At 41.8% G+C, this 72,089-nt stretch overlaps 2 protein-coding genes and 1 long non-coding RNA gene across 4 annotated transcripts; 1 reads left to right on the top strand and 2 right to left on the bottom strand.

The window, feature by feature from the left end:
• Positions 1-31,052: 31,052 nt before the first annotated feature.
• LOC143711512 (uncharacterized) lies at positions 31,053-31,656 on the bottom strand. The gene is made up of 3 exons (XR_013194861.1): positions 31,586-31,656; positions 31,276-31,390; positions 31,053-31,114 (listed from the first exon to the last, which is right to left on the bottom strand). It is a non-coding gene; the product is annotated as an uncharacterized LOC143711512 (long non-coding RNA).
• Positions 31,657-48,111: 16,455 nt separating this feature from the next.
• On the bottom strand, positions 48,112-51,139 carry uchl1 (ubiquitin carboxyl-terminal esterase L1 (ubiquitin thiolesterase)). Of its 2 annotated transcripts, XM_077203853.1 has the most exons (9): positions 50,984-51,138; positions 50,859-50,870; positions 50,402-50,530; positions 50,045-50,180; positions 49,631-49,716; positions 49,053-49,100; positions 48,879-48,948; positions 48,701-48,759; positions 48,112-48,541 (listed from the first exon to the last, which is right to left on the bottom strand). In XM_077203853.1, exons 1-9 carry the CDS (start codon positions 51,014-51,016, stop codon positions 48,458-48,460), a joined length of 657 nt encoding a protein of 218 aa, XP_077059968.1. In that variant the 5' UTR covers positions 51,017-51,138; the 3' UTR covers positions 48,112-48,457. The 2 variants fall into 2 exon arrangements, with proteins under 2 accessions (XP_077059968.1, XP_077059979.1); XM_077203864.1 differs by lacking the exon at positions 50,859-50,870 and having other exon boundaries at positions 50,984-51,139.
• A 7,603-nt stretch (positions 51,140-58,742) lies between these two features.
• Positions 58,743-68,501, top strand: anxa5b (annexin A5b). The gene is made up of 13 exons (XM_077203901.1): positions 58,743-58,860; positions 58,994-59,034; positions 63,406-63,490; positions 63,880-63,974; positions 64,197-64,310; positions 64,447-64,537; positions 64,723-64,802; positions 65,297-65,347; positions 65,938-66,031; positions 66,119-66,214; positions 66,889-66,947; positions 67,319-67,441; positions 67,554-68,501. Exons 2-13 carry the CDS (start codon positions 59,032-59,034, stop codon positions 67,614-67,616), a joined length of 954 nt encoding a protein of 317 aa, XP_077060016.1. The 5' UTR covers positions 58,743-58,860; positions 58,994-59,031; the 3' UTR covers positions 67,617-68,501.
• The last annotated feature ends 3,588 nt before the right edge of the window (positions 68,502-72,089 follow it).

Genomic DNA, 72,089 nt, shown 5'->3' with positions numbered 1-72,089 from the left:
GCAACGCTGTCCCAATTATAAGGCTCCTTCAAATGCAGCCTCCAACTGGCCTTCGTTTCCTCTGAAATTAAGGATACAACAGATGGATCCTTCGCTGCCTTGCCTACCCCACAATTAATTGACCAGGTTCCTCATGTAACTTATTTCAGACATTCTTCTGAGGCAGCGTAACTGTTTAATGATCTACACAGCAAAATAGAGCAAGCTTTAGTGAGCAAGCTTTTGAGCGGCTATATATATATATATATATATATATATATATATATATATTTTTTTTTTTTTTTTAAACTAAATTAATAACTTTTTTATAACAAAACTGAACTTAAGGTGGACTAAGACGCTATTTTCTTCTAGATCTGCTGTACAGCTGAAACAAACTTTGTTTTCCTGTTATCACTGTAAAAGCTACTTTGAAACAATCATATTATAAAAAGCGCTATATAAATAAAGGTGACTTGACTTGAAAACTAAGCGAATATTTAATTACTACAATAGTAATTTCTCCCTAGAAATAACATCTAAAGTGGAAAATGTTGGTCAAACATACATTTACACATCACACACTGACCACCAACTGCAACTTTCAGACGCTATCTTTATTTTTTTAGCTTGACTATCACAGAATAGAAAGCACAGGATAGTGGGATATCAAAGGCAGTGAAAGATACATCTATGCTGCGGAGACATTGGATTCAGCTAACATTGGATTTGACGTGCCTTGATGCCTTCCTACCTGGAATCCATCCTCCCAAGGCAGCAGTTTTCAGTTTTCAGACGCAGCCTTTGTCTGTACATCTAGATGGCTGCTTACTTGTCACTCTGAGCAGCTGTAGACATCAGTAAAGACAGGTATATTGAAAACCTTTGGTGAAACCCAAAACAAGGGTTACCTATGCAATGGTTGTTTTATTTTTATTGTATTCAGTTCTGTACAGCACTTTGGTCAGCCTTGGTTGTTTTTAAATGTGCTTTATAAATAAATATTGTATTGTATTGCATTGTTGGTGAATTGCTTATGTTCCTGCAAGTTGCTTTGGATAAAAGCATCTGCTGAATGTATAAATGTACATGTACTACACACTTAGACAAGTTGCTGTTCTAAATTCTTTGACACTCTATTCATAACTGGTAGGTCTTGGCCCTGAAAACAGGTTGTAGTTTAATATCATGTTAAAAACTCTGAATCCAGATTTTTTTAATGAGTTGACCACTCTTTAATCTGGCCTTCTGCAAATCAAGCTCACAGACATTAAAGAGGTAATTCACAAAGTAAAATTGCATCATTTACTCACCCTCGTGTCATTCCAAACATATATGACTTTATTTCTTCTGATGAACACAAAAGAAGATATTTAAAAAAATGTTTCAAGTGTGTTCAAATGCTTCAAAACAAAATTGAGACTACAGTGCACATAATATGGGCAAGGGGAAAAAACTATTTGCCTTTTGTCTTCATGCATATTGCATACATATATATTAAAATATAGTTTTAAAAATAAAATTTTTCACCTGGGATGTTCCCATGACAACACAGCATGTTGTCCATCAGCTGAATAGCTGTTCTGACGACAGAAATATACTGTAATGCTGTTAAAGGAGCATTGCGTAGGTTCTGAAATTTCTAACTGTTACTGACACCAATGGCCGTTAGAGACACTGCAGCCAGTCTCATGCTCGTTCTGAGTAGCCCCAGAGTGCACTCTGGACGATGGGGCGGGGCGACACTTTTGGGCGGAGCGACACGTGACGCCCCGCCCATATGTTCTGTTCCCGCCTTTGCCATTTTCTTCCGACACCCTAGGGGGCTGTTTGCGATGAAAGGCACGGGCGGCGGCAGCAGCAGCAGTAACGAACGAACAAACGATACGTTGATTGTGATTCCAAATGGTGAGTAAAAATTATTGTGTAGATTTATATAAATATATTTAAAAATGTAACATGATGTTCAAGAATCAAATCTGGAATAATTGCTTAAGCATATCCCAGTGTATTTCAGATTAATATAATTAAACTGTTCTTTGTTTTGTTTTTTCTTCTTAGAATTTGTGAGATTCTTATCTTTTTGAACAAACATGGGGCACCACACTGTCGTAACCAGATCTAAACATGAAGTTTATTTGAAGTCCACTCTTAAACTCTGCCCATTTTGTGACTTTACAAACTATATTCCGCACATGGTACATGTCCATGTTCGTAGACATTTTGAGACCGCAGTCAGATACAAAGGTTTGGTTTTCCAAATTTATGATTTGTATTAAATAATTATTATACCATATTAAATTAAGTTCGCTTGGTAATGTGCTTAGTTCATACATTTTCAGATTTCTTCATTGTCAAATGCAGCAACCAGTGCTGAAATATGTTTTTGTGATAGGGCTGGGGCGGTATGGATTTTTTCTAACCGCGGTTGAAAAGCAAGATTTTCCCGCAGTATGGCGGTAAACCGCTTTAAATAGCCAGCCCCCAAACCCTTTCTTTCGCGCACGCACCAGAAGTCGTTTTTGCTAGACAGACTTTGTTAAAGATTGTCACCTACATCCGAAAAAAAAATAGCACAATTTGAAATAGTCAAATTTTCATCAAGCAGTAATTTGGCATGAACCAATCACTGAATAGATTTCCTTATTTAAGAATATTCTCAGATACATTTCGCATTGAATTCATCATTTTCAGGAGAATACATTATGATGTTCACATTGGAAATGAAAAAACACCTATTGCAACATGTCTTAATTACAAATATTATACTCCATATTTATGTTTACATAATATAGTGTTATTTTTTATTTAATCTATGTCGATTATTGAACAGCATGAGTAAGATAGGATCATAAGATGGGTCTGACACGATTTTGACCACTTTATTGAGTTTTGTTTTGTAGAAAGCCTTTCTTTAAATTAAATTTCGTTTTGTATAAATTGTACCTTAATTTTAATCACTGTTTCATTAACTAATTGCCTGGAATTAAGAAATAAGAAGCAAATAGCAGACATATAATCAGGAGGACGTGGAAGCGCGGGTGCGATCTCTTGCGCGTGAACTGGAGCTCGTCTCAAATTAACCGAAACTCGGCGTAGGCTGGACCTAAATGTCTACTTTTAAACAAAATTCAAAACGAAATGATAACATTTTAGTCTACAGTAGCCTAGTCAGGTAGGGTCAGGTTTGCCGATGTGCGTTATAGGCTATATTCATATTTATCCCTGGGCGCCGATCGGAGACGGAGTTCACTGCTGATATTCTGGGGATACAACATAGCCAATATACTAGCGACTTTAGCCTTTAAATATCTTTGCTGCATTGGATCAGTGTTCTTTCTAGAACTGCCAAGAGCTTTCTAGCCTCGCGACAGCAGCGCCTCGCATTGCTCATAGACCTTAAAACAGTCAGCGCCGCGGATGCGGTTTCGAAAATTGATCAAAAAACGTTGGTGCGGGTGGATGGCGGACAGATGATGAGTTTTGTGATGCGGTTGCGGATGAAATAATAATAGCCCATCCGCGCATCTCTAATACGAATGGAATGTTATTATGCGTCATGGAACATTGCGCTCCTCAACTCGCGAAAGGTCGGATTTGCTCCATCTTTTGATGATAAGTTTTGTTTAGAAAACCTTGAATCCATGTAAGCCACAATATCATTAAACATAATCCATGTCATTAGAATCAATGAATCCATGTCATTAGACACAACGTGCACACATGTGCAGGCCAAGGCACTTCTTTTTTTCTTTTTTTTTTGCGGTGATGACGGTGACGAGCTCAGACCCGCGGTTGGAGTCACGTGACCGCGGTATTGCGGTAATGCGGTAACCGTCCCAGCCCTATTTTGTGAGAAGACTGTTATTAATAAATCACAATTAATGACGCACATATTAAGCCACCATGAGCCTTGTGTTGAACTAGGAGTTACTTCAGACATGCATATTGAGAATGTCATGAATAAAGACACAGGTAATTGAATCTTGAAGAACTTGTTCTGTTATACATAGCAATATGTTTCGTTTTCTTAAAGCTATATGTTTACATTTTTTATTTGAGATCAAGAGCAATAAATTACTGAATTGTTAAAGTTTGAATGAATTAATAATTTCTCAATATTCTTTTATTAATAATTGTTGATTGTGTAGTGGATCTGAGCGTACAGCACGAGTACAGCGCCTGCAGCTCGGCAGCACAGAGGTTTGGAGCTGAATCCTGCATTAAAGAGAGCCCTGCATTGAAAGTGGAGAGGTTTTGTGATACAGCAAAAAGACAAGATCCCACATTGACAACTTCCGCTTTTTCAAACAGAGGTCAGACTTCTTGACAAAAACAAAATATCACATACAGTATTTGTTTGGCATAATCCTCTCAATGAAGAGTGATCTGTTCTATCTGGTAATATCTTTATTGCTTTATAAGGATCTCTTCCAAACATGAAGACCAAAAACCTAATGGATAATAGCAACAAGCCAGCAGTTACACCTGAATCTCTACCTCAGTTTGGAAATGTCAAGAGTTCTACAGGTAACCGACTTGTAAACTTGTACTACTCAGGGTTGCAGTGGTATGAGATTTTCACAGTACAAAAACAGGTTCAGAAATGATCGTGGTTTAATCGTATATGGTCCTGCTCAATAAATTGGGAGTCATTTTTAAATATATTTTTAAAAAAATGTTTGTTATTGGATAATTTTTTTACTCCTACTCCAATAACAATAACTAGTATTACTTATACTTAAGTAATTATTTCTATAAGTACTTTTACTTGAGTACAGGTTTTGGATATTCTGCCCACCTCACAACACCTAGCCTAGATTGTCAAAATTGCATTTACTGTTTTAATTGTGTGATAAAAGTAACAGAATTTGAGACTTTTTGCTTTATTTTTGACTAGAAACAAAGTTCACAGTTTATGGATGGAAGGGATGCAATAAATAGTGTTTTGTTGGGCATCTACTGAAAATCGCATAGGCTAAAACATTGATCTCGGAATTTAAGATTTGATATAAAGCAATAGTACATAATGTAAATAAGCAAATGTGTGAGATATAACCCTTTTAACCATGAAACTGTCATACTGCTGCAACCCTAATATAATATACTGTATAAAAGTTAATATTTGCACAGTGATCTTAAAACATTAGTCACATTAAAGTGAAGTAGTAAAGACTGAACTTAAAACATGTTGTTTCAAGCAACTAGTCCAGTAGAAGAACAAAAAGGTCTGAGGACTGCTAATGTGAAGCCTAATACAGTTGTGTGTGTGCACTGTAATATGACATTATTAAAAAACAACTTAAGAAAGCACACCCGAAGACGACACACTGAATGCAGGGAGACTGTATCATCCACAAGGTATTTAAGATGCCAGTGTGTTGATGCCAAAAATGGAATTTTTGCTGTTGAAAAGTCTTTCCATGGTGCATCCACTCCAATCCATGTCCTGAAAAATACCTGGGGAGAGTCACAAAGGTCTGAGTGTGACTTGGATGAGTGCTGTGTTACCAGAGACTTTGCCCACAGAAGTGGTATTCTGCCATTTGAGTGTGACCACTTACAGTCTTTATCCTATTGTCCACGTGCTGGTCAAATAAAGACTGATCTTGCAGAAGAAACATTGTGTATGATGGTTGACCAGAAGTGGTTTGGAGAAGCAAGGAAGCACCAGTTAATTGATCTGAAGAAGGAATCTCTGGCCGAAGGAGTTCCATTGTCAGTGTCTGTTCAAATTGGAGACCAACTCAACAAATTGCATGTGACTGTTTGAAAAAAAGCGCTCATATTACAGCAGACTTGGCAGAGTAATGGTCTTGTATGATGTTAAGAAAAACTCTTGGTACTGCCCTTGCTCCATGCCAAGGAAATCTTGTATTCACAAGGCTGTTTCAAAGTGGCATCACTTTCACCATCAGAAAGAGTTGTTCAAGAAGGTGAAAAGTGTGGAGGAAGTTCCTCCTGAATCACCTGAAGGAAAAAAAGATGACAACAACAGCTATCCACCATCTGACTCAAACATCAAAGAAATTATCCACTACATGATGGCACACAATAAACTTCCCAGTGTGCTTCCCAAGACATTACTAGATCATTCCAGAGATGTAAAGTCCAACCAGTGCCTTCCAAGGCATCTGGTGCCCACAGAATTAAAATGTACCAAGTGCACATCTGAAAGCTTAAGTGATCCAAGACTCATCACAAAAGATGCCAAGATAGTGACATTTTCTGGTGTAATCCAAGGTATGGTTGATTATTGTAATATTACATTAACATGTGCTTTCAAATATTTGTATGGATATTTTAGATTCATGCATTTATTTACTTCTTTAGGCATATCTACATACTATAGACAGTGCCCACACTGTGAAATGGTATATAGGTACCAAGAGTGGTCAGATGGAATACATAATATCAATGACCACATTCTTGTGTCATTGCATTTGTGCATGTTCCTAAGAAACTCAATACAGGTATTTCATAATACCAATGCATTGTTTTCCGATTAACTTTTAAAGTCGCTGTTTTTTTCATTCAACATCTCATTCATTCAATGTATTTTTTAACTTGTTTAATTCCAGAATAGTACAGCAGTATAGGGTAATGGAAACATTACATTCAATTGGAGGTGGGCTATTTCCTAAAAATGAAATTGTTTTACAAGCCTATTTGCACTTTGAGGCCATGACAGAACTGGATTATCATTACAATTGTGTCACTTGTGGGCACTACCCAAATGTAGTTGTCATGGATCTCCACAAGAAGGGAGCCTTCGGCAGCCTGGTATGTTTAAACAGTATAGTTTGATATATTTAAATGTTTATTTATAACTATATTTCTTAATTTATTCTCAAAATATATTTATCCAATCACATCCACATTGTAAAGGTTTTTTTTTCTTTTAAAAAAATAATCCTATCATTTCTTGGGCATGAATTGCATTCATGCATTAATTGAAATGTAAATTAATGTAATCAAAATATATCCTACTTTTAAATACTATAGTCTTTGTTTAATTTTATGAATTGCTTGTAGTGAGTGAAATTGACCCCCCTCCACCAAATTATGATGGCCATGTGGATAGTGAGAAGTTTTGGGAGGCAGTAACAGTAGAGATGATAAGCCGAGGTTTGTATACAAGTATGTCTCGCATCACTTTTCAGATATACAGCCTTTTACCTAAGTTTCTTTCTTTAACCGCAGTTGAACTTTTTTCCCTGTTATTATTAGGGTGGGATGAGGAACCCCTTCGTTGTGCCCCCAAGCTACAGCTTTTGGGCGCCATGGATTGGTATTCATACCAGATCATCCAACATCGTTCTCAACACAGAGTACGCTAAGCTTCATGTGTCACAAGACTCATCTGAGGATGACGTACCACTTACAGAAGAAAGGCTTGCAGATGAGCTGCTAAATCTCCGGGTATGGTCTGTTTCATCACAACAATATATTAATTGAGATGTTTTGTTCTGTCATGATGTGTAATAATTTTGTTACAATTTTTATTTTTGACTTGAGGAAATAAGGGCCCTTTGTATGGGATGTGGAATAGATCACAAAGGTTCTAAAATGGATTTAATTATCCAACTAAAGGAGAGGATGTCAAATAGAGTCACCTACAACAAGGTTTTTGAAAAAGTGTGGGGTGCATCTGATAAGTCAGACTGGACAGTTATGTATTAGGGTGGCATAAAAGTATTGATATAACAGTTCTTGTTTACATTATCATTTTGCTGTTCAAATTGAGGCGATGTGATTTTTGTCAATTTTACTATCTCTGATTATAAAAATTTATAAAGATTGACATATTGAGTATTCATGGATTATGAATTGACATGTCTTTCACTTTAGGTGGCTGGGCTGTTATAACCTGCCCTTGTGGGGTTGTGTACTCTGTGAATTTAACATCAGAGCAGAGAGCCCTCGTGATTATGCTGATCTCCTGCTTTCATCGAAACATGTTCCCAATGTTGCTGTGTACGACTACCCAAGGGGACTAGCCTCGCATGCAAACCATCGTTCAAATAAATTATTTAATCCTTTTGAGGGTTGATTACTGCAACCATCTGAAGAAAATAACAAGAAGGCATCAGAAAATGACTTGAAAGTCAGTTTGCCATGGCTTAACCACAACAAAGAACCATCAGATCAAGATGGTCATCCTGTTACTGGTTCCTGTGACCATTATGTCTTGTCTGATGTATTCCATCAGAACAACAGTAAGGATCCTAGGGATTCATTGAGAAAGATTGGCCTTGTCCCGGAGCTTGCAGGGAAAATAAAGAGCAACTCTTTTCAGATATGAAGAAAAAGAACTACTTCCTCAACATGATGAAACCATCATCCCACATATTCCTTGCAAGAAATATTTTGCACCATAAAAATGTTGCACTGAACAACCAGATTGTGAAGCAGTTAATAAAACTTACAGATGAGAACACAGAATTACAATTTGATTGCAATGGAAAGATAATTTTGGGTAATGTATTATCACTGTGTGTATGTTTTCTTATATATATGTAAATAAATGTGTATGTGTATACGCTTGTGTGTTTTAGGTGCAGCCGTGAATCCTCAATCCTCCAACACTGTTGATACTGCAGCATGCAGTCAAATCAGGTATGAAGGTGCAGTTGTGGTAAAAAGTTAAGACATCTTTGATTGAGATGGAGTTATAAATCATCTGGATTTTCCTTTTTTTTTTTTTAAAGCCACCATATGAAGAGCACACGTCACAGTGTGACAAGCCACAAGCCCTTCTGGCCAGTGGAGGACATGCTTCCAAATAAAGCAGTTTGGGGCCAACCATTACCAGAACATCTTCAGAAAATGGTAGTCATTAGTTTGTGGCCATACTAAAATTCTTAAAACATGATCTTTGTTTATGCTTTTTCATTTTATTTTTCAGGTTGTAAGTGTATTGGATCCTAACAGTGACCCAAAGGAACGTATTGTTTCTGTGGGGTCCACTGTGCTGCTGTGTTCCGATTTGTTGTCTTTAGGATTGTCAGAAGGAGTTGAAGCAACGGTAAAATATTTTTTTATTTGTAAAATGAGATGGAGAAATATCAAAGGAACTGATTTTATTTGTTTTTATTAAAAAAATGATAGATTTTGAACTGTTGCCTACGAATCATAGAGCACATCGCTTTCCGTAAGGTAAGGTAGCAGTCTCGAAGATTTTATTGAAAACCAGTTACATTTGTATACACTTCTGATAATTGTTTCTTCAGTACAGGATATCAGTGTGTATGTTGCTAATTCCTACGTGGTAGCGACCTGGCTTCCGCCACTCTCTTGTTTCCCAGAGTTGTCCCTTCCGGTGAGTTCTGGAATGTTTTATTTTGTGAAAGATTTTACTATAACTGAATATAAAGAACTTTATAGTTCCTTGGCTCTGATATTTTTCTACATACATTTTAGGCTAATGTCAGCCAGACAGACCTTGTGGTTCTGCCAGCTTGGGTACCTGGCCACTGGCTGCTGTCTGTAAGTATTAGAATTTGTATGAGAACTAAGTTAACAGTAAGTTGAAATGTAAGCAATATCCAGTACTAAACAATGTTCTGTTGAATTTACTTCATTTTGAATTACCATTGATTACATAGAAACCATTACAGAGATGTTTGTGTACAGCATTGCCTGTGCATTTTACAGATTATGAAACCAAAGACAAGAGAAATGTATTTTCTCGATTCTATGCAACAAGCAGCATTTGGACCATACATTGACACTTTCAGGTTATAGAAATGTTCAGTATGTGTTCAGAGATTACAGTGGTTCTGTTTTAAACTGTAATCTTTTTTATTTCCACCATTTTGTTCATTAACTTTTATTTTGTGTTCACTGGAATTTTCAGTGCATAAACAGTTATGCATCAACAAACCACAGATGAGACATCTGTTTGCAAAGATAGTATATAGATATTAGATAGCATAATATAAATAGTTTAATTGACATTAAGGACAACATCTCTAAACAATGGGGACTATTTATTTATTTATTTATTTTTTACGGGAGCATTGCAAAACTCATTGACACCCGAGAGTGGACAGAGAAAACGTCTCGTTACGTATGTAACCCTCGTTCCCTGAGTAGGGAACGGAGACGTTACGTCGGATGACGACGAATGGGGTTTCGCTTAGAAAGCCTATCAACTTCGAGTATTACAAAACGAGCCAATGGCAAAGAAATGCCATGGGTCTGCGGAATTTGCATGACGTAACTCCGCCCCACCTCGTGGGTATAAAAGGAGGACCCCGGCAACAGGCAGATATGTTTCTTCGCTGAGGAGCCAAGACTGAGCTCAGGCGATCCCCGAGGTACAGCGGAAAGTGGCAGGCAGACGTAACGTCTCCGTTCCCTACTTAGGGAACGAGGGTTACATACGTAACCGAGACGTTCCCTTTCGTTGTCACTCCGAGTTACGTCCGATGACGACGAATGGGGTTACCAGTCTAATCACGCCACCTTCTCAGCTGTCTTCCTGTGCCCTGCGTAAATCTGAGATCCCTGTCGTGAGACTGGCACGGACGAAGGACTCCTATTTTGCACAGGAATACCAAGGTACACTGGGGAGCATTTCCCAAAGTTTAGGGGAAATATGCAATTACTGCCAACCCAGAGGGGGGGACTTAGAGAATACACATATGACCCGAAGGAGACATATGGAGAACACTGGGGTGTCCAGCCGCAGGTGGAATATTTCAACCCCAGGGGTGGCAAGGTGGCTTGCCAAGGGAAAGACAGATGCTCAAAGAGGCTTACAGTGGAAATACACATGTGGGGGTCGCTCAGGGGAGGGACCATGCACACGGGAGGCACCTAGCCGACGCACAGGCAATAGACACTGGCGCCAATGTCAGGAGTGCTGGAGGAACTCAGGGCTTTCGGGGAAGCTCACCTGAGGAGAATATCGCACGTATCCAGTCCGTGGAGTGGAATGGCGAGCAAGCGAAGACACCTGAGCGGGTCCAGTACTAGCTGGTTGAAGCGAGTACGTGAGAGGACACTGGCTCCACTCGGAGATTGTTGAATCTGGCGAATGTGTTAGGTGTCGCCCAGCCTGCAGCTCTGCAGATGTCTGTTAGCGAGGCGCCATGCGCTAGAGCCCAAGAGGATGCCACACTCCGGGTGGAGTGGGCAGTCATACCAAGGGGGCACGGTCGACCTTGCTGCTGGTATGCCAAGCAATGGCGTCCACTATCCAGTGAGACAACCTTTGTTTGGAGAGAGCCTTTCCCTTCAGCTTCCCACCATAACAGACAAAGAGCTGGTCTGAGGTCCTGAAACACTGCGTCCTGTCTACATAGGCGCGGAGGGCGCGTACTGGACAGAGCATTGCCAAGGCTGGGTCTGCCTCCTCCGGGACCCTCCTCTGCACCACCTGGTCCCGGAAGGGAGTGGTAGGAACCTTGGGCACATATCCAGGCCGGGGTCTCAGGATCACGTGCGAGTAAGCCGGCCCGAATTCCAGGCACGCTTTGTCAACGGAGAATGCGTGCAGGTCCCCTACCCTCTTGATGGAGGCCAATGCAACCAGGAGCTCTGTCTTCATAGACAGGAACTTAAGCTCCACTGATTGCAACGGCTCAAAGGGAGCACTCTGCAGGGCAGTTAGAACCACTGAGAGGTCCCAAGAGGGAACGAGAGGAGGGCGAGGAGGATTCAGTCTCCTCGCTCCTCTCAGGAACCTGATGATCAGGTCGTGCTTTCCAACAGACTTACCTTCGACCGGGTCATGGTGTGCGGCAATAGCGGCAACATAGACTTTCAGGGTGGAGGGAGACAACCTTCGCTCTAGGGGTGGGGGAAAAAATCGATTCTTAGATGCATCGCGATGCGGACGTGGACGATTCTGAATCGATTCACAAATGTCAAAAATCGATTTTCAAAAAAAAAAAAATTTATTATTTATAATTACTATTTATAGTGACGTAATATTGACGGAACGCAAAAGACGGAACTCTGAAGCGCGGAAGTGCAGTGCCCGGACCGTCTGTCTGTGGCGTGCGCACATAACAGAGACGCGATGGCTGAGCGCGAAATCCAAACACCCTCCTCGTTAGAAGCTGACGTGTGGAAATATTTTGGCTTCTATGAAGTTGAAGGGGGAAAGGAGCTGGACAAGAGCCACACTAGTTGTAAGCTTTTTAGAATAAAACTAAAATATTTCGGCAACACGACAAATATGAGAAGCCATTTGACACGTTTCCACCCAGAGGAGGAAAAACACTCGGCTGTACCAGAGCCGTTTCTCTCTATGGCTCTGGGCTTTACCGGTGTTCAGACGATTTCTGCTGCCTTGTCGAAAAATGCTACCCATACGCGAATCGATCACAGATAATGTTGATTCATTCTCTATTGTTTCCATAATGGTGTAAATCTCACAATATTATAACATCGTTATTTCATTTTAATCAGGGTAAGTGTATGGGGAGCATATTTGGATATTTTAAATGAACTAGCAATTATCACATTTGATATAACAAGTAAAAATGATATTATTATATGAAATAAAATTATAATAAAATTCGAAGTTAAGAGTACAGTATAATATACTGTTTTTATTTTTAAAACGGTGTGAAAAGTAAAAATTATCATCAAATATTCATCTTTGACCTGTCAAAGTTTCCTACAAGTCTCCACAGCAAGGATGCATAGATTTATGGGCGTGGTAAGCAGAAGAAAAATGAGTCTGCACATGCACCAGTAAGTAGCACATCTCGATGGGTAGCATGAATCGTCAGAACACCTGTTGTTGTTATATTATTAATTTACTACAAGTATGCTGCTAGTTCAGGCACACATTTATTTTCCTGTTGGTTCTTTGCAATGTTAATAAAATATATTGTACGTTAATTCTTTATGGGTCATTACTTTGTACTTTTAAAGCAAAGTATTTATATTCACACACACACACAAAAGATTCAGATAATCGATAATCGCTTTTGAATCGAATCGCAGGCCTCTGAATCGTAATCGAATCGAATCGTGAGGGGCCTAGAGATTCCCACCCCTACTTCGCTCCAGCCTATCTTGAAGGAAGGAAAGCACGACACTAATCGAACATCTCCGGGGGTCTTCTCGGTGAGAAGAGCACCAGTTGACGAAGAGGTTCCACTTCAAGGCATAGACGTGTCTTGTGGACGACGCTCATGTTCCCGAAGGGGAACAAGGGCTGCCTCGACGACCTTCGTGAAGACGCGAGGAGGCAGGGCTAGCCCTAAAGGGAGAACCGCGTACTGGTATCCCTCCCCCTCCGAAGGAACGGTCTGTGTCGAGGGAGAATGGAGACATGAAAGTAGGCGTCCTTCAGGTCGATTGCTGCAAACCAATCCTGGGGCCGCACACATTCGAAAATGTGTTTGGCAGTGAGCATCTTGAACGGCAGCCTGTGAAGGGAACGGTTCAGCACGCGCAGGACCAGGATTGGCCGTAACCCACCGGTTTTCTTGGGGACAATGAAGTACGGGCTGTAGAAGCCGGTCCTCATCTCGGCCGGAGGGACGGTCTCGATCGCACCCTTCGCCAGCAGGGTGGCGATCTCTGCTCTCATGATAGGGGCGCTGCCACCGACCAAAGTGGAGCGGACTCCCCTGAAGCGGGGAGGAGACCGCGCGAACTGAATCGCGTAGCCGAGCCTGATCGTCCGTGCGACCCAGCGGGACAGGAGGGGAGCTCTAACCAGGCTCCCAAGAACTGTACCAGCGGGGTCATACGGACCACAGACTTCCCACCGATGGTGCAGCAGGGCGGAATGACTGGCCCGGACGTGGGCAGCATAGCGGCCCGGTGTGGGGGCACAGTCATTAACCGCGCCCTTACAGAGGAGACCAGGGAAGGAAGAACGTTCCACGGGGGTCTGCTCTGCAAGGGGGCTGGCGACAGAGACGGAAGAGAGCGGCACGGTCCGGGGACGGCGCGCACTGTCAACCGGCTCTCGGACAGAGGGGGACGAGGGGTGCACTGCTCGGGGGCGGCGCACCGTGTCGTCCGAGAACTCTGTGTGCTCAGGGATGGAAATGTTACTTCTTTCTTTAACCACATTAGGGTGCTGCCCACCCGTGGGTGAGCAGCGGGGAGTGGAGAACAAAAGATTCTCCCCCTGCCCTCCACCGGGGGAAGGAGTGGTCCTGCTACCATCTCCTGAGAAGTAACCTTCAACGTCCCTGAGCAGCCCGTCTCAGGAGCGCCGCTTGGCCCGGCGTTTAGCGGGGGGCGGGGCTGGAGAGGGCTGCGGCACCTTCTTACAGCTTCCTCCGCGACCGGGCCTGGGTGGAGGCTGCTGCTTGGGCCGGGCAGGAGGGGCGGGAGCCGCAGGAGGGCGCCCTCGGCGGCGAACAGACTGAGGGATCTGCCCGGTCGGCTGGGTGGAGGCAGCAGCGGGCCGTCGGGGCAGAATGTGCTTGATGGCCTCAGTCTGTTTCTGGACGGTGGAGAACTGTTGGGCGAAGTCCTCCACCGCGCCGCCGAATAGGCCGGCCTGGGACATGGGGGAGTCGAGCAGGCGAGAACGCTCAGCATCCCGCATGTCAGCCAGGTTCAGCCATAAGTGTCTCTCCTGGACCACAGCTGTGGACATCACCAGACCCAGGGAGCGTGCGGCCACCTTCGTCGCCCGAAGGGCGAGGTCGGTGGCGGCGCGCAGCTCATCGAAGAGCCCTGGGTCCGTCCTACCCTCGTGCATGTCCCTTAGCATCTGGGCCTGATAGACCTGCAGAGTGGCCATGGCATGCAAAGAGGCAGCCGCCTGTCTCGCCGCTCTGTAGGACTTCGCCACTAGGGTAGACGAGAACCTACAGGCTTTGGATGGGTGCTTAGGCTCGCCGCGAGAAGCATTATTCTGAGGACACAGCTGCATCGTAACAGAGCGCTCAACCGGGGGGAGCCCAGTGTACCCACGGGCGGCTGTCAATCGAGGGGAGGAAAGGCGGATGAAACCAACGAGCGGTCGCGGGAAGACATGGGAGTCTTCCAGGACTTCGAGATTTCATCATGCACGTCCGGGAAGAAAGGTATTGGGGCAGGCGAGGACGGGAAGCCGCAGCTGCACCCAAAAACCAATCGTCCAGCCGCGAGCGCTCAGGACAGGGTGGAGGGTTCCACTCCAAACCAATGCTCGCGGCCGCCCGGGAAAGCATGGCCGTCATCTCTGGATCGGACTGAGCCACAGCCGTATTCACACCCGAGGGTGGCAGCTGTGACGAGTCATCACTTCCAGAGGAATCAGACACGCCTTGTGATGCTGCGATTGACATCGCATCTTCCTCTGGAGCGCCAAAGGACACCCGTGGGACCTCAAAGGACGGTCCCGCGGGGATCCCCTGAACGCTCGCGGGTTGCAACACTGGAGAAGGTACTGCGGGGCACGGACGAATAGTCGGCGCTTTGTTCCACACAGTCACCCTCAGATCACCCTGGCCAACAGCCGAAGTAGAGCCTCTCGAGGAGGCGCTAGATCGGGGTGTGGATGAGGGGACTCTCACTCTTGCGAGATCATTGAGTCTCGATCTAAGTGTTGCGATGGTCATGTTCCCACAGAAAGAACATGACTCATCCACGAGCGCTGCTCTAGCGTGATTAAAGCCCAAACACACCAAGCAGCGCTCGTCAGAGTCAGACACCAGCCGACCGCAACCAGAAGTGCACGGGCGAGGCATCTTTAAAAAGACGTGCCGCGTGCAAGCTCTTTTTGTGAGTGCTAAAACTCAGTGCTGAAGCGCCCGCGGAGAACACACTCGCTGCCAAACCACACTCAGATAAGCAGGAAGTGTGCACTCGCCGGGAGATCGCCGTCACACCAACACTGGAGAGTTGCTCGTCTCGTAAGAAGCTGACAATCAGAGATAGCTTAAGGAGTGAAGAATTACACTTGGCTCCGAAGCGAAAACATATCTGCCTGTTGCCGGCGTCCTCCTTTTATACCCACGAGGTGGGGCGGAGTTACGTCATGCAAATTCCGCAGACCCATGGCATTTCTTTACCATTGGCTCGTTTTGTAATACTCGAAGTTGATAGGCTTTCTAAGCGAAACCCCATTCGTCGTCATCCGACATAACTCGGAGTGACAACGAAAGGGAAATGCGATTACATTTGAAGTGAAACAATTAATTTAAATGCAAACAAAAGTACACAAAGTATAATGTGTACTGATGTGATGGAAATCTGTGAAGGTAAATGTATGTACTTGTTTTAATCCAAACCACAGGGAATACCGAAGCAGGCAGGTGGGAACAACTGTGGGATCTACATACTGATGGTGGGTTGAATTTTATTTGTTATTGTAACAGTACACTCTATACATGGCTTTGGGGCTCCGATTTGATTTTACAGAAGTATGTCATTACCTCATTACATCTTTCAAGTTAAATAAACAGACATCCATAATTATTGTGTTTATTTTTATTATTTAAAAAAAAAAATCAGGATGACAAGCCCCTGATCAGGAGGTGGTGGTGTGCTCTCATACTGGACAACTTCATTCTGCAAATGTATGTAGCGGTTTGCATGTTACTACATTACAAATTACTATATGTACTATATCTACCAATGTACTATGGAAGTAAAATAATGTCAAATGTTTTTGAAATAAAAAGCCTGTTGAATTGCACTACTTGGAAAAAAATAGGCATTGCATTAACCATGCTTGCATTTTAATGCATTGTATTTTTAGGGCTTGCATTTTTATGGGCTGAAATTCAACATGGTTGAATATTTAAGCTTAGAATATTTCAATTAAAAACATTTCAAACACATTTTTATTATTAAAAATTCAATAATCCATATTCACCCTTCATATTTCACTTCCAAAATATTTTAACTGTTTAAAAATACAACCTATAATATTCAACAGGCAATTTTCGGTCCATTTTATTTCGCTTTGCAAATTCGCTTCTACAAATTCAGTGGTTCAAATTCGACAGTAAATTCAACATTGACGTCCAGGAACTGCAGGAAAAGCAGAAGATTGCCGAGAATACTCTCCATCTGCTGTTAGTCGACCTCACCAGCAGGGGGTGCAAGCGCTTGTTGTTGACGAAGACCAGCAAAATTAGAGCAAGTCATTCATTCATAAAACTCATTTACAGCAATGTAAGTTTATTTGTGATTATTATGACGGCTGTTTTTGTTAAATTCGGTGCCTTCACGGTTACTTTTCCTGTGTAGCCTACATGCATATTTCTCTACCGTGAACGAGATCATAATGTTATTCCCCGATGCGGATATACAGATCCAATGTTACATTTTTGAGGTTGACATATTTCTCTTGGTTGTTTAGTTGCCTTAACTTTATATTGTGGCGATTTGCTGCATGCAGGCTATTAGGGTTTCCCTCAATACTTCAGGATTCCCCTGCTGGACCTGTACAACGCTTAACATAGCTTAATGGACTAGTGATGTAAAAGTCCAAACTCACAGGCAAGCAGATGGACTCAGAATAACGCGCAAAGCTGAGCGTTTCCCAGTAATAGACTGGCATAAAGATGGCTTGATGTTGGACATTCGCACATTTAGGGACCGTCGCTAAAGTTTATACGACTTTGGTATACACGTTTCTAACTTCAATAGCATTTGAATAGAACGACTTACAGTCATAAAACCAACTGTAAAGTGTTCATGTAGTGTCAGGCATAATGTGCACCCTTTGGACTTTTGATATTTATTCAAATAAATTTAAGTTTGCTATTGAAATTAGAAACGTACATGCCAATGTTGTATGCAACTTTAGAGACGGTCCCTAAATGTGCGAATGTCCAATGTCAAGAAATTTTTTACATTTAGTCATTTAGCAGACGCTTTTATCCAAAGCGATTTACAGTTAAACTAACAATAGGACAACAATATGCAAGTGCTATGATCCCAGTTTAAGCTAATGCAATACACGTAGGCATTTTAGGACTTTCTATATATATATATATATATATATATAGAGAGAGAGAGAGAGAGAGAGAGAGAGAGAGAGAGAGAGAGAGAGAGAGAGAATAGAATAGAAAGTGTTAGTATTAATTGATCAAGTGTTGATTTTATGCCAGTATATCACGAAACACTCAGCATGAAACTTTGCGCGTAAAGTTTACAATCTGAGTCCATCTTCTTGCCTGTAGCCTATATAGTAGCCTACAGCCTACATCCCCAATAAGGTGCAAGATTGGTCTTTCATATCACTGTGTGTTAAAGGTGCAGTGTGTAACTTTTAGCGACATCTAGCGGTTCGGTTGCGAGTTTACACTAAGGGCTCAGCCCACCGCCCACCCCTCCCTTTCGAAGAAGCTACCGTGGCGAAAACGGGACAAACATCGTCGTCTGAGACGGCAGAGAATAGCCAGAGTAAACCAAGTTTCTGTACCACAGTCCATTATAAACCACATCATGGATAAAGTTTACAAAGCCATAGTCAGGTGAGGATCAAGGGTCTTAATACGTAATAAAATAATAGTAATTAGTTGATTGTCTCACGAACGTAACCAGCACATTTCTCCCCACATAGAAAACTCATAACACAGCGAGGGAGAAGAACCACATGAAACTATGCAACTATATATTTTTTCTAACAGGGTAGTAAAAGTTTAGCTGGCTAATATGAGCTGTTACTGTGGCTGAGCTGGTTAAAGCGTTAAGCCTTGTTTATACTGGACGCGTCCGCATGAGCCCAAAGCTGCCTGCGGCAAAAATTACGTGATTGTAACAGCGCGCGCGCCTCCGCATCCCCTAGACACCATTTACTACACAAAATAGGCTTTTTTTCTCTGATTTTGGAAACTCGATAGACTTAAAATGCTTCCCAGATCGACGGGTTGGTGATTCCTGTAACTGTTTTACGGTCAATGACAAGAGTGCTAATCAGCTGTCTCACGAACGTAACCAGCACATTTATCCCCACATAGCAAAGCCATAACACAGCGAGGGAGAAGAATTAAGTTACATGAAACAATCCAACTACATATTTTACACCACTGACAAGGGAAAAGTCATTACTCACGGTGTTTATGGCTAGCTTCTAGCTTTCTGCGGCTTCCCTTTCAAGGTAGTGACGAAACGCGCTCTGTAACGCTGTTTGTTCGCTGTCGGCTACGGTAGAAACATGACGTCACAATATGTCGACCTTCATTGAAGGGGATTCCCGCGCCTATGTAGATATAAATGCCTCATTCTAAGGTAATAAAAACATTACGGTTTATTAAGTAAGTTCTTTATACATCACTGAACACATAGTTATGGATGTCATATTGCATTTCTGTTAATAGATACTCAAAATTTGTACACATTGCACCTTTAAGCGTTTTGTCTCAACGGAAAGGGAATCCTTGAGTAGGCTATGAGGTATTGAGGGAAACCGATTATAATCCTGTTCATGGTAGAGGAAGCTGATGACATGTAGAAAGTAACAATGAAGTTATTGAATGAAACAAAGACAGCTTTTGTGTGTTTATCATCTTTTCCGCATATACTGTCTGTCACAGATAATCATTTCCATTTTATGAATGAATGTCTTCGTCAACAAGTGCTTTTGCACCATCTGATGGTGAGGTCGACTAACAGCAGATGGAGAGTATGCTCGGCAATCTACTGCTTTTCCTGCAGTTCCTGGAAGTCAATGTTGAATTTACTGTCGAATTTGAACCACTGAATTTGTGGAAGCGAATTTGCAAAGCGAAATAAAATGGACCGAAAATTGCCTGTTGAATATTATAGGTTGTATTTTTAAACAGTTTGAATATTTGGGAAATGAAATATGAAGGGTGAATATGGATTTTTGAATTTTTAATAATGAAAATGTGTTTGAAATGTTTTTAATTGAAATATTCACAGCTTAAATATTCAACCATGAAGCCCATTAAAAATGCAAGCCCTAAAAATACAATGCATTAAAATGCAAGCATGGTTAATGCAATGCCTATTTTTTTTCAAGTAGTGCAATTCAACAGGCTTTTTATTTCAAAAACATTTGACATTATTTTACTTCCATAATGTACCTACCTCTTGTCATTTGTTCTTTTAGCGCTCAACCATACAAAAGGCAATGTCTTCAGGGAGACAAAGCAGGTAATTTATTGTGCACATACATTCGTTAAGAACTAATAATTTTATAATTGTTACAGCTACAAAGTTGTTCAGATACGAAATTTGATAATTATGTACTATATTGGTCGCCCAATAGCCAGTTTCCACTGTCACTTCTGGGGCTTGATCGTGCCTCATTGTGGCTTCCTCGGGGCCAACGGCCAGGGGTTTCTGGTCCACTGAATACCTTGGTACTACAAAGCAGGGCTGTCACAGGGTAAGCCTGCGACTGTGCATGGACTACACACACACACACACACACACACACACACACATGCACATGCACGTTACACGCATACACCGGCGTCACGTATTACAATCTGTTAGCCGACATATATTTATGTATGCATTGACCTGTGTAACATTCGATATCATTGTGTTGTAAACTTGTTGTATGATGGTCTGTATGTAGTTTTATCTGAGTTATGACCACTAGCAACCGTAATACAAGTGCATATGAGTATGTTAATAGAAGTGTCTTTTCTCATACGGAAATAAATCACCACCACGAGTATTTGATTTACATATTATTTTGAATAAATTGGAAGAGAGATAGATGATGCTTACCACGTTTTGATGAGTCGTTGGCCAAATCTGTTCGGTTGGACATCCGGTCTATTTTTAGGTCTTGTGTCCGCGCCAACTTGTGGCGCGTTCATGTGAGTGACGTCACCGGAGAGTTTATTCTCATAGTTTCTTGAGTTATGGGTTTTCTTTGAATATATATATATATATATATATATATATATATATATATATATATATATATATATATACAGCATATATATTTGTGGATATGATTTTATTACATGCATGTTTATTTGTAATTACTTTTGTTATTGTTTTTGTTTTCTTTATTATTATGTATTCCTGTAAAGTGTGTGAAATGTGTTACATTCTAGGTGGTATGTTCCAGAGTAGGAGGAGCCAGGCCTATAAAGTGACTCCACAAAGTTAGTACTAGGATAGTTCAGAGATAGCAGCTGAAGGAGAGGTCTTGGCAGACCATGAACAGTTAGTGAGTTTGCAACTGGAGACTCAGGGAAAGTACTACTTATTAGTGATGGCAAAATGAGGCTTCCTGAACCACTGAGACCTCGCAGCCCATTGCTTCACCCAAAGGTTCATTACTCGAAGCTAGTGATGGCCAAATGAAGCTTTTGTGAAGCACTGAACCACTTGAGCCAATTGGTTCGAAAATGGGTTCATTACTCAAAGCTTCAGTTGCAGCGACCTCTCCTGGCGAAAAGCAAGGCTGCAGTCAAATTAATCAGTGAGCAGTATTGGAGAAACTACTTTAGTTTTGAAGCATCTTTGCTAAGATCACCCTTGGATTTTTAACTATATTTCCTTTGAAAACTCGTTGATGCACACGCTAATGCTGAGCATAATGTTCTATTTACAAATAAAAATGGATAAATGTATGTTTTGTGTTATTTAGGAGAGAGTGCTGGGAAAATATGGCATAGGTTGGGTGTGCTTGTGTAACTATCGCAGGGGGTGATTTTTGGGATGGGGAACACTCAAAGATTTTTATTGAGGTACATTATTTTTTCAACAGTTTTTGGACTGAGTCGGTTTCTTTTTTTGCTCACAACCTCTCCAGACTTGGAAAACACTTGCTCACAAGGAACAGATGATGCTGGCGAACATAAACATTTTTTTGCAAGATTAAACAGATGAGGGTACACATTTTGATGGTTTCGCCAGTACGCCAGTGGGTCTTCTGATCTTGCTACTGGTGGATCAGTCATATACCTCTGCACCTCCACTGTAGCATCTGCTGTGGCATTCCTTGCCCTCCTTGCTTCAGAAGCATCTCTGTCCAGCGTTTCCCAAAGGTTAACACCTGAAAGACAAATATGATGATAATTATCAGTACTGAAAGGTTTGAATTTCATCAATTAACTATTTATAACTTTACCTCTGGATGATGGATTTTCAACATTTGCAGGTGCTGGTTGAGCTGATGTGGAGGGCTGTTCTTCTGTAGGTGAATCATGTGATGGTGTGTATCTTATCAGTTGTGAGCATTGTGTTGTTAGTCGTCTTACTGATGCCTGTGCCTGTACTTGATTGTAGAATCCTATGGTTTTGAATCTAGGATCCAACAGTGTCGAAAGGGTCAGTGCTGTTTGGTTCTCCGTAGTCTCAAACTTGTTTTGCATCGCTGTCACCAAGTTCTGTCCCAGTAATTTAGCTGTGTTGTGGCTTGCTTTTCCAATTGTTTCATACAGGTACTGCATTAACATTTTTGTCATTGGGATAACCTTTGACCCTGACATTCTCTTCTCCTCAGACAGTTCTACTGTTGCCTGGTAAAAGGGGGCAAGCAATTGCAGGCATGCAGCAGATGTTTCATAGTCCTCTGAAGACAATGGTCTTACATCTGTTTTCAGCGTTGCAAGAGCTGCCCCCACTGACTGTCTTTCTTCATAAAGGCGTTGTAGCATGAGGAAGGTGCTGTTCCAGCGTGTGTCCACCTCCTGAATAAGCTTCTTCACTGGATGATTCATCTGCTCCTGTACTTCTTTGAGCTTTTCATTTGCCGTTGTGCTCGTTTTAAAGAATGTCACTACTTTTCGTGCCCTTGTGCTTAGGTTTTCTAGGCCAGGAGTTGCATCAAGACTCTTCTTCACCACTAAATTTAGGGAATGAGCAAAGCAAAGTGCGTGTCTGAGATTTAAACTTCTGACAGACGCAACCATATTAGCTCCTGCATCTGTCACAATTGAGGTCACTTTCCCTTCAATACCCCATTCCTCCATGAGTGACCTCATAGCAGCAGAGATGTTAACAGCTGTATGAAGTTCAGGGAAAGGCAGCACTCCCAAAAGGACTGGCACGTCACTGCTAGATATGCATCCATATTAATGGAGGTCCACATATCAGCAGTCAGGCTCACAGCCTCCACCCTCTGCATGATGGCCTTGGCCTTGGCTTTCTCCTCCTCATATTTCTGAACCACCATGTTCTTAAGAGCCTTTCTGGATGGAAGTGTAAGGACTGGGCTAAGTGGGTGAATCTGAATAACTAAATACATCCGGCTAAAGACCAAAAATCTCTGAATGTAAATTAACCCAAACACACACACACAAACACACACACACACACATTCCCCCACCAGTGAAGACCACACTCAGGACAGAGCGTGGTGTCCGATTACAAGACATTTTATGACTGATCGGAATGTCCCAAAGGAAGTGGATTCCAAAGCGAAAAGAAACTTCTTTTCTTTAAAAGACATTTAACCAGATATATTCAATGTGTTTTTATGTGTGTCCATTTGCCCATGTCACATTGGAATGACTATGATTTTATCGTAGCTTAAAGTGAATTATAAATACCTTCATTATGCATTTTAAATATAACTGTCTATTCCCATAACTTGTACACATAGTTCTGGACACCTCCAGAATGCTTTCGGTGTGATCAATCAGAATACGTACAGTAATATCCAGTAAAATATAGTTTACTATGTTTTCCATCTTTGGAGTGAAGAGAGACCAAAACTAACATCACTGGTGTTCTTAGATAACGCCGTTTACGACCCAAAGGAATGTTCACAGAACTGTGGCCCTCTCTGAATTCTAACCAAGGAGGAGAAATGAATCCTGTATTCATATATATATATATGCTATTATATATCCACTTGAGAATTGTATGAACAATGTATCTAAGTTCCCTATTTCATGAGTTGCCTTTTTGTGGTTTGGTCTATGTTTCTCGACAACTCTAATGCGATAATGTTTTAAACTTTGCCAACTAATGTTTAACCAAATCCATTTGTGGCAAGTTTGGTCTCGATAAACTCCAATCTTCATTCCCCATTTGTTAATTGACATTACATTTTGCTAAACTTGTGACACATTAGTATTATAAGAATTGTGAAGATTCTGCTCTTAAACACCCTAATTTCGTCGGTTTCAAATGTCTCTCTCTTAGACAAAGAGCAATAAAAACCAAAGTCCCGCCTGTGAAATTCCAACCCTCTAATTGGCCAAGTCAACAGGAAGAGGCCGGATTTCTCCAAGGTGATAAATGACGCTTCCCCCCTCCGCTCGCTCTGTTACTTCGCCTGTCTTTGTGTCATAATGTAAGGTCTCGCCTCCGGGCGAGCTCTTCGCCTTTCTTTTATTTGTTTCTAGTTTAGTTTGTGTTTTTCAGTCTTAGATAAGTCTCCGTGTTTAATTCCAATCGACGAGTGAAAAGAACACCGCGTGACATATCTCTTCAGCAAATCCATCTACAAGGGACCTTTAAACGAGCGCGCGCTCGTTTTGAAGGAGCAACACGCGCACGTGACCACGTGGCGAGAGACGCACACACGCTTCTTCACCAGCCATGCGAAGATGTGACGTTAACTCCGCGTGATTTCCCCGTAGAGATCTTTATTTCTTTTCTTTGTTAGTCAAAGTTTTGTTTTCCGTAGTCGACTCTGTTCACTTCCACAAAGTGAAACGAACTTAGCCGAACTATTTTCCTTTGGTAATGTTATCCCAAAGACTTGGAAACTCCGTTCAACACGCGCGCCAAGCAGCACCCAGTGACGCTTCCTAAAGGACTCCGCTCACGCACGCGCAGGAATGCCGCGACACAGAGAGACCCAGAAACTTAAGTATATCTCTTTATAGAGCTTCTAAGAAGCATTAAGATGATGTTTTCGTGTTGTTACAGACAGGGGACTGTCAGGGGGAATGTTGCCAATGCTCTCTCTCTCTCTCTCTCTCTTCCTCTTCCCCTCTCACACGTGTTTCCATTGTCCACACTCTATGCATTTCTCGTTCATCGATGCCTTATCGTGTATTGTTGTTTATTATGTTTGTAAATACATATATCCCATGTAACCGTAGTAAATACATAAGTAGTTCTGCTTTATTAAATTCATTATATTCATCTGATTGATGTACTGCCTTTTTGCTCATTTTCAAGTCCCTTAAGTGCCAAAAGATCTTACTGTTATAAGGTGAGAGAAAACCCAACAGCGAATCACAGTCAAAGTGTCTTTAATACAATCAAATGAGGAAGCCGCCAGAAACAGAAATGATCTTGTAGGAAAATGTACAACAGAAACAGCCGGTACGAGGGCCAGATTAACATTAACAGAAAGGATCCTCCTTGGGAGTGCGTGGGTGGCAGACAGCAAGGATTAAGCAGCAAGGCGGCGGCTATCCTCTGGTCACTCGGGAAACACACGATGGATGGTCAACGGGAAACAGTAGCAGTTCAGGCAGCATAGGTACTGAATAGATACAGAGAGCAGATTTAGCACAAATGACAAAAGTACTTGCAACTGATGATTCCCAGTAGGACTGTTCAGGACCAGACAGGACAGGACAGGACAGGACAGAACAGAACAGAAAACGGACTGATGGAGGAAAAATCTGTGAAACTCCTTTCATCAGAGGTTAACTAACAATCTGACAAAAGACAGGGAAAAGAGAGGAAAGAAGTAGCAAGCGCAATCAGAGAAAAGAGAGAACAGGTGCGGGGAATCTAGAGAGAAGCAGAAGGGAACAAGGAACAGCTGGAGAGAGAGTAATTGCGAGTACAATACCGTGTGTGACCAGGAGAGGGAGGAAGAGGAAAGAGAAAGAGACTGGATCATAACAGTACCCCTCCCTCAACGAGCGCCTCCTGGCGCTCCCGAGGAAGAGGACTGTCGAGAGCGGAGGAACTCATCAATAAGCGAGCGGTCCAGGACGTCCCTAGAGGGAATCCAACTTCTCTCCTCAGGACCGTACCCCTCCCAGTCCACTAAATACTGGTAACCACGACCTCGACGGCGAGAATCCAGGAGTCTACGAACCTTATAAACTGGAGCCCCTTCGACTAAAACGGGGGGAAGAGACGGACGCGGAGGGGCGTGAATAACGGGCTTGATGCAGGAGACGTGGAAGACAGGATGGACACGACGGAGGTTGAAAGGTAACTTTAACTTGACCGAGACAGGACTAATTACCTTGGAGACCCTAAAAGGTCCGACAAAACGGGGGGCAAATTTCCGAGAAACGGACTGGAGTGGTAGGTTATGAGTGGATAACCAAACCTTTTGGCCGCAATGATAGCGGGGGCTCTTCACACGACGTCTATTAGCGGCGATACACATTCGGGTTCTAGAACGACAAAGGGCTGATCTCACCCTCCTCCAAGTACGTTTGCAGCGGCCAACAAAGGCTTGAACAGACGGAACGCGAGAGGCGGGTTCTTGGGAAGTAAACAACGGAGGTTGGTACCCAAGGCAACCCTGAAAGGGAGAAAGACCGGTAGCGGATGATGGGAGAGAATTGTGGGCGTACTCGGCCCAGGGCAGTTGCTCGGACCAGGAAGCGGGGTTCTGAAAGGCGAGACTGCGCAGCATGCGGCCGACAATTTGATTGGCGCGTTCGGCCTGACCATTAGTCTGGGGGTGAAAGCCGGATGAGAGACTGGCAGAGGCCCCAATCAGGTGACAAAACTCCTTCCAAAATTGAGAGGAGAATTGGGGACCCCTGTCAGAAACTATATCGGAAGGGAGCCCGTGAAGTTTGAAAACGTGATCAATCATTATCTGGGCCGTTTCCTTGGCGGAGGGGAGTTTCGAGAGAGGGATGAAATGTGCAGCCTTAGAAAAGCGATCGACGACCGTAAGAATAACGGTATGTCCTGCTGATGAAGGAAGACCAGTGATAAAGTCAAGCGCTATGTGCGACCACGGACGCGACGGCACGGGTAGGGGTCTCAAGAGGCCAGACGGAGGAGAATGACTAGACTTGGTTTGAGCACAAACGGTGCAGGCGGCAACGAATCGACGGATGTCCTTCTCACGGGAGGGCCACCAAAAACGCTGTCGTACGGAGGCGAGGGTACCCCTAACGCCGGGATGGGCAGCTAATTTAGACGAGTGGCCCCACTGAAGGACCGCTCGACGAGCAGAGACCGGGACGAAAAGTAAATGCTTAGGACAGTCTCGTGGAGTGATGGAATGAGAGAGAGTGCGCTTAACCAGTCTCTCTATTCCCCAAACAGTAGCTCCGACGACGCGCGCAGGGGAAACTATACTCTCCTGGTTAGGGGTGACTGTGGAAGAATCAAAAAGACGAGAGAGAGCGTCGGGCTTAACATTCTTAGACCCCGGGCGATAGGAAATAGTAAAGTCGAAGCGAGAGAAAAAATGAGCCCAACGAGCCTGACGCGCGCTCAATCTTTTGGCGGAGCGAATGTATTCAAGATTACGGTGATCGGTCCACACAATGAACGGAACAGACGCACCCTCCAACCAATGGCGCCATTCCCCCAAAGCTAAACGGATAGCAAGCAGTTCACGGTCGCCGACGTCGTAGTTACGTTCGGGTGGCGAGAGACGATGAGAGAAAAACGCGCACGGATGGACCTTGCCATCAGAGGATGAGCGTTGGGAGAGAATGGCCCCGACCCCCACCTCTGAAGCGTCAACCTCAACAATAAACTGCTGGGAAATGTCGGGAGTAGTTAGGATGGGAGCAGTAGTAAAGAGTGTCTTTAAACGGTCGAAAGCTCTCTGAGCGGAATCGGTCCATACAAAACTAGACTTAGACGAGGTAAGAGCGGTTAAAGGGGCTGCCACTTGACTAAAATCTCGTATGAACCGGCGGTAAAAATTTGCGAAGCCGAGAAATCGCTGGAGCGCCGTGCGAGACTCAGGAACAGACCAAGTAGTGATGGCCTGGACCTTAGTGGGGTCCATACTGATCCCCTCCGCCGAAACTACGGACCCTAGAAATGTTACCGAGGTTGCGTGGAATGAGCACTTCTCCGCCTTGACAAAGAGACGGTTCTCCAAAAGGCGCTGAAGTACGCGACGTACATGCTGAGTATGTACCTGGAGAGAGGGTGAGAAAATTAGAATGTCGTCCAAATACACGAAAACAAAGATGTTGAGCATATCACGTAAGACGTCGTTAACAAGAGCTTGAAAAACCGCAGGTGCGTTTACCAGGCCGAAAGGAAGAACCCGGTATTCAAAGTGCCCGAGGGGAGTATTAAACGCGGTCTTCCATTCGTCCCCCTCCTTTATGCGCACTAAATGGTAAGCGTTACGCAGGTCTAGCTTTGTGAAAAATTTAGCTCCCTGTAATATCTCAAAGGCTGATGACATAAGTGGCAGAGGGTAACGATTCTTGACAGTTATGTCATTGAGCCCGCGATAATCGATACAGGGTCGCAGAGACCCGTCCTTCTTTTTAACAAAGAAGAAACCTGCGCCGGCGGGGGAAGAAGAGGGAACGATAGTACCAGCATTCAGAGCCTCGGAAAGGTAATTCTCAAGTGCCTCGCGTTCGGGAATCGACAAAGAATAAAGCCTCCCACGGGGGGGCGTGGATCCGGGCAGGAGGTTGATACAGCAATCATACGGACGGTGAGGAGGGAGAGAAGTGGCTCGGGAACGGCTGAAAACCGCTCGCAGATCGTGATACATCTCCGGAACTCCGGTCAAATCACCAGGCTCTTCCTGAAACACAGAAACAGATGAAACAGGGGGTATGGCAGACACTAAACATTTCACATGACAAGACAGGTTCCAAGAAAGAATAGTGCCCTTTGACCAATTAATCTGAGGATTGTGCTGGATCAACCAGGGATGCCCTAACACTATGGGGGAGAAAGGAGAGTGAAAAACTAAAAAAGAGATGGTCTCGCGATGATTACCAGAGACCGTGAGAGACAGTGGAATAGTCTCACGAAAGACATTGGGAAGAGAACTGCCATCTAAGGCGAAGAGGGGTGTGGTCTCCTTTAGATCAATGAGGGGGATACCTTGTTTCAGAGCCCAAGCCTCATCAATGAAATTCCCCTCTGCCCCGGAGTCTATCATAGCACTAGCAGAAACTGAGGAACCTGACCAGTGCAAATGAACCGGGACGGTAGTACAGGACTTTAGTGGAGGGACCAGAGAAGTAGTGCTCGCCAGAACTCCTCCTACTACTGGCGAGCGTTGGCTTTTAAAGGACAAGTCGAGACGAAGTGCTTGTCAGAGCCACAGTAGAGACATAAGCGGTTTGATATTCTCCGATCTCGCTCCTTAGAGGAAATGCGCAAGCCTCCCAGCTGCATAGGTTCGGGAGTGGCATCAGCGACATGGGATGAGGGTACAGATGAGAAGGGTAGCAGAGAATGTGGGGCAGCATCAGAGTTCCTTGCCCGTCGGCGCGAGTCAAAGCGCTTCTCGATACGGATGGCGAGATCGATCAAAGGATCAAGAAGACTGGGAACCTCCCTGGCGAAGATCTCATCCTTGACGTCCGCGTTGAGTCCCTCCAAGAAACGAGCCACCAGCGCAGGTTCATTCCAGCCAGCCGTAGTTGCTAGAGTGCGGAATTCAATCGAAAAGTCAGCGACTGAATGCCTCCCCTGGCGAAGAGATGAAAGCAGGCGGGAAGCCTCCGCACCATGCGCTGAACGGTCAAAAACGCGGATCATCTCCTCCTTAAACAGGGAAAAGCAATCCATGAAGTCAACTTCAGCTTCCCAGTTGGCCGCTCCCCACTGACGAGCCCTTCCAGAAAGGAGCGAAATCACATAGGCGACCTTGGCGCGGTCCCTGGAGTAGGTAGAGGGTTGAAGAGAAAAAATGACCTCACACTGTGTCAAAAACGCACGGCATTGCGTGGGCTCACCCGAGTAGCACGGTGGATTATTGATCCTGGGCTCCGGGGAATCAGGCGATCTAGACGGAACCGACGCTTCGTGGCGGAGGCGATGAAACTGCGTAGAAAGTTCAGACATCTGCTCAGCCAGAGACTCCACGACGCGTCTTGTGGTGGTCAGCTCCTCCTCATGCCTGCCGAGTAACGATCCCTGGCGTTCCAACGCGACATGAAAGGGAGTCTCGTTCGCTGGGTCCATCGTGGTCAGATTGTACTGTTATAAGGTGAGAGAAAACCCAACAGCGAATCACAGTCAAAGTGTCTTTAATACAATCAAATGAGGAAGCCGCCAGAAACAGAAATGATCTTGTAGGAAAATGTACAACAGAAACAGCCGGTACGAGGGCCAGATTAACATTAACAGAAAGGATCCTCCTTGGGAGTGCGTGGGTGGCAGACAGCAAGGATTAAGCAGCAAGGCGGCGGCTATCCTCTGGTCACTCGGGAAACACACGATGGATGGTCAACGGGAAACAGTAGCAGTTCAGGCAGCATAGGTACTGAATAGATACAGAGAGCAGATTTAGCACAAATGACAAAAGTACTTGCAACTGATGATTCCCAGTAGGACTGTTCAGGACCAGACAGGACAGGACAGGACAGGACAGGACAGAACAGAACAGAACAGAAAACGGACTGATGGAGGAAAAATCTGTGAAACTCCTTTCATCAGAGGTTAACTAACAATCTGACAAAAGACAGGGAAAAGAGAGGAAAGAAGTAGCAAGCGCAATCAGAGAAAAGAGAGAACAGGTGCGGGGAATCTAGAGAGAAGCAGAAGGGAACAAGGAACAGCTGGAGAGAGAGTAATTGCGAGTACAATACCGTGTGTGACCAGGAGAGGGAGGAAGAGGAAAGAGAAAGAGACTGGATCATAACACTTATAGCAACAAGCTTACAAATTAAAGATACTTTAAAGAGTATGTGTTTATAGGGCAGGAAACCCAATTCTTGTGGCCACAGAATTGCTTTTCCTGAAATCCTATAAAGTAAGATGATATTGTGGAGTCCCACAAATATTAGTCTGACAATTGAGCTAATTAATTTAGCCTGTTTTGTAAGACGTGGTCTGTGTAGTTAATTGCAATCAACTTGTGGTTAAGTGCAAGGATACACAGACATGCATGCAGGTAAAATGACATATCATCCCTTATCGGGAGTTTTATTAACATGTAAGACTGATCTAATCCAAACATGTATGAATAATTATTAATTACCAATTATTAATTATGATATGCAAATTCCCCACGGATTAGATCCGCCCCAGAGTCTTTACAGAAGAGTGTATGTTGGATCAAGCAATGCCACAAACTCCTTGAAGCCACAGTCGTCCAAGATGGAAAAGGGCTGCGAGTCCTTCACCACCATATTCACGAGAGCCTCATCTAGCTCTCGCTTCCAGTCCACTAAGACAAATAAATAAGACATAAAGAAATAAAAAATACTTTAATAAAAGAAATTAAGGATTTATGTGAAACTGCATTTAAATGAAGCAGACCTATGAGTCAAGGCAGTCATATCAGATTGTGTAAGTGTCTAGGTAATAATAATATAATACATAGCCTACCTTGATTTGTGTTCCCATGGTTTTTAGCAGCTCCATGCTTGGCAGTGAAGTGCCTAATCATGGAGGAAGTATTCCCGTGATACTTCAGCTCGGTTGAACACACCAAGCACCGGACCTGTAAAGAAAGCAATTTAAATAAAAATGCAATTTGAGTCTATTGATAGCTACTGGCTACACTAATCATGTACATCATTTTACTGTTATGGTACCTTAATATAGACCATAACTATAGAAGGCTATTGTACAGACAGTCACTGTTGTATAAACTTTACTTTTCCTACTTTACATGTTAAACAGCCAGAACACCCACCTTATCAGGAGCGATCAATTTGAACTGTTCCCACATGTCAGAACGACCTCTCTTCCTGGCTGGTTCCATAATGATCTAATATAAACGCAACACCAACAACTCGACAGCAATAACACACCTACTACGACAACTCTACAAATTGTACATTGTTTAGAGTGGTTATAAAGACTAAAAGGCGCTCAAAACTGTTTCAACCTATCACCTGTCAGAATCGAGACGCGCCGTTCCAGTGAATCACCTGATTGGACCGCAAACCAGTCAGATGATTCATTCAGGCAATGAAGCACTTGCTGCTTCGGACGTCATATGTCACATGATTTTTTCGCACCAAAGCAAGCTTTGAAGCAGTGGTTCTCTAGGTTTGTAGTTCAGGGTTTCGAAGCACGTATCGAAGCTTCAGCGTCACACTACCATCACTACTCGAAGCTTCATTCAGCATTGCTCACCAGTGACACCTAGCGACTGTGCAAAGAAGTAGCAGACAAATTAATTAATTCTGGACCAATGACCTGAGCAGACTTATGATGTCCATATAAAGCCACTACCCACTGTTGTGTTTATGTACTTGTCAGGAGATGGCGCTGTAGTTCACATGATGTTACCTATAAAAGTTGTAGAGTAATAATGGAAGTGGGTGCACCTGCTGCCTAATCATGTAACTGCCGGCAGTGTGAATTGTTTGTGGGTTTGAATAAACCTTAAAGAAGTAAGAAAATTTCTTGTCTTGATTACCTGAACTCAGACATAACAAATTGGCGACGAGGATTTTGCTGGTCTACATGAAAGATGTCTGCTGTTGCTGCTTTTTCTACGCCATTCTTACCATGTCCGGGGGAGCCATCTATTCCTTGTGGCGTCTGGTTAAAGATGTTTGAGAATTACTTGCTTGTCGTAAATGCATCAGGAGATGACTGGCCAGTTGCAAGAAAGCGAGCTTTGTTTCTTCATTGCCTGGGAACAGAAGGTCAGAGACTGTTCTATACTTTACCAAACCAAGGAGAAACAATGGAGGATGCTATTGAGACTTTGAAATTACACTTTATTCCCCGACGTAATGTTGTGGCTGAGCGTCATGCATTCAGAAAACGTATTCAAGCACCCGTTCTGTTTCATTTATTTATTTATTTTCTTCTCACTGTTAATGTCTGTAACCTTTCATTTTCAATAATAAAAAGACCTGAGCAGACATTTGTCCATTGCCTGGGTATAAAATAAAAGATGTAGCCTATCTTTGTCTGTCAGAATTTACTTGTGCAGAGACAACTGTCACACACACAGTTAATTAATTATTCATAAATTGTTTGGATAGTGAACAACAAAAGTGACACTGTGTTGCGTGCAGTGCTTATGGTGGAGGGAGTGTAATAAAGTAAACTACAACAGAATAGTCTGGGTGGAAAAAAGTTTTTTGTGCAGTGAACTTTTACTAGATTTAGTGCAGTGTTGTGCTTATGGGACTGGAGATTTAGAGGAGCAAACTGCAACACTGCAGTTTGGGGTGGGTGAAGGAAGGATTACAATAGATTTTTATTGAGAAACAGAATTTTTTTAAGTGTGTTGGGGTTTAGACGATTCCTCTTCTTGGACAAAACCTCTCCAGCCTTGGAAAATATCCTTTCACAAGGAACAGATGCAGAGGAACATAAAAATGCCAGTGCCAGTTGGTATAAATGAGGATACTGATGCTTCTTTTGAGCCCAGACAGGGGAGGATTTCCTCTTTCTAGCTGGCTCCATTACCTGGAAAAAGGAAGAGACGCAAAAAGCAAACAAATCCAAAAGGGCGATCCAAAACAAAAAGCAGTCCAGATCCAAAAATCCAAATAATCTTATCTCATAATATAACAAGACTATAATATAGCTATAATTAAAAATAATAATATACGTATTCTAACCTGATATAATATAATAATATACAGCCCTAACATATGACTCAATAACGACAATAACAATGGGAGTTCTTTGACTCTCTGACACTACTACTGCTTCTACTACTCCTAGCAACACCCACAAGGTGGCGCGAGTTTCGAATCCCCTTTATCCGTAGCGACACTCTGACCGAACCGATGACGTATCCACACAAACCGAGGCCTCGTTTGTCATTGGTCACGTGATTTTCACGTTAACAACACAAGCCTCGAATCCCGGCTTCATCTGGCACGCCAATTTTTTCTCGACACAAGCTCCGACGCCTCGGTTCAAATGTCACATCACTACTACTTATGTAGTGCATTTGCCCATACAGGTCAGGTTATGTTTTTGACATAGCTTGTTTTGACCTTATGTTTGTGCAGATATATATATTTGGTTGCATCTAAGTTTTGTTTCTTTTTGTTTTTTCTGTTTTCCTTCCTAGCAATTCTGAGTGACTGTCACCATGCACCGCAATAAAAGCACTGTTAACCCTGACCAACTGTTTCCTCTGTCAATGGGAGCCTCCAACCGCTCAAGGCGTTCATAACAGGGGCCAACTAGGGCTTGAGTGGTCAAATGCAAAGGTGGGGTTCCCTTTCGAGAGGTCTCTCCTATTGCGTAATGCTTACGCTATGGGAAAACTCCTTTTCTCGAGAAATATTGAAGTCTTTATGTAAAACGCATTGCAGCTGCACAGCATACAGCAATGAGAGAGGCAGCTCAGTCATTGGCTGTGCTGCGGCAACTTGCACGATCCAATGACGGGGCGACTCTGAACCCGCTTCCAATGAGCGTGCTTCGCGTCCACGCGCGTCAGAGCCCGCCAAGATGGGCGTGGCCAAGGGCTATATATTGGGCGCCCCGTCGTCTGAGTTCTTTAGATTTAATCTCCTTCAGCAAAGAACCTTCTCTTCGCTGATCCTCCGGATTTGTTGGAGTCTTTTCGCCGCCGCCGCCGTCGACAAGCCTACGGCAGGACTGCTTCGAGGACGCCGGCGCCTTCAGCCGCCTTCGATCGCCCTTCTGCTAAGCCATCCGGCGCGCATCATCACTATATCCTTTCAAAGCTTTCAGTGTTCGCCCCCGCGACACTTTTTCTAAAAGAGCAATTTTTCAAGGCGTCAAATGCCTTCCTGCGTTTCGTGTCGAGGCCCTCTTCAAGACGGGGATCGTCACATCATTTGCGCCCGCTGCCTGGGACCGGACCACGCAGAGGCTGCCCTTACTCGAGGCGGATGTCCCGAGTGTGACGCCCTGGGCCTCACCGAGCTGCGCGCTCGCTTCGCCGTTTTCACCGCGAAAGAGCCCACCTCTTCCGTGCTGCCATCTCCTCTGGTCGAGCCGCGAAAGAAAAAACGCCGCTCACAGAGGCTGCCGGAGCACGCGGTTTGCAGTGATGTCACGCCGGGCCAATCCCCGCGTGCTTCACCGCCACCCGAAGACTCCCCGCCGCCAGTCCAGTTCACACAGGCGGACCAGCACCCCTCCAGCGGAGCGATGGGGCTCGTCTCGTTTGGCGCGTCAGGGGATGACGAAGATAAGGATGACAGTTTTTCCTGTGATGCTGCATCCGACGACTGGCCGGGCTCGTCCTTCGACCCCGGGCCTTCGACATTAGCGGGCACGAGCGCGGGCTCCAGCATGGACTCAGAGATCGTCCGCATTCTCTCCAAGGCCGTGGAAGACCTCGGGCTCGATTGGTCTTCCCCGGAAGAACCCGCCCGCAGCCGACTGGACGAGTGGTTCCTGCAGGGGCGCCGACAGGCCCCTCGACAAAGACCCTCCCCCTTCTTCCCGGAAGTTCACGACGAACTCACGAAGTCGTGGAAAGCCCCGCACTCCGCTCGCCTGAAGCCTTCTTTTTCTTTGTCGCTCTCCTCCGTGGACGGCGCGAAAGAAAGAGGCTATGAGGGGACTCCACCCCTCGAGGAGGCTGTGGCCAATCATCTGTGTCCACCCTCCAACGCTGGATGGAAAGCTAAAGTTTCTCATCCCTTGAAGCCTTGCCGGTCCACTTCAGCTCTCGCCGGTCGCGCATATGCCGCCGCCGGCCAAGCTGCATCAGCGCTTCACTCTATGGCTGTCCTCCAGGTGTTTCAAGCCAAACTTCTCCGCAGTATGGACGAGTCTGGACCCGAGCCTGAGGCATTTAAGGACCTACGCAGCGCCACTGACATAGCGCTGCGAGCCACAAAAGCCACCGCCCAATCCATCGGCCGTGTTATGGCTAACCTGACTGTCCTTGAGCGCCATCTGTGGCTGACGCTAACAGATATGAAGGATGCAGATAAGGCGTCTTTCCTCGACGCGCCTATCTCCCAAGACGGCCTGTTTGGACCAGCGGTGAAGGAGTTCGCCGAAAAAAAAAAGCGCTTCACCGAAGCCCGTAAGGACTCACAGGCTATGCGTCACTTCCTGCCCAAGCGATCTAGCTCATCGCAGAGCCGCCAACGGCCACCTCAACAGCAGCGAGCTAAGACGGCGCCCCCCGTTTCTCAGCCCAAACCTGAAACGGATTTTCGACGCCGCTCGCGCTCGGCCAACAGGAAGCAACCGCCCGAGCGACGGGGACCTCGGCCCAGGATTGTGCTGAACCCAGGGCCTCGTAAGTCCTCCAAGCTACAGGGAGGAAAAGGGAGAGCGCGTGTCTCGCGAGAGCCGGACCGTTCTCTCCAAAACGTCTAAAGCATTACCCAGTCCCCTTACAGGCGGCTGGAAATGTCTATACAGCAGCCAATGTGCCAGCCACACAGCTCGCCCACCTGCAAACAAACGCCGTTTTTACGGCGACACACAGAAATCACATAAAGAGCTATTTTCTGCCTGTGTCATTAAAGGGTCACGTGTCCACACCAAAGTGCGTATTCCCACATATCAAAACTGTCAACGCAGTGCCAAATGTTTTCCCAGCTCAGGCTGTACGCCCCATAAATGTAGATTGTGTGCCAACTGTTACGTATGCACCACTACACACAAGCACTGTTCCCACAGTTATAAACACTTCCCCAGTAAAAGCGGGAAGTTGTATAAGAGTAGCGCGTGTGCCCGCTGTTATGCACGCACCCCAACTCACAAACACTGTTTATATGGCCAAAAACCTCCCGCCACGAGCGGGAAGTTTTATGAAAGTGGCGCGCGTGCCTACCACAGTCTATGCACCCCCACCCATAAGCACTATACACACAGTGTTAAACATTTCCCCATCTCACTCTGTGAGCATTACAGCGAGCGTGCCTGTAATCTCACACGCACCCCTGCACTCGGCATTCAGCAGAGCTGCTCAGCGCGCGTCCGCGCCGCTGAGAGCTGTAAGCTCGGTGTTAACACAGAACGATTCGCTGGCGGGAGCCATACGTCACTGCGACACGCCCCCGGCCAACATTCAGCCCATATCTGTGCGAGCGAAAGCTTGGGAAAATATCCCCGACATGCCAAAATGGGTTTTGAACATAATAAAACACGGTTACTCGCTTCAATTCGCTCGCAGACCGCCCCGCTTCACAGCGGTGGTAGAGACGAAAGTGAGAAAAGATGTTTCACATGTTCTACGCACCGAGATGCTCAAGCTGATAGAGAAAGGCGCTATAGAAACAGTCCCCCCCTCTATGAGCGAGGCAGGTTTTTACAGCCGCTATTTTCTCATCCCGAAAAAGAATGGCGGTCTCCGCCCCATTCTAGATCTCAAACATCTGAACAAAGCTTTAATGATTCGTTCGTTCTGAATGATAACTACCAAGCATATCCTCGCGCAAGTTCGCCCGAGGGATTGGTTTCTGTCAGTGGATCTGAAAGACGCTTACTTTCACATTCCAATAGCGCCTCATCACAGGCCATTTCTGAGATTCGCTTTCGAGGGACAGTCATACCAGTACACAGTACACAGTACATTCGGCCTGTCACTGGCACCCCGTACATTTACGAAATGTATGGATGCAGCACTTTCCCCCCTGAGACAGCGGGGAGTGCGAATACTAAATTATCTCGACGATTGGCTAATACTAGCACAATCAGAGAGCCAGTTAGTGACGCACAGGTCTTGGATTATCAGTCATCTAGAGTGCCTAGGTCTAAAAATCAATTTTGCAAAGAGCATGCTATCCCCCAGCCAGAATATTTCTTTTCTGGGAATAGTGCTAGACTCAGTGCAGATGACGGCGCGCCTCTCATCAGAGCGCGCTCACTATCCGGCGCCTTGCAACATCGTTCAGAGCGGGCGCGCGCGCCCCCGTCAAGCGGTTTCAGAGGATGCTCGGTCTCATGGCCTCAGCATCAGCTGTACTCCAGCTAGGATTGTTGCACATGCGTCCTCTCCAACGCTGGCTCAAAAGCCGTCTCCCCACCCACGCGTGGCGCTCGGGCCACTTTTTAATCAGAGCAAATCACGGCTGCATAAAAGCCCTGACGCCCTGGAAAGCTGTCGACTGGTATCAGTCCGGCGTGAGTTTGGGTGTAAACACAAGGAGAAAAATGATCACGACAGATGCCTCCAAAATAGGTTGGGGGCCCTTTACGAGGGCAGGCCTGTCTCCGGCTTGTGGTCAAACCCGGAGAAGCGCCTACATATAAACTGTCTGGAATTGAAAGCGGTCGCTTTGGCTCTCAGAGCCCTGCTCCCGTACCTGAGGGACGAGCACGTCCTAGTCCGAACGGACAACATGACGGTAGTCTCGCATATAAATCGTCAGGGTGGACTCAGATCGAGCTCCCTGCACTCAATGGCCAGGGAGCTCCTCCTATGGTCCCAGCGCAACCTGCGCTCGCTGAGAGCAGCGCATGTGCCAGGTGTTCTGAACCAGGGAGCGGACATGCTGTCCAGAGACAAAGTTCTCCCAGGAGAATGGTCTCTCCACCCCCTGACGATTCAGTGGTTATGGCAAACCTTTGGCAGAGCAGAGGTCGACCTCTTTGCCTCCAAGGAAAATGCGCACTGCCCTCTCTTCTTTTCAAAGAGCACGGACGCGCTCGCCCAAGTCTGGCCGAGCCGCCCGCTGTATGCCTTCCCTCCGGTTGCGATGCTACCTCAGGTCATCAGTCGGATCAGGGAGGAGAAATGTGCAGTGCTCCTGGTAGCCCCACTCTGGAAAAACCAGACGTGGTTTCCAGAACTGATGCAGATGATACAATCTGCCCCATGGCCGATTCCACTGAGGCTAGATCTCCTCAGGCAGGCCAACTGGACGATCCTCCATCCCCGCCCCGATCTGTGGGCCCTCCATGCGTGGCCCCTCAACGGATTCCCGGGAACCTCCCCAGTGGAGTGTTGAGAACCATCACTGAGCCGCGAGCGCCCTCTACGAGGCGCTTATATGCCCAGAAATGGAAGGTGTTCAGTGACTGGTGCAAGTCCAGGAACCTGAATCCTGAGACATGCGAAGTACCGAGTGTGCTCGTTTTCTTACAAGAGCTGTTGGAGGCAGGCCGCACCCCCTCCACGCAAAGTATATGTGGCTGCCATAGCGGCATCACATGAACCGGTCGAAGGACGCACACTAGGGAAAAACTACCTAGTTGTTCGTTTCCTGAGGGGCGCCAGGAGGATAAATCCCCCACGCCCCCCCTCGGTGCCGATTTGGGACCTGGCCACGGTCCTGGACGCACTTAAGCGTGCCCCGTTCGAACCCCTCCGAACTGTGCACCTTAAACAGCTCTCGCTCAAAACTGCTCTCTTGCTGGCTCTCGCCTCGGTCAAGAGAGTGGGCGACCTGCACGCGCTGTCATCAAGCGCTACCTGCCTGGAGTTTGGACCTAACGACAACAGGGTTGTCCTCAGGCCAAGACACGGGTATATTCCTAAAGTGCTCTCTACTCCTTTCAGAGCACAGGTGATATCTTTGGCCGCGCTATCGTCCCCAGCAGACGAAAGTGACGCTAATTTACTCTGCCCGGTCAGGGCACTCAGAGTATATTTGGAACGTTCTGCCCTGTTCAGACAGACAGAGCAGTTGTTCGTATGCTTTGGCGGCCGCACTAAGGGTCTGGCTGTGTCAAAGCAAAGAATATCGCGCTGGATAGTTGATGCTATAGCGCTGGCTTATGAGTGCCCCTTGGGCATCAGAGCTCACTCTACGAGAGGCATGGCCTCCTCGTGGGCGTGGTCGAGTGGGATACCCATTCAAGAAATTTGTGCGGCTGCAGGCTGGGCCTCACCGTCCACATTTATCAGGTTTTATAACCTACAGGTCCCCTCATTGCACTCTAACATACTGTCGGTCTAACTATGCATAGGCTGGGGTGTGTACATGCTGAGCATTGTCTCCTCCCTCATAGAATCACATCTTTGCATCTGATGTGGAGGATTTTTCATACATGACAGTACATAAAAATGTGCTTGTGTGTGTCTTTGGACGCCCTTTGGGCCGTTCCACGTTGTCCCTTTATAAAGCCCGCCTTCGGCTGGCTCGTTGGATAATTACTTCGCTCAAAAGCTCAGGCACCGGCCTCCGGCTTAATAGAAGCGAAGTCAGCACGCACGGCGTTTTACATGGCGTTCCCATAGCGTAAGCATTACGCAATAGGAGAGACCTCTTGAAAGGGAACGACTCGGTTACTTACTCGGTACTCGGTTACCCGTCATTGGTTCGTGCAAGTTGCCGCAGCACAGCCAATGACCGAGCTGCCTCGCTCATTGCTGTATGCTGTGCAGCTGCAATGTGTTTTACATAAAGACTTCAATATTTCTCGAGAAAAGGAGTTTTCCCATAGCGTAAGCATTACTCAATACTCGTTCCCTCCTCTCAGGGAACCGAGGTTACGTTAGTAACCGAGTCGTTTATCTGAGTCTGGACAGAGAGTCAGCGCCACGAATCATCTCATATATATATCAGTTAACATCAGAATTACAGACATTTAAAAACATTTTAGCTCAACTCACTTTCAGACAGCAGTGAGCCCTTGATGCACACTTTTGCTGAGCCCACACTGATGCGAGCTCCGCAGCAGACTTTTCCCGACAGTCAAAGCAACATTGCGTTACGAAAGTGCGGAGGTAGGAAGTCGTTGGAAGACCACTACTGCTAAGGGTACCGTTTGGACAGGGCCATTATCAGTGCAGACATCTACATTCGTTGACTAAAAATATACAGATGTTACTGAATGTCACTAATGCAATCCTGACACAAAATAATTAGGATCAATGTATCACTTATTGTAAAACATCAATGCAAAAAAAAAAATTGCAAACAATCGGCCGCATGTTTGTTTTGGTATCTTACTAGTTTCCAGCAATTTCTTTGAATAGATTTCTGGTAAAACTTCCATTTGTTGGTGAAACAATGGAGTTGTTTGTCATTGTTCAAGACAGGCATGTTAAGGGAGGGCTTTAGTGAAGTGCCGCAGAGCTTCGGTCCCAACGGTGGAAGCGCAGTGTGATTTTGTGCTTGGTGCTACAGGTCCAAGGCTATTAACTGCCCCTGAAAGCCCTGGCTCACACTGGCCCGACAGTGGAAAAGCGGCTCATGCGTGTTGGAGCTATATATTGATATTTATTTTAATATTATCATTATAAGAGAATATTAATCAATTTATTTATTATCTTATCCAGAGCATGCATTTATGACAACAATATATAAGGTTTGTCTGAACCAAGGTTTATATATTTTTTAAATATATTGTATATAAAATTTTATATACAAGTATAAATAAAAATGTTTTTTGTTTCAACAGCTTCCCCATGAAATAATTTCCGAGATCTTCAAGGAGGTTGTTTTAGCAACCGGTGATTCTGCATATTTGACCCTTTCACTGGTATGCAGATGGTTTAGGGATGTGGTCACAAATGAAATTTTTCGGAAAACAGCACACTTTGCCTGGCTATACAGTAAGATGTTTTCCCTGTTCAATGCACATTTCTTGGATTGAAATTTGTGGTATGTGACATTTAAAATTTAATCTCTACACTTATATCTTTTCTGTATTTTGCCTTTACAATTTAAGGTGCGGTCAACTGTAAGATTTTTTGTCATGACTACCGCGAACAATTCAGAAAGATCTGCAGCATCAGGGAATGCTCGGAATGCTTGGAGCTTTTCAAGTCCTATCCACCAGGGTATAGAGGAAGAGGAAGACGAGGGGAACTGCTGGGCTTTTACTCCGAAGATCATTGTACAGGATTTTGCTCGCAGGACTGCTTTTTTTTTCTGCAGAAAATGAATTTCTGTTAAATTCATAAAACTTGTACAGAATGGTATTTGAGAGATGAACTGGTTTTGATGTAGTAATTGATGCAACTAAAAGTATAGAAGGGGTAATTACATAAATGCATAAGTGCAGTTTGGAGCTATGTAATAAAGAAAAAAAAGTGACAAAGTCTTTGTTTTGTTTTGTTGTTAAGAGCATGTATAGATATGCTCCCTTAAAAGTTTATTATAGTAAAACCATGGTTATTGATTACATTTATGTAAACGCAAAAATACTATAATTTAAAAATAAAAATGTATATAATATAAACAAATTTTCATAGCAAAACCATGGTTAATTCGTGATTACCATGGCTTTTTGGAGCAATAATCCGTATGATCAGTTTAACAGCCGTACGATAATTATCGTATTTCTATGATAATTTTGACCTCTGTACGATGTACGATCAATAATGAAAAAAATCCCATAATGTACAATAATTTCAGAGTTTTCAGTCGTTCGTCCAAACACACATGATCCTACCGCCTCTCTCTCTGACCCAGAATCATTTCGCAGGCTCACCTGCCTGTACGCAAGCACGTATAGCCTACACACACACACACACGTACACACACACACAACGGCACAAATCTAGCAACACTGCATGCACTCTGGGGCAGGGGCGTAACTTTGTTTTAAAAAGTGGGTGGGACAGGTGTAGGTGTGTGTGTGTGTGTGTGTGTGTGTGTGTGTGTGTGTGTGTGTGTGTGTGTGTGTGTGTGTGTGTGTGTGTGTGTGTGTGTGTGTGTGTGTGTGTGTGTGTGTGTGTGTGTGTGTGTGGGAGGGGGATGGTATATAGTATATAATATACAATATTACATTGTGTTGAATTTGTCGTTTAATGAGATCTGATCCGACTTTTATCTTTATGTACTTCAATGGTCCAGTGGCAGAACTTATGCCAAGCGTGCCAGAGGTTCTGAGTTCTAATCCACACTAAGTATAGTTTTTTTCCCCTCATTAAAAGTGATTGTTTATTAGTGGTTTTATATCAAGCAGGGACAGGTTTTTTGTGCATTATGTTTTGTGATTTCACCGTAACGAATAAAGAGTCTCTCTGCAACGGATTGAAGCGAGCGTCCGTATGATTCGTGAAGACTGTGCGCGAGTCACAACAGAACACTGTATCCGCGCAACTGATAGCAGAAGCAACGAGCACTTTGGTCACTTGATTTCAAAAACAAAACATTTCAGATCGCTTCAATTTAACAAACAAACGAAATGAATGTTCTACTAGAGTTAACTGGAGATGTTTTATTAATGCGTATTGGTACATCCGTGCGCGAGATGTTTCAAAAGTGGTGGGGACAAAATCCACCCTGGTAAAAAGTGGTGGGGACATGTCCCACCCGCAAATTACGCTTATGCTCTGCGGTACTACCTCGTTCTCGGTGCGCACGCTCGTATGAGCACGACCACAGCAACCAGAGAGTTGTAACTATGTCTTACCTTTGCAGTAAAAAGAAAGCCAGCTCGTGGTCTGTTTTTATACCCAGCGCTGAACGGTGCTCCCTCCAAGAATCAAATGCGATGTTGACTCTTGTCTTGTCTTTGCCCGACGCCGGTCACTCTCTATTTTGGCCGCACTTGATAAGGCTTTTTTTTTTTTTTTTTTTACTTAAGAGGAGTTTCCCTGAGTGTCTGGATTGTACTGGAGGCTGGTCGCTTCTTTCCGTCCGCAGAGTCCATTTGAAACACTAAAGTGACTTACTGCTAGCGATTGCCGGATGTAAAGGCCTCATTATGCTTCTGCGTCAACTCCACGGCGTAGCTACGCCGTCACTCCTACGGTGTCGTTGCCGTTTTATGGTTCTGCGTCAAGCTGAGTTGCATCGCGGTGCATCTGACCAATCACAGCCCTTGTGGTCTGCGTCGCCTCGACGCGTAGTTACAATTTTTTGGAGGTGCACGTCGAGCTACGCCGGAGGGGTTCGCGGCGACGCAGAGGGGTCTGCGGGGGTACGCCGTCGATTCGACGCAGAAGCATAAAACAGGCTTAAGCCCAAGTATACGAGAACGCGCATGATGTCCCATTTTGTGAATTTTCGCGCCAATTCGGACCCGACTCCTCCACACACCCTTCGCAAGGGGGCTTGATTGACAGGTGTCCGACAAAGCAGTCAGGAGAGTTAGTAGATTAACATGGGAGGATTTGAACTTGAAAAACTGAATATACTGACGCCTTTCCGCGGTTAAAACAACATTCCTTCTTATGTCCATTCATGTTTATTTGATGCTATAAATGAACTAGAAGGAAGAGATGATCGGTTCACGAGCAACTCGAGGCTCTACAGCGATCTGTCACGACACATTAAAGAGCCACAAAACGGTATTGTTTAAATTTCTTTTTAAAAATGACCAAATTTGAAAGGTGAGACTTTGTTTAATATGTTTAATATCAAAAGTAACCGAAAAGTAACCTGGTCTGTCCTGTCTGTCAGCGTATTGTCAGTCTCCTCTCTGATCCGCGATGTATTTTTCACTGCGTGAGAGCATGGTGTGTGCGTGAGAGCGGCGTAGCTTGTCGGACATAGCGACAGTAACTAAGGGGGGCGGGTCTTTGCGAAGGGTCAATTGAGCCTACAGGCTGATAGAGGCAACTGGGGTGGACATTAAGGTGTCATTCTTTCTATTACATTATGGTTGGAACTTGGCTCATAAATGTACAATTGAAAACTCTATCTTAAAGATTTTTTTTAGTAAAAAGCTACCCAATGCTCCTTTAACATAACGGCTGCAAATAAATTATTTTTAGGTGTTCAAGCACTTTAGTGCTGAAAACCTATTGTAATGGGTACCAGTACCATAGGCTACTGACAGTACCATGCTAGTTTCATGGTAAATCATACTGCTTTTGAGCTTAACTGCCTTAACTGCTTGAACACCGATAAATGCTGCTTGCAGCTGCTTGCAGCTTTTATTTTTATTTTTACTTTACAAAAAAAACTTTTAAAATATGCGTTATATATCTGTGTGTCAGTGTCTCAACTTTAAAACTTTGGACCCTACATTACCTAACATTTCTTATGAAACTTTTCTTTATGAAAATTGTAACATAACATGAAACAATTTGTACGGTGTAACTGATGTATAGATTAACATCTTTCCTTCATGTACTTCTTCTCTATCTTTTGTATTTATTTATTTATTTTAGTTTTCAGCTCATTGTTCTTTTCTCATTTGTATTTTGATGACATTGAACATATTAATTATTTTTGTATATTGTATATAAGTTGTATGTCATAAAAAAAAAGTCTCTGTACTGTATGTTTTGCGAAAAAAAAAAGTTAAAATAAATAAAGTAAAATAAAGTCGAATTTTGAGCTGTAAGCACGTGCACGTCCCAGCCGGGTTCGTCACTTATTTGGTTCCCCCGGAAACATTTCTGTTGTGGTCTGTGTTATTTGCAGCGCGTTTCTGTATTTGGTTGTGTTCAAGCGTGCCGCACAAGCCCTGAAAAGTGAAGCCAAAGCGTCTCGATCGCCCCCCGGTGACTGGTCCTAGTATAGCTCATAAACCCCGCCTCCCTGTGTTATTCAATGGGACGTGAGACCAACTAAACAATTAAATTACACTTCACATATCTTTTTTCCAAAGATAGTTTCTGTCATTTACTGTTATTTTCATCACGCTGATGTAATTTCAAGTGTTTGTTTTTAAAATAAGTTTGTTTTTAGTTAGTTATTTGATGCTATAAAAACGGTGTTGTGGCGTACATGATTGACAGCTATGATTGACGGGTTCTCTGAGCAAAGTAGTCACTGAAGCAACAATGGACTTTTTTTCGGGATCTTTGGAGGACTGAGGAGATTGGAGCTTTAAATTTAATATCTAAATTTCTATAATTAATTATTTCACACCGACATAATGGTTTGTTCTGCAGCAGAGGCGCGTGCTTACGCTTGATTCAGCAAGACCAGAGCGGGACGTTGATTTCGCGGCTTTACTTCCTGCTCACTACTGCACATGTCTGCTCCCGAAATCGCAACTGCGCAGACTCAAGTCCCAAGATGTCAGCGCCATATCGGGACAATGGCCGCTTCACTTCTCGCCAATGGAAGAGAACGAAGGGGCGTCGTCCATCTTTTTTTACAGTCTATGGTTATGTTGTGAACTTTTGCAGCGCGTTTCTGTATTTGGTTGTGTTGTGAGCTTTTGCTTTCTTTTGTGTAATTGTTACAACTTAACCCAGCATGGGTGGTGATGGCGCTGTGATGGCGCAGTGGATAAGACACATGCCTTTGGAGTGAGAGAACCGGGTTCGAATCCACTGTGAGACACCAATGTGTCCCTGAGCAAGACACTTAACCCCTAGTTGCTCCAGAGGCGTGCGACCTCTGAAATATAGCAATTGTAAGTCGCTTTGGATAAAAGCGTCAGCGTAAATGTAAAATGTAAAGCATGTGTTACAACCTACTCCGGCATTGGGGTAGGTTGTAACGAAGGTACACCATGTATTTGACACCAACTCACATGGTCTGTGATATTGGAATCTGCAGCATGTGGAAGGTAAGATGGATTCATTGAAGTATCAGAAAATCCTAGGAGAAAACGTGTAGTGAGTTTGGGTGCCATTGGAACTTCCAACAGGACAATGATCCCAAGCATACCTCAAATTCCACCAAGGATTGGTTGCAGAAGTTCTGGAAGATTCTACTTTGGCTATCACAGTCACCTGACTTAGAAAATCTAAGACCCATAGAAAATCTCTGGGGGGATTTGTAGGCAGCGGTAGCAGCATGTAAACCCAAGAATGTTACTGAACTGGAGGCCATTGCTCATGAGGAATGGGCTAATGCCACATCCACACGAAGCCGAAGCTTTCCCTATCCGATGTTTTTTTTTTCCTCGTTCTAAAAAAAATTCCGTAAACACGGCGGCGTCTCAAGTAATATCTGCGTACACACGAAACCACTGAAACCGACTCAAACCGATGTAGTATACATTCCAGACCAGTACGAGGCTCTGTAATTCTGACACAGATACACTAAAAACAGAGAAGACTTGCGCATAAACCTTGCGCGCTGTATACAATAATATTAGGAACAGTAGCTTCTTTTTTTCTTTCTTTTTAACCAAGAACTTTATTGAACAATATGAAAAACCATAAATGGCCTGGTACAAAATAGGAATAAGTCACGATATTCAATTAGTTAGCAGACGCTTAAAGCTTGCTACAAAGAACCGGCAAATAGCCTAATCATTATGAATGTGTCAAATATAGCATAATTATTTATTAATAGTGTTTTCTGTGACGATGCTGACTTGCCACCTTCGCAGTAGGTGAAGGTGCTAGATAAATGCACACTTCATACGGATTATAAGAGAGATGTCTGTTTCTTTTCGTTTTGAATTGTTTTGTTTAAAAGTAGACATTTCAAGCTTAGATATATCTCTGAGTTTCTGTTCATTTATGAGACAAGCTCCAGTTCACGTGGGATGCAAGTTACAGTATATCGCATCGGCGCCTCCTTGTCCTGATGGCTATTGTCTGCTATATTTGCTTCTTATTTATTAAATCCAGGCGAATGGTTGATGAAACATTGATTAAAATTAAGATACAATTAATACAAAACGAAATTCACTTTTTAGAAAGGCTTTATATAAAACAGAACTTAATGAAGTGGTCAAAATGATGTGTCTCGAAATTGCGCATCTTATGATTAGGCTACTCACGCTGTTCACTTTTCATATAATCAACATATGAAATGGAAAACATACCATTATTTAAACATAAATATGAAACTAACTTTTCTTTAATGGCTACAACATGTAGGCCTAGACCTACAGACATTTAATGTCGGAGCGGTGTTGTTTTCAGGGGTGAAAACAACAAGGGTGTTGTTTTCAGATTTATCCACTCTGGGACCCGGTTTCAAAAAAATAGCGGTTTCAGTCTCCCAAAACGCCGGATCCGTCTGAACGAAACGCCGATCCGATAAAAAATGTGTAGCCTACGTATACAGCTAAACTCGTCTCCGTGTGGACAGGGCCTAAGATTCCTCAGAAACGCTGCCAGAAGCTGGTGTCAGGTTACACATCACTTTTGCAGCAGGTCATAACCACAAAAGGGAGTTCCTCTAAGTAAAAAGGATACTTGCCATGAAGGGTTTGAATAATTTTGAGACTAACAAAGTCATTTTCAGTTGAATTTGAGGAAACAACTTGAAACATTAGCTGTGTTGAGCAATTTCAATTATTTTGTTCATTGCAAACAGCTGAAAGTTAGTAATTTTAGCCAATAAACCTGATTTACAATGGGGGATGAATAATTTATATTACAACTGAAGTCTATATACACATCAAACATATATTGTACAATACACCACTCAATATTCAGCAACTACATGTATAGTCTAAATGCAAAGTGTAACTGTTAATTAGTGACCTCAAATAATTCCATCATGTAATGACACACAATACTACACAGAAGCAGAATACCCTTGTCTGTGTTCCATTTTTATTTTGCACATACGCCTCCAAACTTATCAGAGAACATCACATTTCTGCTAAATTTTGCCCTTCTCCAAAAACATAAGAACTAAAGGTACATCAACAAAAGCTAATTAACAATGATGTTTACAGAGAGCATAGTAGATTGTAGATTGATTCTAGAGACAAAACTAAATGATAAATTAGAACAAATAGGAAATTAAATTCACAGTCAGACAGGGAGTTTGTGTAGCATGTATGAAGGGATGGTACAGGTTTGGTTTCTGTGCTCTGTATAGTAAAGTGGTTGAATGGTTTTGCTCATGGTTCAAGCTTAGTGGTCTGTTTCCTCTCAGGCCTTGCAGAGAGCCACAGCAGAGAAACGCACCTCCCCTTTCTCCCGCTCAGTAAACTCACGGCACACCCTTGCTGCATCCTAGAGAGATGAAGTCAGTTATTCAGTCACGGGAAAATGACTGATTGTTTTAGATGCTCTAAATCTACGGTTTTGACCTTAATGACAGTTCATAAGAGAGAATATGATTACGGTTGTCATTAAGTACAAAAGGCCATTCCCAGGAAAATGTGTCCTTACCATGACAAAGCTTTCTGGTTTTGTAGGTCCATGACTCACAGGTCCATCAATTCTGCCATCTGATGTCACAAAACACCCACTTTTTCATCTCAGACATTTTAAAAGGAGTTTATACTTAAAGGAAAGTCATTAGACTTATGAAACAGACACTACACCACAATACATGTCATCCACTTACCCAGCTCATAAAGCTGACCATTTACATTGACAAATGTAATGAAATGGAAGTTGACTTCGTCTGCCTCTGGCTGTTATGATAAGAGAGATGGGGAAAAAAATGAACAATGTCATTATTAAGTAATTGTATAAGTAACTAATATATGTCCTATATTGGTCAGTTGTTTTGTCTTACCCGACACTCTCCTTCATTAGCAACTGCATCATGAATTTCCTGGATGTCCTGAATAAAATTGTAACTACATTAACTTCATTTTAAAAACAAATCCAGCCTGAATGAATTTAAATAGAGTCAGCATGAAACGGAAGTTGCGATAGACTTTTCTTCCCTATTGTGGCGTATATCCGAGTGGAACTCGTTTGTGGTTTGTTATTGTGGTGATCTCATGCAAGTGACAGATTGACCGACACACAACACATTTTCAGAGAGAAAAGGTTGCAAGAGGGAGTGGAAGTTATTTTGATTAAAAATATCAAGGGCACATGAATTGAGAAAATAAGTGGACAGGTAAATTCTTTATAATAAATACTGCAATATTCCATAAATAATAATGGTCAATTTTGATTTCATGGTGACTTAAAAAAAGGAAAATATAGTACAATAGTACCATCTACTGGTAGTATTGAATACTGCAAAAAATGAAAACAGTCACATGAACTTTGTGACATTTCTGATGTTAATCTTTGTTTTTGGCAAAGATTGTGGCAAATCACCTTTTGTGTGGCTCAACTTTTAATGAATGCTAACAATACCTTATTTTGTTCAAGTTCTTTGGCTCTTTCTGCAGCAGACATCCCTGATGTGGCTTTGAGAAACTTCTTCAGTGTAGAGTTATTGTCTATAGATGGTAGGAAAAAAAAAAAAAAAAAAAAAAAAAGTTAAGTCTTGAATCTGCCTAACAACCTAAACTGCATACGAAGACAGTCATATGGTAAGATGCCATACAACTAATTTATAATATTCTTATAAATGTTTTAGCTTTAATGATGCATATGAAATGTGTTGCACTCTGCATTAACCTGGTTAAGGAATCTAAACATCTTTGGTTTGATTTATTTAGCCAGTCAAATTTATAAATTAAATGTAATTTTTTTATATTCTCTCTATTCTGCATCAAAAAGCATCTTGTGTATGAGCAGATGTTCATGACACATGTCTCCACTGACCAAAATCAATACTGTCCTGGTTGTTGGCCACAGCATGTACCAATCCCACAGTTCCACAGGAGTTGGCCACGGTTTGTTTCAGAAAATAAACACATTTAGTGTCTTCGACAGACTGTTTGGATCGAAAGTCCTCATGCTAAAAGAAAGAAGAGGGTGTGGGTTAAAAAGTTAATGATTCATTCTTTGAGTTTAAATGTTAAATTTAACTAAAGTGACAACTTTCATTTATTTCCTATAATAAAACTATTAAGATTGAACTACACAAATCGTTTTAAGGATTACAGGCCTACTTCTCAATTTAGAAATGACCACGCCCGCGTTTAATGTAATGCATTGTGTGCGCGCGTCCGTACGTACCTGTTGCGTTAAAGGGAAGAGCAGCATCATTGCACAGCAGGGTGACGGCACCCCTGACAAAGACTCATCCTCCAGACCCAAAACATCTACAAAACGCCAACTCGAGCCCACACCCAACTTACTCAATACCTAGATACAGAAAAAAGGTTTTAAAAAAATACAACGCGAGACCTGTTATTTCCAGATAAAATAAAGCGGTCTAAAACATTCCAAGTTTGTAATGAGGGGGGATTGTCGATTGTTTATCAACGACAATCTGAACTGTGGTATTATGCAAAATTACAAATTATTGCGTAAAGCATGCATTTAGAAATTCTGCGTGTTATTGTTTTCGTGCATAGGTGATGTGTGTAAGCCCACGCCCTTTCATTTCAGATTCGGATCCATGACAGTTCAGCCCCAGACGCCACAGACTGTCTCATCATCATCATCTCATCTTATGACTCAGCGAACGTACCTTATTCAGCATCTGAAACCAATACAAACGCACAAATATGTCGGCCACAATCATAGCAGAGAAATCGAAAGCATGCACGACAAACAGATTGGCTAGCGAGGCTAAATCATGACATAGCGTTAAACCTCCGGGTTTATTTCCATCGGTTTCCACTCCATGATCGCAGACGTTCGTGAGTGTCACTCCTCAAGAGTTCTGAAAGGCGTCGCCCGAGAAAACACAAATCCTGCTGAGGAGGGAGCAGAGCACGAGGATCATATATGCGACCGGTCATATTCCATTGACAGACTGGAGGGGTGTCCGCTCAGATACACGTGCTATTTATGTACTACTGGCACACATATTTACACCGGTAGTGAAACTTTTCTGTATATATAGTTTGTCTAGAAAAAGGCAACGCCACACGAAAGAGAGAAAAACGGAAAAAGTTGGTTCAGATTCCCCAGCAATAGGTCGGTCCGCCATCGGCCGATTCTGGAAGCTACCAGTGTTTTCCAGCTCTGATGAATCATTTGATTAAAAAAAAAAACATTTGACTGTTGATTATTTTATTTATTTATTTTAAAAAGTGGACAAATGTTTTAGGTGCACTTAATGACTCAAGCTGCGTACATCAGAACCAAAAGACTATAATTTTAACCATGCTCTATTCACAAAACTCCTTACTTTGACCTGAGTGGATCAGCTGAAATAACAACTGATGACTTGCACTTTCTGGTATAAATAGCCTATGTCAATTTGAAGTGGGTTTATTAGCCTATACTGTCAAGCATGTTTTTGTCTATGAAATTCAGTTTACACACTCAAAGACATGAATATTGAGTAGGTCTATGAGTTATAATTAATAAAGGCGTAAACTGCATCATCATGTTGCCCCTTTTAATTACAGTAGTTCATCCAAAAATATAAATTCTGGCTATTGGCTCACCCTCATATTGTTTGAAACCCATATGACTTTCTTTCTTTAATGTACAAGAAAAGATGACTTTTTGAAAAAAAATATCCTACCCTCTCTTGAAAGAGAATGAGGACTGAAAGACAAAAAAGACAAAAGAACACCATAAAAGCATAAACTTGTTTGAGTTGCACTCAACTCCCCGGAGCCTAATATAGATGCATTTTAAAAACAAAAAACAAAACTCTGTATCTTTAGAAAAGCTTACATTATTAGTCTCCGGGGAGTTGAACTTGTTCAACATTATTAGTCAACTCCCCGGAGACTAATCATTTGAGCTTTTCTAAAGATACAGAGTTTTTTTTTTTTTTTTTTTTATGCAAATAATAGTTTAGTGGCAAAATAAAAGTGATAATGCCAATATAATCGAATTCCTTTGAGTTGTTGGACTTTTGTAATACAACTAAATTATTCAACACCTATTAAACTCTGCTGTTTTAAGTTACTTAGTTATTTGTATGGTATGGTGAGGACGCGCGATCCCATCAGGCTTCCCGCCTCATGCGCCAGAATGGCCGTGGCTGCTGACTACATAAGCGGCCCATTTCGCCATAGGAATCAGATTTAATCTCCTTCAGCCTTCGACGCGTCTTCGTTGACTCTCCTACTAGACGCCTTCGCTGTCGACGAGCCCCAGAAGCAGAACGAGCGACTCTGCAAACAGCAGCTCAGCGGACGGGGGCCCCCTGATCGATCTTCGACTTGACACCGCCTCTCCTGATTCGACGTTTCCCTGCGGCCATCCGGCGATACATATCCTTTCTAAGCATTAAAGTGCTCGCCTCGGTTGCACTTTTGAAAGAGCAAATTTCTATGTGACGTTGTTTCAAATGTCAAGCTCCGACTGGTAAGCCACCAAATAAGGGAGCGAGACAGAGGCGAAATCCAATGGACAGGCTGAGGTCAGAACCAGTAGCGGACCAACCGTTTCAGGGAAAAAGCCAAGGCAATAATCCAGGACGAGAGCAGGGGGTCACAAACCGGTTGAGGAAGCTGAGATGACATAGGGAACAGTAACTAGGCAAATAAAACAGCAAAACAAAATAAATAATCAGACAAGGCTTTAAAGGGTCTAGAAGCAACCAAAACAAGACTTTCAGGCAAGGGGACAGTGGTGAAGCGGACGGAAACCAAGACACACTGACAAAGAAAAAAAGAAAGAGAGAAGCATAAGTAGTGGAGAAAATCAGTGCAGAAAATTTGAAACCGGTGTGTGAGCACTGAGAGTGTGAGCACTAATTAGGATAGGATTCAGCTGTGATGGTTGAGTGAGGTGAACTGACAATCAAGACACAAGATAAACACAGCAGAATGGCTGAAGATCAAACCAGAGTCCTGACAGTACCCCCGCCCCAGGAACGCCACCAGGCTTCCCAGGACCAGGAGTGGATCGATGGTATTCCTCAATAAGAGAATGGTCCAGAATGTCCCGGGTCGGTATCCAACATCTCTCCTCCGGACCGTACCCTTCCCAATCGACCAGGTACTGGTATCCTCTGCCCCGACGCCTGGAATCCAGAATCTTCCTAACAGTGAAGGCGGGGGTGCCATCAACCATCAAGGGGGGAGGGGGATGGGGGGGGGGGGGTTGAAGGGATGGAGGGAGATGAAGAGGGGGAACGAATAAAAGGTTTGACACAAGACACATGAAACATCGGGTGCACTCGACGAAGGGGATGTGGGAGCCAAACCGCCACCGGGCCGACCACCTTAACAATGGGGTATGGCCCAATGAACCGTGGTGCCAACTTCTTGGATGGCACCTTAAGGGGCAGGTCCTTGGTGGAGAGCCACACCTTTTGTCCACAAACATACCTGGGTGCCTCAACCCGACTGCGGTCCGCCAATCTCTTGGTGAAGTCCCTAGTTCTTAGAAGTACTTCCCTGGCCCTCCTCCAGGTTCGCCGGCACCGATTGATACATGCCTGAAATGAGGCAACCGCAGCTTCAGGACCCTGTGAAGGATCAGAGGAGGTTGGTACCCAAGACAGCAAGAAAACGGGGATAACCCAGTAGACGACACCGGCAAGGTGTTGTGAGCATACTCAACCCACTTAAGCTGCTGGCACCAGGAAGAAGGGTTATGAGAGGCCAGACAGCGGAGAGCCCTCCCGAGGTCCTGGTTCGCACGCTCGGTCTGGCCGTTGGTTTGTGGATGGAATCCTGATGACAAACTAGCGGTAGCGCCAATCTGTCGACAGAACTCCCTCCAGAAGTGGGAGATGAACTGGGGCCCCCGGTCGGAGACCACGTCCTCCGGAAGACCATGGATCCGAAAGACGTGGTCGACGAGCTTCTGGGCGGTCTCCTTGGCTGAGGGGAGTTTGGAAAGGGGAATGAAGTGGACCGTGGAAAAGCGATCCACTACAGTAAGGACAACCGTATTGCCACTGGACTCTGGTAACCCTGACCCTGAAATGAGGCAACCGCAGCTTCAGGACCCTGTGAAGGATCAGAGGAGGTTGGTACCCAAGACAGCAAGAAAACGGGGATAACCCAGTAGACGACACCTGCAAGGTGTTGTGAGCATACCCAACCCACGTAAGCTGCTGGCACCAGGAAGAAGGGTTATGAGAGGCCAGACAGCGGAGAGCCCTCCCGAGGTCCTGGTTCGCACGCTCTGTCTGGCCGTTGGTTTGTGGATGGAATCCTGATGATGGATGGAATCCTTCTGGGCGGTCTCCTTGGCTGAGGGGAGTTTGGGAAGGGGAATGAAGTGGACCGTGGAAAAGCGATCCACTACAGTAAGGACAACCGTATTGCCACTGGACTCTGGTAACCCTGACACAAAGTCCAGCGCAATGTAGGACCAGGGACGGAAGGGAACGGGGAAGGGGTTGGAGCAAACCAGCGGGTACCGAATTAGAGGACTTGTTTTGAGCACAGACCGAGCAAGCGACCACAAAACTGACCGAGAAACAAAGAAAGAGAGAAGCATAAGTAGTGCAGAAAATCAGTGCAGAAAATGGGAAACAGGTGTGTGAGCACTGAGAGTGAGAGCACTAATTAGGATAGGATTCAGCTGTGATGGTAGAGTGAGGTGAACTGACAATCAAGACACAAGATAAACACATCAGAAAGGCTGAAAATCAAACCAGAGTCCTGACAATTCTGGCACGCTTCGGCGGGAAGCATCCTGATAGGATTGTGCGTCCTCGCCGCTTCGCCAGAGCTAGACAGCGAGCTAGACAGCTCTGTGCCCTACTGGCTGTGCAGCTGCACTGTGTTTTAAAATAAAGGCTTCAATATTCTCGAGAAAAGGAGTTTTCCCCATAGCGTATAGCTACGCAATACTCGTTCCCTTACTCTCAGGGAACCGAGGTTACGTTAGTAACCGAGGACGATTTCCAAAACACTAAGGGGCAGAACAAGGTTTAAATTAAGCCAGGAGTAGACCTTCATCTAGAATAGTTAATGTGAAGGCCACTATCAGAGCAACCTGGGCTCTCATAACACCTGAGCAGTGCCACAGACTGATCGACTCCATGCCACGATTGACTTTATGCTCCTTGATTATCTCTGCGATTTACATTAAAAAAAATTAATATAACTCTTGTTGGTAGTCTAGAAGCAATATTTCACCACAATGGTAACCCCCCAAAAAATACTAACATACTAACAATACTAACAACAGAAACTTTTAAATACCAACATAATAGAACATTAAACATTAACAAGTCTCTATGGAAGCTTGTTTCCGCCACTAAATAAATAAATAAATAATAATAATATGTTGCGACTTTTTATCTCACAATTCTGACTTTTTTTCTTACAATTGCGAGTTTACATCTCACAATTCTGACTTTATTTCTCACAACTGTGTGATATAAATTCAGAATTGCGTGAAATAAAGTCGCAAATGCGTGTTATAAAGTCAGAATTGCGAGATATAAAGTCAGAATTGTGTGTTATAAAGTCAGAATTGCGAGATATAAAGTCAGAATTGCGTGTCATAAAGTCAGAATTGCGAGATATAAAGTCGCAATTGCGTGTTATAAAGTCAGAATTGCGTGATATAAAGTCGCAATTGCATGTCATAAAGTCAGTAAAGTAAAATCACATTTTACATAAAGTAAAATCACGAATTTCTGACTTTATATCTCGCAATTCTGACTTTATAACACAAAATTGCGATTTTATATCACAATTCTGACTTTATATCTCGCAATTCTGACTTTATAACACGCAATTGCGACTTTATATCACGCAATTCTGACTTTATATCTCGCAATTCCGACGTTATAACACGCAATTGCGACTTTATTTCACGCAATTCTGACTTTATATCTCGCAATTCTGAGAAATAAAGTCAGAATTGTGAGATAAAATGTCGTAATTACTTTTTTTTATTTTTCATTCTGTGGCGGAAACAAGCTCACATAGCTTTCGGCCCTGTACATTTTAAAAATTGTTGTTGGCCCCCACCTTTCACCACTACTGCCCTGGGCAGTTGTTGAGATGTTCAGTGAATAAATTCCTTCTGAAAGCTTGGAAAATACAGTTGCAATAAAAATGATTCAAAACCCCCTTGACCTGCAAGACATTTGGCTGCTGAGAACAAAATTTTATGAAAACAATTTGACAAAGGTATCAGTAAACTATTATAGAACGTTTAATACACATTTGAGTGATTCTAAAAATGTAAAGTTGCTAAAAAAAAAAATCAAATTGTCTCTAAACATTTATAAACAAAATTATTCAACACCCAAAAGTCCAATTTTGTGCAGAAACATTTATTCAATATAACCTCCAATAAATGCTGCCTGTAAGCTTCTGTCACCTCTCTACTGCAATCTTGGCCCATTTCTCCCTTGAAAAAACTTCCAGAACACTGATAATCTTTAGTTTTCAAGTTACCAGTGCTTTCTTCAAATTCCACCAAATATTTTCAATGAGATTTAAATCTAAAGACTGTACAGGACACTCAATAACATTCTACAACTGATCCCTGAACCAAGCTTAAGTAGATTTGGATTTATATTTTGGGATGGCTGTCCTGCAGGAAAGTCAATTGACCATCAAGCTTCAGTCTCTGCACCAAAGGCACCACCATCTTTTCCAAAATGGCTTGATACTTTAAAGAATTCATGATGGCCTTAATACAGTCAAGATTTCCACTTCTTGCTACAGCAAAGCATCCCTATACCAAGACTGAACCATCTCCAATTTTGACCATGGAGAAGGGGTTCTTCTGCTCATGAGCTTTGTCTTTTTTTTGCACCAGACATAACGTTGATCCATGGGTCCAAAAAGTTCCATTTTGGTCACATCACTCCATTAAACATTCTTCCAGAACTCCACAGGTCTATTTAAATTAGCATATTGAAGTCGGCCATTTATGTTGTTCTTGCTCAAGAGTGTTATTCGGAAAGATGAACCAACATGAAGGCCATGCTTGTCGTTCTTCTTATATAATCTGCATTGAAATGTTTATTTCCCTTTTTTCATCAAGTCCTCTTGTAAGTCTTTATCAGTAAATTGAGGGTTTGTCTCAGTGGCTCTGATCAATCATTTTATTCCCCTTAATGATATTGTGCTTTTTCTTCAACACCATCAAAGGTTTTCTGGAACAACAAAAATTAAACTTATGAATAAGGTTGCCAGCAGTGTCTCTACTTTTAGGGGCGGTTTCCCGGACAGAGATTAAGGCTAGTCCAAGACTAAAATGGCCCTTTAAACTAGATTAACAGAAATCTTTCTCTGTCATGGCTTTAAATAGTCCTAGATTTAGTTAAGTCCATTGTTTAATAAACTGATTTCCTGGAGGAAGACTAGAGCTAGGCTTAAATTGAGGCTTAATTTAAACCTACCAGGAGGCAGGTTTAACTTCAGATTAGCATTGTGTTAAATAAAACACATGCATTACTTGTGTGTGTATTTATATATATATATATATATATATATATATATATATATATATATACTTTATTTAAACATTTCATTTTATTTCAACACCACTGTATCAAGTTTCTAGTTCAAATGCGATTGGTTCATGTTAAAGGTCCTCTAAGCGATGTTTGACATTTTTCCTCAGAATAGTTTATATCTCACAATTCTGACTTTATAACACGCAAGCGGACTTTATATCACGCAATTGCGACTTTATTTCACGCAATTCTGACTTTATATCTCGCAATTCTGAAAAATAAAGTCAGAATTGTGAGATAAAATGTCGCAATTACCTTTTTTATTTTTCATTCTGTGGCGGAAACAAGCTTCCATAGATTTTGGCACAGTAGGCCTAACCTAAAAAAAACTGAATCAATTATAATAATAATAATAAAACAAGAACAATAATGTAATTCAAGCAATACAAGATTTCAGGTGAATTAACAGTACATGTGCACACTGTACTGTGATTACAGACAATTTCATCTAAAGTGATGGTAAAAACAGGAGGATTTTTTTTAACATAAAGTTTGTATGTTTTAATTCCTTGCCAAGGCCCTCTTAACACAATGCAGTTGCAATTGTGCATGGGCTTGAAATTTGATCAGCAAGTCCTTAATGCATCCATGTGGAAATCAACAATGAGTTATATCCAAATAAAATGTTAGATTAGTGTAATGTGACACCCATCTTTGTGTGTTTGATTAATTTTAATATGTTGCTTGGCAAATAGATTTTCTCTGTTTGTATTATTATAGGCAACAGACCACCTGGATGTTTGTTGACCAACAGGGTGTGGGACCATCATCACATCAAATTTCACAAACCATATTATGTGTATCATGTCCTGGATGGCAAAAGTTGATGTTTATAAGTTTGTTTAATTAATGCTTACATTCTATGTTCTTATCTAATGCCTGCTCCAGAAAGTGATTCGTTGCTTTCGTGTGCACAGATGTTGAAATATAAGTAGAAAGCAAAAACACCAGTACCCATAAGTCCCAGCGATTGGCTTTTTTTTTTTTTTTTTTTTTTTGCCAGGGTGTGGTCTAACACATCGTAGTGAAGTTTAATCCTCCTACTTCTTCATTCCTCATTCCTCCTGCTGCTTCGGTCTGTACTGCAGTTATCTGCTTTTAAACTGAAACTCTTCTCACGGTAAGTGACTGCACAGACAGGACCTTCCTGTCTGTAAACATTTCCAACATGTTTCTTAAACAGTCTGCTTTTAATTATTTCATAATCACATATGTATTTGAGAATATTTAGATGTTAGTGTTTATTTCTTTAGCTTCGAGCACGTTGAAGTAGACTACGCAAATCTCAAACATGGTAAGTTATGTGTTTATTGTTGTAATAAAAGTCTATAACATGTGTAGCACATACGCTATTAAGTTTCAACGCAGGCTTTTATTTCGAAAGATATTCAATATTCTGTTGAGAATAGTTTAAACTTCTGACAGTTCATGTGTCGACGCCCGTCCATTTAACTCCATTTACTCGTGTTGTGTTGCTATAACTACTAAAACGATGCTTCCTCATTATCCAACAATATATAGGCGACACCCTTTGGGAGTAAGTTGTTCTTTGGAAAACGTATTTAACTATCTACTACAACTTTTTTCCACCACAAACAAGTGAGTTTAGAAAGAAACAAAATTGTTGTAAACGAGAGCAACTATGACTCATTTGCGTGGCATAAACGACCCAATGGGCGTTTCTTCTGTCTCAGTTTCTCCGCTCTTCTATCCTCTCTCCTCTTTTTCCTAATTCTAATAGATTGTTTACTACGACGTGGAGCATAATAATAATAATAATACATAAACTCAGTAATGTAATGTTTAGATACCATTATCTTGGTTTTTGAACATCATACTTTACCTTACTTCACCCAAAAATTAAAATGTTGTCATTACTTACCCTCATGTTATTCCAAAACTGTATGAGTTTCTTTCTTCTGTTGAACACAAAATAAGATGTTTTAAAAGACGTTGGTATCATGACAGTTGACAGCACCTATTGAATTCCATAGTAGGAAAAAAAATACTATGGAAGTCAGTGGGTGGAGTGAACTGTCTGTTTACCAACATTTTTTTAAATATTGGTATTTTATGTTCAACAGAAGAAAGAAACTCATACATTTTTGGAACGAACAACACAATGACAATGTTTTTATTTTTGGGTGAACTATTCCTTTAATACCAGGTGTGCACACACAGTGAGAGCTGCAGTTGCTTTGTAAATTAGTTATTTCCAGCTGTTAAAAGGGGACTAGAAAACACTCGGGCTCTAGATAATGTTGGTAAATTAATATTGCTTTCGTTTTGTTATGTTTTATACCGCTGTACCATCTAAATCATTCTACAACATTTCCATAACCTATTACAATCATAAATTGCCCTTACCTGCAGGTTAAAGATGCTAGAAGTTGTTTCAGGGTCCTCTGCGGTGTCCGATCCAGTTCAGTCCTGGGTCCGTTTCACTGGACATTTGCTTACTATCTAAACTACAACAAAGTAAAGATTCTTCTAGGGAAAAAAATCTCTCAAACTTGTTTTGAAAGTTTTTTGAATCATCAAAATTGGTTTGTTTTTATCCAAAAAATTGTTTTACTTAAAAAAGTTTCAGAATAATACAAAGACAATAAAATAAAAAATAAAAAATAACAGAAATGCGTATAGGTCTTCACCCAAATTGTGGCCCTGAACAACAGGAAGCAAAACCTTTGTTTTAATTGGGGCCATCTTAAGAGTTTGGGTCTGTACTTATAATGCAGCAATCCCTTACAAGGTAAAATAACTGGCTTGGAACTTTTCACAGTTAATTTTGTAAAAAAGAAAAAAAGAAGAAAAAAAGCATTAAATACATATCTCATCTTTTGCCACCTATACGCTAGAAAGCTTAGTATACATTTAACCATACATTTAACCATTCCTTCACCTGTTAAAACCACATCCTGCCTTTCGCCACCTCATGGACTGTGAGGGGCCTCGTTCTTTCTTCTTAAACTATGATAAAGGTCAAAGAGGAAGGCATTTCCTTAACACCTGTTGAACCACTGAGTCTATTCAGAGAGATCAAAGGAAACCATAAACCCAAAGCAAGCTTGTATCATGTGTCGAGCGATTCAAGCCACTCTTGCAGGCATGATATTTTCACAATTAGGACATTTAAATTGACTCTCTGACATAAACCCCCTCACAATACTAAGTAATCTTTTATGTAATTTTTCCATATACCTGATGATCCTGATCATTTGCTTGCCCCGCCAGATCAGCTCGCCTGTCTTCTTCCTCTTCTGTTTTCTTAGCTTTTTGAAGTCCTCTGGCGTGGTCTTTATGGAGTCGTTCAACTAAAAGATCGTCCATACATATTTCAATTTGATCAGTTACCTTTAAGATATGTAAATCATTTAGTAGAGGTTCCACTTGTAGAGGTTCCACTTTGAGGGATTTAACAGAAGAATTAATATTTGGGTCTCCTGGCAACACAACAGTTTGCATATATTTGGATGTCAAATGTTCACTCTATTGTTTGGAGAGAGGCTGAGTAACATGACTCTAAATGACAGCACACTGAGTCTTGAGTACTGGGACAAAAAAAGGCCACAGAACTGGAAAAAGAAAAAGAAATGTTTAAGGTATTAGAATAATCCGTTTAACAATTTAAGAGGTATACAGCTATATTTTGGTGCAATGCCCATCTTCTATTTTGTAAAAGGTTTAATTTAAATTAACATTCTCTTCAAATAAATGGAAACTACATAATGGTTTCCACCTGACTTTCAGCTCCATCTATTGAATTGTCACCAGTCATATGGAATCTCGTTTACAAAAAAAATCATATTTTTCACATCACTTATGAATTAATGCAGTACCCATTATGTGAAATTAAAATGGTTTGAGATTTTAAGCTAAACAAAGTTAAATTTTCTTAAGTTATGTTATCGTGGTTGTGAAAGGGAAAACATCAGCAACATAACTAAAATGTAAAAAATAAAATAAAATAAAAATCAGACAATTTTGATATTTCACCTGAAAATAATTTCAGGTGAAATATCAAAAAGGGAATCTTGGTGAAGGCAGATTGACACATTTTGTGATGAATATCTGAGCGTTGACAAAAGTAGGGACACAGGTGTGAAATTTGATAATAAAAGGTACATTTGATGTCAGGAAAGATTGCTATCCCATGTCTCAAGAATCTTCAAGTCCTTCCTTAAATGCTTGTTTTGCACAGAATAAATGTGTAACGCATGATGTTGCTAATGCTATCACACATCGGTAGGAATCTCTTGTGTTTCACATTCTTAGATAACCACAGAAAGCATTCAAGCCTGCATTATTCAGCACATTCCTTTATTCCATTAACAATATGGCTCGAGACGAACAATACATATCCTCTCCGAAACAACAAAATGTAATTTCGTTTATCTAATAAAAAAAGCTGTGAGTGGTAATTGGCAATACTTATAAAAACAGCTGTGTGGTAGACAGCAGCTGATTTAGACATGCCAGTTTATACATAATAAGCATGTTCACATTGCTTATTGGACAATGTCTGGGGACTTAACTGCTTTTGACCTCATATCATAGCCTTGGCGCATACTGTTTATGCAGCCATGGCTTCAACCAAAATTACATACTTTTTAATAACAAATTACTTTACGACCACTAAAAATTATGTTTTATATAATATGAATATGAAGTATAAATGTAATCTGGATGTAGCCTACTACAATCATCATGTGACCTACCAGTGACAGTTGCTTTAACAAATCTACTCGTGTGGCCTCATGGGAGAGTAAAGTGTCTATTGTATGCGCTCTTCAGAATCTCACAGGAAGTAGTAAGTCATACGGGGACTTTTCAGCTACTGTTTTATGAATACTGTGAATTAGGACATGCTACTCTTTTCACATACTTAGTTTGCCTACTGTATATTAGGGAAGTATGAGATTTCAGGATGCAGCCTATGTCTTGTAGGATTAAATGGGAGTAAAACAATAGCTACATAGAAGAAAAGCCATAATAAATTGATTTCCAGTATGTTCTGTGCTTCCACTGATACAGGTGGTTACAGCGAGGTTTAGAAAAAGTGTAATTGTGTGCCTGGTTTTGTCAGTAGTGTGGTTGTCAACCTGGGGGCTTAACTGAGATATAAACAAACCAGTGTGCCTGTGTCTGTGCTTGTATCTTTTCCTGTGACTTCTTTGACCCACAAACAGACACGGTTGGAGTGTTGTCTTCTTTCAAGTTTATTATGTAAACGATTTAAAAAGTATGTGATTTGGAATCTTGCATAACTTCATCAATTTGAGTGGGAAATAACATCTGTCTGAGGTCACAAACATAATACAGGTGTTAACTTTAGTTTTTGAATGTATAAAACAATGTCATATTAATTTATATACTGTGGTATTGTATGAATCATTTGTATGTCCACATCCAGTATTCTGGTGTCATTCCCCTGCCTCCCCCACACACATACTCATAGAAGATTTGTGGTAGACGCTCAAAGTTTCCATGTGGAAAACCACTGCATGTAAAAGTTAAATTCAAAGCTTAAAGAGACAGACCTTCGGCTGCAGAGGAAATGTGGGTGTGGTTATGATTCATAGATTACTGAAGTTCCTGAAGTGAAATAAATATATCCTACAGAAAAGAGAACATGCAACTAAAATGTTGTTTCTGATTGTTTTAGGCTGGCAGAGGAACAGTGAAGCCCCACAGTGGATTCAATGCTAATAATGATGCTGAGGTTCTCTACAAGGCGATGAAAGGAATTGGTGAGTTTGACTAACATATTAAATGGCCATTTGACACATTAAAGATCCGTACACCTTCAAATGAATGACTATAATGGAATAATGTAGTATTATATCTATAGAACCAGTATAACTGCAAATTAGAATCTGTAATGCCATAAAAGAGGAGAGATTTTACACATTTAGTGTAATTTATTATTATTTGGCTAATTAAGGCTGTGTATATGGATGCATTTGTATTTAGACGTTAATTAATAAGTTTTGCTTGTTTAATCAGTTTATTTGTTTCTCATAAATGAATACTCAGAAAATGTTGCATCTGGGTTTAAGAGATGGTTATCAGTCTTCTCATTATGTCGAAGAATAAAGTAATGGTAATCAAAATTATTATTTTTATTATTTTTACTCAGGTACCGATGAGGATGCTATTCTCAAGCTGGTGACAGCACGCAGTAATGCACAGCGCCAAGAAATCAAAGCTGCATTCAAAACTCTGCATGGACAGGTAACAGCATTAGCATAAATTATGTTTTAAAATTAAAATAGCATTGGACATCTTACAGTGTTTTATTTGAATAAATGCTGGTTAGATACAAATATATATATATATATATATATATATATATATATATATATATATATATATATATAATGTATGTGTGTGTGTGTATTTATGTTTAAATTCTTAAAAATATACATTTCTTTTTTTCTGTGCATCTCTGTTCAGGATTTGGTGGATAATTTGAAGTCCGAGCTCACTGGGAAGTTTGAGTCTCTGATAGTAGCTCTGATGACTCCTCCCATCATGTTTGATGTCATATCTCTGCGGAATGCTATTAAGGTACATATCAATAATTATTTGGAGGTCATTCATTTTAAGAATTCTAATATTCATGATTGTTGACATTAATACACGGTCATACAATTTCATTATATTTTATAGAGAGATGTATATCTGTACCTTGCATTTGTTTTAGGGAGCAGGCACAGATGAGAAAGTGTTGATTGAGATCTTGGCATCTAGATCAGCTAATGAAGTCAACGAGATCAAAAGTTTATACAAGCAAGGTAACTGTGTTTGTGGGGGTTATGTATTATACGCCTTCGGCTTTTTAGTATTCTTGTTCTTAGTTATTTATACTTTTATTATACATATTATTTTATTATTAATTTTTAACAATTGCCAGTTGTGTAATATGTGCTGTTGAATGCCATTCTCTTTAGTCTTGATGATGTCTATATGTGCATTATAGAGCATAAAAATGAACTGGAGAAAGATGTGACTGGTGACACTGGAGGTCATTTCGAGAGGATGCTGGTTGTTTTGCTACAAGTGCGCGGTCTATTAAAAATCTTTTAAATACAAGATGTCAATTAACAATAATTTATCTGTATATTAAAATAATTATTATATAGTAAGACTGGAAATTCAACCCACTGTAAAAAGCCATAGACTTAAAGGGATAGTTCACCCAAAAATGAAAATTCTGTCATCATTTACTCACCCTCAAGCTGTTTCAAACCTGTATGAATTTCTTTCTTCTGCTGAACACAAAAGAAGATATTTTGAATAAAGTTGGTAACCAAGTGGTTGATGGATGCCATTCACTTCCATAGTGGGGAAAAAAACATTTGTTTCCTGACATTCTTCACAATATAATCTTTTGTGTTCAGCAAAAGAAAGAAATTCATACAGGTTTTGAACAAATTGAAGGTGTGTAAATGATGACAGAATTTTTCATTTTTGGGCGAATTATCCCTTTAAGTGTGGTTGTTTTGGCATAGTATTACAATTAATTTATTTGCTATTAAATTATTTATCCATAGGCCAGCAGACAGCAAGGTATACAAGAGAACCTTGTCCAAAGTGATGCTCAGGTAAGTTTGTTTATGTAAGTTTTGTTGCTATTAAGTCCAGTGCATGAGTGCAACTAAGAGTGTTTACACGACAATGATGTAGGCTACTAAAAGCAGAAAAGATTTTCCTTTGCTTTTTTTGCCTACAGACAACAACATTATAAAAACGATTCCCGATCACTAGGATCCGACTAAAAACGACTAAAAACGCTGTGTTAAACATGCCAGGCCAGTAGTTGGTGTCACTTTGTAAAGAAGCATTACGTGCCTATCGACTGAACATGTTAAACGCATGCGCATGACCGTTTTCAAAAACTTTAAAAGCTTGCGTTTTCAGGCCGCCAAAACGCTGCTGTTGTGTTAATGAACGGCCAAAACGCATAAATCGTTTTTCAGTTTTTAGTTGAACAGTGTCATGTAAAGACCCCTAAATATTTGCAAACATCTGTTCAAAATGATCTTTCTCTAACAACAGTTTGGATGTTAAATAAGAATCTTTTGACTTATGACCTCGTGATATATAAAACGAGGTAAATTGCTGCCATGTAGTGCTTGTAGTGTGTATTATCAGTTTGTCATTCATATAAAGTTTAAAAACTGTTTGTGTGTAGGCTCTGTTTGCCGCTGGAGAAAAGAAGTGTGGAACTGATGAAGGCCAGTTCATCACTATCCTGGGAAACCGTAGTAGTGCTCACCTTAGGAAAGGTCAGTTCAACACATGCACAGAATGTTATGTTTTAAATTGTTATGTTTTTTTTTTTGTATATGCATTAGTTTTCTGTTAATCTGCAGTGTTCGAGGAGTATAGAAAGCTCTCAGGGTATGAGATAGAGGAGAGCATCCAGAGAGAGACCTCAGGAACCCTCCAAGAAGTACTCCTGGCTGTTGGTAAGACACACGCACACACACACACACACACACACACACACACACACACACACACACACACACACAGATATGGATCTCAATTAAGTTCCTATTAGAAAGCACGAAATAACATTTTCCTTCATTCTTATTTTATACTTTTATTATAAGAAAAGTCTGGGGAGGGGCCATGCTCTTACAGTTTGTATATAAAGTCATATATCAGGGGACAGAATAGTTCCTATAACTTAAGAATCGCCCATATAAAGCACTCAGAATCATGTGGTTTTTCTCTCTGTTCGGCTGTTTGGTCTCTTAAAGGAGAACTCTGGCGCAAAATGAACCTGGGGTGTAATAACAAATTGGTACCAAGTCGACTGTTCTCTGGGATTTGTTTTCATGATAATCGAGTGTAAAGAGTTTTATCTCTAAAAACTGTTTAGCTTAGGCTATAACGCTAGTATATGGGGCATATAATAAGTAAAAAGAGATCGCTAGTTAATACCACTAACAAGGCTCAAAATAGCCCCACACTAACACGGTAGCTTAATGAGGGTCTCAACATACAAACCGAAGCACTGAGAACTTTGTAAGTGTACAGACAGTTTAATAATAATATACTTTATCACTCTCTTATACTTTAATATATTATTAAAGTATAATAATATACTATAACACCCTCTTCTGTGTCTCATCAGTGAAGTGTGCCCGCAGTTTACCGGGGTATTTTGCGGAAAGTCTTTACAAAGCCATGAAGGTGAGTATGTGTTTGAAGAATGATTCCGTTCTGCAACACATCTTGTCTCTGGGTTATGTATCTCTTTGATTAGAACATTAAAAAAAAATTAAAAGTTCTAAAAAACTTTTAGTATTTTTGTTGTGTGTTTGTCATTTTTATTTTTTTATGTATTTTTTATTACAGGTTTAGTTTTAATTATTTTAGTACATCGTTAAACTAAATGAAAAATGTAGAGTTGACAACAAGCTGAATAAGTCTTATTTTTTAAAATATTATATATACTCATATATAATTATATATTTTTTTTTAAGGTAACAAAATTGTTTTAGTTACTACTAATAACCTTCAAAGAACTTACCTGTTGCTGTAATTCTCGTTTTATCCTGTAGGGGGCAGGCACCGATGACCAGACATTGATCAGGATCATGGTTTCCCGCAGTGAGGTGGACATCCTGGATATACGTGTTGAATTCCGCAAGAAGTTTGCAACCTCTCTGCACAAAATGATTAATGTATGCACAAAGTGATTAATGTATGCTCATGCATGCAGGTGCACCTTCTAACATTTTCTTTTTCACCCAGATCAGTGAAACATAAACTACTCATGTTTTTCTGTTACTGCAGGGTGATACCGCAGGTGACTACCGTAAAGCCCTTCTGCTGCTGTGTGGTGGTGATGATGCATAAGCCCAGCCGCCCTCTCTGCCTGGGTCAGATCCCATGATCTCAGAGGCAGCTCTGTGGGACGAGGGCTCAGTCAGTCCCCTTCTGAACCCAATTCAGGATCAATTACAAAAGCATGACATTCCAAATGAATAGAAGGATCTCTTTTCCAACTGTGAAGATGCTCTGCATAGCACAGAATTACCTAATTCAAATGAGCAAATTTTGGCATTCGTATTTCTTGATATGTGTAAAAGATTTAGAGTAAGAAATAATTTTAGTAGAAGTTAAAAAAAAAAATGAAACCCCTTCTCTTTACCATAATCAAAGAAAAATGTAAAAACTTTTCTCTGAATGATTTGGCCTTGAAAACTTGAAATCTGTTACTGAAAAAGAAAGCCCTACTCCTTTGAAAGATGAAGATGCAAGCCTTTTAAAGTTTTTTATGAAAATGTCTATTAACCTAGCACTATTATAAAGAAGACCAAATATTCAGGTGTACTCAATGAAGCAATATTTTCTATGTATTCAACAATTTTTCACTTAATTATTGTTTGCATGCTCACTAACTACCTTGACGTGTCAGTTTATAGCAATACAGTATATTAACCACTAGTCTCATAATTGGCATCATTAGCAAGTTCAAGCTTTTTTTGTCTATGTTTTAAACTGAATTTTTGGTAAAGGTTCACAGAGAGGTTTATTTCATCAGTGTTAGACTTTTAGATTAAGCATACTGACAGTGATTAGCACAGTGATGTAGAATTACCCACAGCAAATGAAGATTAGCAAAAAGTTTGTCCTCTTTAAAGTTAACAATCATTAAAAGCTGAAGAAAATGGTGCTACTAAAATGTTTTAATATTTCATTGCCATAATGTTCACAATAAACTCATGAAATAAAAGTAAACAGACAATCTCCTGTGTGACTGACCACATAGTCAGAATCTGCACAATATTACCTACTGAAAAAAAAAGTTGTTGCTGGGGCAGTGCCTTTTCAAAAGATTCACCTTTGTACATTATTTGTCCCTAAAGGGTCAATATTAGTAGTCCTATACAATAAAGGTACACATTAGTACCTAAAGTGTACATTATTAGTACCTAAAAGGTACATTTTAGTACTATTTGAAAGTGGCACCACCCCTGTGACCGCTCTTTAAACCTTTTTTTTCAGAGATTGTATAATTCTGGTTCAACAATCCTTTTTGAACTAGAAAGAATATCTGAGTATATTAAACAATATCCAAAATGAAGTTAAGATTAAAACGTGCTGTTCAGGTATACAAAATAGAGATTTAAAATTGATGTTAAATTCAAATAGGCTAAAACATTATTATTTTATGCTGCGTTGTAGCAGTGACAATTGAACGTTTGTGGACGATTAAAACATCAAAACAAAAAAATACAAATTTCATTGCTCAAACCATGATTTATTGTTGTTCAGTATTGTCCACAGGGTGGCGATATAGTCAAAATTGAGTTGACAGAATGCAGACCACAGAGTAAAATAATTAAGAAATTCAATGATTAATGCTTACCAGTTTGCAGCTACGTTTCATGTAGTTATTTAATGAACTGGTTTTATGATTACTGTTTTTCTCGTTAGAAAATGACATATGGTCTAATAATGATCCTGTTGTTTAAACTGGTGAAGTATAATGCCATATATTTCCCCCCTGGCTGTAGATACATTTCCATTAAAATTGACATTTGGCTTGTAATTCTTCTCAGCATATTGGAGAATGTCCTGCAAGTGTAGACAAGCTTTATTCACACCTGTCTCCAAAGAAACTGGGGTAATACAAGTAATTTGTTAGTTCTTCTGGTTATATGTTTGCTTCAGAGTTTGTCCACAGAATTAAGTTTCATGGTTTTGATCATCTTTATGTGTCAGTGCGCCCTCAGACAATATTAGAGAGGAGCAAATGGGACTAAAGAGCAGGATATCGGCCAATAGGACTGTCTGAATTCAGGGGTGGGACTGTCAGGCCACCTCAAGCAACACAAAGGAACAATGAATATTAAACCCAGCCCACCATTCAGCGTTTGTGAATGAAAGAGAGCAGTGGCATGATAAATTAAGCCTGAAAATATGAAAAATCTCTTACAAAAACAGGAAGTCCTATAATTTATTTTTAAAGGGGAAAGTGCAATCCGTATAAAGTTTATCATAAAAATATCTAACCCAGAACTGATTCAGGCCCAAAGATTCAGGTTTAAGCGATATTTTATATATTCAACAATTTTACAAACAATGTTTTGTTTGTTTTCATGCTCACTAACTACCTTAACATTTCAGTTTACACTTTCTGAAAAAAAGGTTCTGTAGAACCTTAAAGGGTTATTTCGGGATCTTCGTACCTTTTAGGGGTTCCCATCATTTTATGGATTTAGTTTTAATTTATAAATTGTATTTTACAGTAAGTACGTATTTTGAATTAAGTGGCACGTAAATATACTTTTTACTGGGAAAATTTTTTTATTACCCATTAATCATGAAAGTATATACAATAATTTAAGACATTTCTTCTTGTATAAAACCTTTTTGACATATGGGTTCTTTAAAATGCAATTGTCAAGAACCCATACGGTTCTATAGAACCCCACAATCTTTTTTTAAGAAGAGTGTATAGCAATAGTAACCAGTCTCACAAAACATTAAGCCTTTATATTTGTCGAAACCTTAGTTGTGCCCACATGCGTTTGTTTGTATTAAGATAAACCCTCCCTTTACGGAAATTGTATGACTTTGATCTCAGCTTTTCCGGAGCCCAGGTGCAACAGTAGTCATGTTAGAACATGATCTTTGAATGGAAGAGATATTCTAGTGAACACACACACACACACACACACACACACACACACACACACACACACACACACACACACACACACACACACACACACACACACACACACACAGACCTATTTGCAAAAAAATGTGTGAGCAAAGAGTCTTTTCCATTCCAGTGAATGCCTGGGTCTGTTTGAGCTGCAACTTGAATAGACTTGAACGTTCCCTTCACACACACACACACACACACACACACACACTGACTGAACTGCATTTGATACTGTGAGAGGTGCGCTGTGTTCCTGACTGACTGTTTGAATAGATTATAGAATTTATCCAAATGTTATAAGAGTCTATACTGTACCTGTATTATGTATAGCTTTAAGATTCACCTGAATATTTAACTCCCACTTCTTGCAATGTAAAACTTCTTCCTTGTCCTATATATAATATTATTATTATTATTGCAACAAATAAAATGTAACTCCAATGTCTGTATTTAAAAATTAAATCAATTGATAATATTCCGTAATAGTTTCTGTTTGATTAATTGTTTTTCAAAAATTCTTAATAGTTTAAAACATTAACCACCAGATTTAATGATTATGAATACAATTATGAAATAAATGCACCCTTGATGAAAGACTTCTTTCAAAAATATTGGAATCTTATCACCCTTGAACTTTTGAAATATAAACTGTCACTGGCAGATGGATAATACAAGATATTTAAGAATAATGATAAAAATGGCCAAAAACCTCTGGTCTTGACTGTATGATGACATTGATGTAATCTTTGACCAATTACCTGTGAAAACATTATGTGTGTGTGTGTGTGTGTGTGTGTGTGTGTGTGTGTGTGTGTGTGTGTGTGTGTGTGTGTGTGTGTGTGTGTGTGTGTGTGTGTGTGTGTGTGTGTGTGTGTGTGTGTGTGTGTGTGTGTGTTGGAGTGGAATGTGGTGTGATCACCTGTAAAGTACAACTGTAGAGTATATGCACAGTATAAATATTGTTTTGGGTGTGTGCGAGAAAGATATAGAGGAAGACGACAATAACTCTTATCTGATTTTAGATATTTCCTATTGGTTGTGGACATGATATGATCCATAATATCAGCCAATCAAAAACATGCTCACGTGTTCTTGAGTGGGCCAATAGTCACAAAATGTTTTTTCGTGGGTCGTTCTAATAAATGGTAGTATTCATATTAGACTTTTGTTACATTTATATTAGTGTAGCCTACATTTATTAATAATAAAGCCTGGGTTACTTTACAGCCTAAGTTTGAGCCCTCTATCTTGGACAGACTGTTTACCTTTATCTGTTTACCAAAGATTATACAATTGTAGATTAAACTAAACTAAATATTAAAAAATCTAAATATGCCAAAATCAAGTCCTGCCCCACATTTTATCATTCTAACATACGCCACAATAGAGAAGAATAGACTGAAGCTCATCCCTGAGAGATACGAGATCTGTGCAAGATACGAGATCTGTGAGATCTGTGCAGCGCGCTGTGTGACGCTGTGTGACGTTCATCAATCGTTCTCTCACGGCTATCAGCCTCAACCTGCTTGCCACACCGACATTAAGATAATATTTTATATTATTTTATATAAAATTCATAATATAAAAGTCCTTTAATTTAAAGTCAATTAAAAAGGAAGTAAATGTGTACAAGATTATGTGCTTTCCACAGA

Source organism: Siphateles boraxobius, unplaced genomic scaffold (genome assembly GCF_051911475.1).
Source record: "Siphateles boraxobius isolate OS27281-9 unplaced genomic scaffold, OSU_SipBor_1 119, whole genome shotgun sequence".
In the NCBI taxonomy this organism is placed as follows: domain Eukaryota; kingdom Metazoa; phylum Chordata; class Actinopteri; order Cypriniformes; family Leuciscidae; genus Siphateles; species Siphateles boraxobius.
The sequence above is the reverse complement of the archived record's forward strand: the minus strand, read 5'-3'. Positions and strand labels throughout refer to the sequence as shown.

Coding starts and splice junctions, on each gene's coding strand:
- uchl1 (XM_077203853.1), bottom strand. CDS start 51,016: ATGGAGTGGAAACCGATGGAAATAAACCCGGAG. Junction 50,181..50,401: donor TCTTCCCTTTAACGCAACAG/GTACGTACGGAC, acceptor TCTTTCTTTTAG/CATGAGGACTTTCGATCCAA. Junction 49,717..50,044: donor CCAGGACAGTATTGATTTTG/GTCAGTGGAGAC, acceptor TACCATCTATAG/ACAATAACTCTACACTGAAG.
- anxa5b (XM_077203901.1), top strand. Junction 63,491..63,879: donor CAAGGCGATGAAAGGAATTG/GTGAGTTTGACT, acceptor ATTTTTACTCAG/GTACCGATGAGGATGCTATT. Junction 67,442..67,553: donor CTCTGCACAAAATGATTAAT/GTATGCACAAAG, acceptor CTGTTACTGCAG/GGTGATACCGCAGGTGACTA.